This window comes from Neoarius graeffei, chromosome 1, assembly GCF_027579695.1.
Source record: "Neoarius graeffei isolate fNeoGra1 chromosome 1, fNeoGra1.pri, whole genome shotgun sequence".
Classification (NCBI taxonomy): domain Eukaryota; kingdom Metazoa; phylum Chordata; class Actinopteri; order Siluriformes; family Ariidae; genus Neoarius; species Neoarius graeffei.
This window is the reverse complement of record NC_083569.1, coordinates 127,409,110-127,481,198: the sequence shown is the minus strand read 5'-3', so window position 1 is coordinate 127,481,198 and position 72,089 is coordinate 127,409,110. Positions and strand designations below refer to the sequence as shown.

Here is a 72,089-nt window from a genome sequence, read left to right as displayed (position 1 = left end):
AAGAAAATATGAAGATGAAAACAGGACGTTTTTAACAGAGTGGGAGGATTTATATTTTTTCATTGAACGTTATGGCAAGCCATTCTGCCTTCTATGTCAGTTGTCACTGTCGCATTTCAAGGCTTCAAATCTTCAGCGTCACTTCAGCTCACTACGTGCTAAAATTGACCAGGACTTTCTGAAAGGGAGTGAACTTCGTAAACACAAGTTAATCACGTTAAAAAGTCAATCACAAAAGCAGGTACAGCTCTTCAAAAAATGTACAAAACAATCAGAGACAGTAACACGTACTGTTTGAGGAAATTAAATTAGCACTTTGTAATTTCCATTTTCCGACTGACTGTATTTATTTGAATACTTATTTATTTGAATGCAGGTCTTGTGCAGGTCATGCAATTGAGAATTCAAGCTGAATCAAAATGGCTTTTGCATTTTCGATGTTAAACAGGTAACTCCAAAATGCACTAGAATACAGGAAATTGCATCTAAGAAATCCAAAATTTTTCGGGGGAGGCCCCCCGGAACCCCCCCAATGGGGGGAATGCCCACATGTAAACAATGTCTGCCTTTGTGCCCCACCTACAATTTTCTTCACCAGTCGCCACTGTTGAAAATGACTGGCCTGTGGTCTTGGTACTGCAGTAAATGTGTCATTATCATGTTGGTGTGGGGCATTGGTTAAGTTGGAGTGTGACATCAATGTGGCTGTGTGTGTGTGTGTGTGTCCGCGCACGCAGAAGGAAGGGTAATATTTGTGCGCCCATGTTCATGTGCCGATGTGGCTCTTTGCCGTAACACAGTAAGAATTGTGGCTCTTGGGCTCCGACTGGTTGGCCACCCCTGCCCTATTGTGTGAGCAGGCAGATTTGGTCATCAAATCAGCATCTATTAGGCATCTTCTTCTTTCAGGTTCTGCCTGATGACAGGTCTGCTCTGACATCAGCCATCAAAGTTTCAAGGGAAGAATTACAGTCATGGTTTCCCATTGCCAGAAACCAAAGCACCCAGAGGAAACCCATGCAGACATGGGGAGAGCACGCAAACTCCACACAGAAAGGCCCTCATTGGCCACTGGGCTCGAACCCAGAACCTTCTTGCTGTGAGGCGACAGTACTAACCACTACGCCACCGTGCTGCCCCTTTCTGCCTGTCCACCTGATATGAGCTCGCAGGAGACTGATGAGAGTGTCTGTGAAGATTCTCAGTCATCCAGGTCATAGTAAACTGTGGGTGGTAAAAAAGAGCAACTGGACTTGCTTAAAGATTCTTGAAAACATTTCACCTCTCATCTGAAAGGCTTCTTCAGTTCTGTCTGACAAGACAGGGCTCAGAACATTCCTACAATGGTAGGGGGAAAAGAGAAGGAGCAGAATCACATCAAGAAAGCATTTCAGAACTGTGGGTATCCCATCTGGGCTTTCTTCAAGAGCAGAAAAAGGAACATAATGGACAAGGAAGACAACAGGAACAAATGCAAGAACATTGTCGTTCCCTATATTTCTGGTCTATCTGAGAAACTCAGGAAGATCTTCTACAAACACAACATTCCGGTATCATGGATTCCTGAGGAAAATGGTAAAGGGCGGTTATAGGAGAATGAAAGATGAGAGAGAAGAGAGAGATGAGGATGAGGAAGATCTGGGTGATGGAGACCAGGATTGGCGGTTTAAATACTCTAATGAAGATCTACGCCATATTACTAAAACCAAGCCAATATCGGAATTTTGTCTGAACAGGCATTTGGGATATTTAGCCCATATCTGCAGAATGGGAAATGATGACATTAGGAAACAAACATTATTTGATGAACACAATTATAAATGGACTGCCATAGAAAGGACATTAGGGATAGATAAGCAACAACTCAGAAGAAAAATGATGATAAAGGAAGACTTCTTGTGTTTCCTGGAAACCAGGAGCACACCCTTAAGGGGTTAACCCCTACATACAGGGAAGCGGAAGAAGAAGAAGAAGAAGAAGAAGAAGAAGAAGTCCTTGATAGGTTTGAGTCTGTGTCAGATTTACAGGATACTGTTGGTCATTTAAAGCCCTCAGGCTCTCCTAATGATGTTGTCCCCTCTTGATTATTTAAAGAGGTTTTTCCTACTGTTGGTCCATCCGTGCTTGCAGTTATTAACATCAGTTTGTCCTCAGGTGTAGTCCCTAAAAATTTTAAACATGCAGTAGTGCAACCTTTAATTAAAAAAAAAAAACAGGTTTAGATTCTGCAGTTTTGGCTAATTATAGGCCTATTTCTAAACTGCCCTTCCTTTCAAAACTCCTCGAAAAGACAGTCTACAATCAGTTAATGTCCTTTCTGGAGGAGCACAATATTCTTGAAGTTTTCAAATCTGCTTTTAAATCATTGCACAGCACAGAATCAGCTCTTTTAAGACTTTTTAATGATATTCTTTTAACTTGTGATTCCGGTGAATGTGCTGTTCTTGTACTTTTAGACCTAACTGCTGCATTTGACACTGTAGATCATGACATTTTAATTTCACATTTGGAGCAGTATCAGTGGCATAGCAGTGGAGTGGTTCAGGTCGTACTTGGCAGATCGAACTTTCTGTGTGAGCCTTGGTGACTCTGTATCCTCCTTTGCTCCTCTGTCATGTGGTGTCCCGCAGGGCTCAGTCCTAGGCCCTCTTCTCTTTTCTTTGTACCTGCTCCCGCTTGGTTCCATACTTAGGAAGCATGGTATTTCATTTCATTGTTATGCGGATGACACTCAGGTCTATATGCCTCTTAAAAAGAATCAAGCATTCTCTGTAAGACCCTTACTTGAATGTCTTGATGACATAAAGGCCTGGATGGCTCTACATTTTTTAAATTTTAACGATAAGAAGACAGAAGTGATTGTTTTTGGTGGCAGCTCCAAGACCCTCTGTCTAGCTCTAGGTTCCTTGGCTCAATACCTAAAATCCAACATCACTAACTTGGGAGTTAAGGTAGACTCTGACCTCAGACTTGACAATCAGATCAAGACAGTTGTGAAGTCAAGTTTTTACCAACTGAGGCAGCTAGCCAAAATAAAGCCAATTCTTTCAAAGCAGCACTTTGAGACAATAATGGAGCAAAGGAGGATACAGAGTCACCAAGGCTCACACAGAAAGTCTGATCTGCCAATAATGCCTTTGTCACCACATGGCTGGATTACTGCAATGCACTTTATGTGGGGGTTAGTGGGTCCTCCATCAACCATCTCCAGATGGTACAAAATGCTGCTGCACGTCTTTTAACTGGCACATGCAAACATGACCACATTTCCCCCATTTTAGCCTCACTCCACTGGTTGCCCATACATTTTAGGATTCATTTTAAAATTCTTTTAAAGGTCAGCTCAGGTCAGCTGATCAGCTCCTCCTGAGGGTGCCAAAAACTAAGCGCAAGCTCAGAGGGGACCGTGCTTTCACTGTGGCATCTCCTAAAATGTGGAACGATCTGCCTCTGCACATTAGACAGGCATCTTCCTTGTCTGTTTTTAAATCCCTTCTTAAGACCCATCTCTTTTCCATGGCCTTTGACACTCTGTAAGATGTTGATTTTGTTTTATTTATCTTATTTTTTGTTATTTTATTGTTTTGTTTTATTATATATCTGTTTTTATTGATGTTTTATGTCTTTTAATTTATCTTGTATTTATCATTGTATCATGTACAGCGGCGGCACGGTGGTGTAGTGGTTCGTGCTGTCACCTCACAGCAAAGGTCCGGGTTCAAGCCCCATGGCCGGCGAGGGCCTTTCTGTGCGGAGTTTGCATGTTTGCTAGGACCAACATCCTCCAGGGGGCACAAGGATGGGAGATGTCAGTCGACCTGGGGAAGAAACTCATTTTTCCCCCCATCGTCCAGACCACCTTGAGGCCTGATATTGTCATCTGGGTAGAGCAGGCAAAGAAAATCATCCTGGTGGAACTGACTGTGCCTTGGGAAGAAGGCTGTGATGAGGCCCATGAGAGGAAGAGCCTAAAATACCAAGACCTCATCATGGAGTGCAGGGAGAAAGGCTGGCAAGCATGGCTGTTTCCAGTGGAGGTGGGGTATAGAGGGTTCCCGGCACAGTCTGTATGGTCGGTGCTCACTACACTCGGCATATCAGATAAGGAGAGGAAGACAGCTGTGCGCAGGATTGGGGAGGCAGCAGAGAGAGCCTCATGCTGGTTGTGGTTTAAGAGGGAGGAGGGGGGCTGGAGGCCTGGAGCTGATGGGCAGTGACCTGGCCACCACTGCTGACCCGCCAGCTGGAGGGTGTAGCGGTTAAGGGTTGAAACATCCCGTGAAGGTTGGGCACTGTCTGACGACATTGGCTCCAGGCCAAAAGCCACAGTCACTTTAGAGAGTGGCTGTATGTATGGCATCACGTGATGTATAAACAAGTAAGTTTTTATTGATGTTTTATGTCTTTTAATTAATCTTGTATTTATCATTGTATCATGTACAGTGGCGGCACGGTGGTGTAGTGGTTAGTGCTGTCACCTCATAGCAAAGGTCCGGGTTAGAGCCCCATGGCCGGCGAGGGCCTTTCTGTGCGGAGTTTGCATGTTCTCCCCGTGTCCGCGTGGGTTTCCTCCGGGTGCTCCGGTTTCCCCCACAGTCCAAAGACTGTTAGGTTAACTGATGACTCTACTGTAAATTGACCGCAGGTGTGAATGTGAGTGTGAATGGTTGTCTGTGTCTATGTGTCAGCCCTGTGATGACCTGGCGACTTGTCCAGGGTGTACCCCGCCTTTTGCCCATAGTCAGCTGGGATAGGCTCCAACTTGCCTGCGACCCTGTAGAACAGGATAAATCGGCTACAGATAATGAGATGAGATGAGATCATGTACAGCACTTTGGTACCTTCTGGTTGTTTTTAAAGTGCTTTATAAATAAAGCTGGATTGGATTGGATAAATAATCAGAAAATGTGTCTACATTATTTATGAGATGATTGAGTGTCAGTCCAGTTGCTACTCACATACCGTAACACTTGTATAGCACTCAGTGACTGCTGTGCGACTGCCAGAGAAGCTCTCAGGCATGCTGTTTGCATTTCTCTGATGGTCAGGAGCAGTTATATTGCGGTCAGCTGTGTAACCTGTGCGCAAAGGGATGGAGACGTCAAGTCCTTCATTGCTGCTCGCCCTGTTTGTGCCCAAAACAAGACCCCCACACCCTTCCCCATGGTCTCTTTCACCCCCTATTTATACCCAAATGGCCCTGGTCCCACATCTCCATGGATTTCCCCACCTGTCCCAAGGTAACACAGTCATTTTGGTTATTGTGGACCATTTTTTCCCAAGGCCTGCCATTTTGTCTTGTTACCCAAACTCCTTTCTGCTCATGAGACTTTTGAGATTATTTGTCACCAAGTGTTCAGTATTTTTGGCTTTCCCCTGGATATAGTCTCTGATTGCAGCCCCCAGTTCACTTCACAGTTCTAGAAGGCCTTCTGTAAGCTGACTGGGTTTCTTAGGCACAGGAACTATATATAATATATAATATATTTAAGCATTACACACAGTCTCAATGCTTTACAATGAATTAAAGGCTATAAACTATTTACATAATACAAATCCTATCAATACATTCAATAAGAAACAATAAAATAAATTTAATCTAAATATACACTCCAGAGCACGTTTCTATACATTATAAGTGCTAAGGGAAAAAATGTCTTTAATGACAATTTAAAAATTACAAATGAATCTAAGTTTCTGATAGAGAGCGGCAGAGAGTTCCAAAGTTTTGGTCCATATACTGAAAATGCTCTTTCTCCATATGTTTTAGTGCTAACTTTAGGTATTGATAACAGGTTGAGGCTAGCTGACCTCAACGAGCGAGAAGGTCTGTAATTATTTAGGAGCTCACATAACTAGTCAGGGGCTTGATTGTGAATTGTCTTGTACACTAAGCAAAGTACCTTAAAATCTATTCTAGATCTAATCAGGAGCCAGTGCAGCTGACGGAGAATAGGTGTTATACTATCACTCTTTTTCACTCCTTTAACTAGCCTAGCAGCAGTGTTCTAGACTCACTGGAGCTTAGATATCTCTATATCATGAAGTCCTACAAGTAGACTATTGCAAGAATCTAACTTTGATGTTATAAAAGCATGGACAAGCTTTTCACAAGTCTCTTGGTTGAGATATTTTCGTATTCGGCCAATGTTCCTGATGTAGAGGAAAGCAGACTTGCAGATGTTGTTGACATGTTTAGTCATCAAGAGGTTCAAGTCAAAAGTCACACCAAGATCTCGTGCATCCAATTTAGGTGAGATGTTAAACCCGTCGATCCTGATACCAGGAACATTAGCAGGGCTTGAGAAACGTGAAGAAAGATGGGTGACTTCAGTCTTATCCAGATTGCAGGCCAGGCCGTTTGACGTACACCAGATGAGAATATCCTTTATACATAGTTCAAGATTGGACAGTATAACAGGGCAATCTTCATGTGAATCAACTGTAACATAAAGCTGGGTATCGTCGGCGTACATCATGGCATTCAGGCCATGAGCTGAGATGACGTCCTCCAAGGGTGCAAAAAAGAGGGAAAAGAGTAATGGCCCAAGCATGGAGCCCTGAGGCACGCCATAATTTAGATCAACCTCAGAAGACAAGACATCGCCAATCATGACTTGCTGGGTTCTATTAGAGAGATAAGACTCGAACTATTTCAAAGCAATCTGGGTAATACCATAATGCTTTTCAAGTCATCTAAGAAGAGCAGTGTGATCGATGGTATCAAAAGCAGAAGATAGGTCTAGTAGAACAAGTACCACCTCCTGCCGACTATCAATGGTGATCAGAATGTCGTTGAAAACATGGAGTAGCGCAGTTTCGGTGCTATGAAAGCACCGATAAGCAGACTGGAACTTTGCAGGTAAACCGTTCATAATGAGGTAGTTTAGTGAGTGTGTAGCAACTACATGTTCAAGTGTTTTCGAAATAAATGCAACATTCGTGATGGGACGGTAACTTGATTTCACCTCACAATCTAATAGTTGTTTCTTAATAGAAGGACGGATGATACCTTTCTTGAGTGATGATGGAAAAACCCCACAGTTCAGTGAAGCATTAACAATGGCAGTAATAGATGGAGCTAGGTCATCGATGGATAGTTTCAGAAAATCAGTCTGAATAGGGTCTAATACGCAAGACGTGGACTTCAACTTCTGGATAACCTCACAGATATAACTCACAGACACCTGAGAGAACTCCGAGAATACACTTTTGCAAGAAGACTTGCTATGCCCAACTGTCATGTCCATGGACACTAGAGGCGAGGAGCACATCTGATCTTTGAGAAGTCGGATCTTGTTGTTAAAGAAGTTGTTGAAATCTTCAGCCAACACCGCAGGGCAATCGTGTGATGGAAGCACTGGGACTGTCTTAACCTTAAAGAGACCGTTGATAAGACGAAACAACTGATTTTGGTCAGACCCAGAGATCTTAGCTTTATAATAGTCACTCTTAGCAGAATTCAAAGCATCAGTGTATATGCAACAACATTCTCTGTACATTTCCAGATGAACTACAAGACCAGAAGCAATGTACCTGCGTTCAGCCTGGTGTCTCAGTCTCTTTAGGGACTTGATAATATCATTAAACCAGGGTGTGTGTGGACACAGGGTGACAGAACGGGAATGAACAGGGGCATGTTTATCCATAAGTTGGCGCAACACACTGTTGTACTGTTCTACTAAAACATCAGCGTCAGCAGATGTGCTATTGGTGGCATTAAGAACGGACTTCTTAACATCATCACTCCATTAATCCATGTTAATGCGACGTAAGTTTCGACGTTGTAAAATGTTCTGAGTAGGATATGGTCGAGGCATGTGAGCTGTGCATAAGATAACACAATGATCAGAAATCTTGTGGGAATTTCTGAAAACTTCTGGAGCCTGAGACAGCAGCAAGTCATCCTGTCGAACAATAACCAGATCCAGGGTATGTCCACATTTATGGGTGGAGCCAGTCACTCTTTGTTCAAGACCCGCTGACTCTAATAGATCTAAAAAATTAACAGCTTCCCTGTTACAGGCATCATTGACATGGAAGTTGAAGTCTCCTGTGATTACCAAAGGACAAGTCAGATTGTTTAAAGCAGGTGGGGACAATGCACTGAGAAAGGGAGAGGTTGAATATTACCGTGAAGACACTTGCTAGCTGGTTAGCACATGCCTTAAGGACACGACCTGTGATCCCATCCGGACCTGCTGCCCTCCTGGGATTCACTCTCCTGAGTGCCATCCTCATATCATGCTCTGTCATGGTGAGCACCATTTCCTCTCTGCTGGTGATTATGTTGGCTCATTTGCAGGTCGTCTCGAAGCGGGCATAAAAGCTGTTCAGTTCATCGGCGAGAGATTTGTCGGAGTTCGTCAGAGGAGCGCTAGCTGATTTATAGTCCGTGATGATCTGTAGTCCTTGCCATAGCCCCCTGGGATCCTGCTGGTACAAATGGTCCTCCAGCTTCCTCCCATACCGCCATTTAGCCTCCTTCACTGCTTTATGAACGTTGTAAGAAGCAGCCTTATATTCCTCCATGATCCTGGTTAACAGCCCAGTGTTATAGGCAGTGGTGCGTGATCTCAGAGCATCGCAAATGGTGTTATCCACCCATGGCTTCTGGTTGGGAAATGTCCTGACTATGCTTTTGGGAGTGCAGTCCTCCGCTAGCTTCCCAATGAATCCCACCACCGCTTCCGTAAATGTTGATATCACCAGAGCTGTGCCGGAACAAATCCCAATCGGTGATGTTGAGTGCGTCTTGTAAGATCACCACTGATTGGTCAGACCATCGCATCACCTCCCTGCATGCCGGGGCTTCCACTTTCAGTTTTTTAATGTACTTCGGCATGAGGAAAATAGCGGAGTGATCTGACTTACTGAAGGGGGGAAAAGATGTAGCTTTATAGCCCTCTTTGAACGGTGAGTAGCAGTGGTCTAGAGTCTTGCTTCCTCTGGTAGGACAAGTGATATGTTTTTATCGCACCGCTCCTGTGAAGGACGGCCCCATGAGGACAGTTGAGGGTTATACCTGTTAAAACTGTTAATATTATAGTCAGGCTGTCTGTTGTTGCCCAAATGAGGATGGGTTCCCTTTTGAGTCTGGTTCCTCTTGAGGTTTCTTCCTCATGTCGTCTGAGGGAGTTTTTCCTTGCCACCGTCACCACAGGCTTGCTGATTGGGGATAGATTAGGGAGAAAATTAGCTCATGTTTTAAGTCGTTCAAATTCTGTAAAGCTGCTTTGCGACAATGTTTATTGTTAAAAGTGATATACAAATAAACTTGATTTGATTTGATTTGATTTGATATGTTGCCGGAAGTCCGGTCTTATTGTCCTTAAGTTGGCTCGATTGAAATCACCAGCTATTATGAGAGCTGTGTCACTGTGATTAATCTCATAGCTGGAGAGGGCTTCGTGGAGTTCAGATAGGGCAGTGTCCATGTCCGCTTTAGGTGGAATATAAATGGTGCTAAAGATGACTGATGAGAACTCTCGAGGGAGATAGAATGGCCAGCATTTGAGAGTTAGGAGCTCCAAGTTGGGTGAGCAGGAATGGGTTAAAGGTGTTATGTTCCTGGGATTCCACCATCTGTTGTTGACCATTAAGCACACTCCCCCTCCTCTCAACTTGCCTGACTCCTCGGTGTGGTCCATGCGGTAGACTGATAGAAACTCTGTCAGTTGCACAGCATGGTCCGGGACTGAGGGGGACAGCCATGACTCAGTGAGACAAATAATGCTACAGTCTCGTATATCCCGCTGGTATTTGAGTCTAGCCCGGAGGTCGTCAAGCTTGTTTTCCAGGGACTGGACATTGCCTAGCAGAATGCTAGGCAGAGGTGGACTATGTGCCTTTCTCCTCAGCTGGTTCCTGGTTCCCTCTCGTTTGCCTCTGGATCTTTTCCTTGGCCTGAACTTGGCGTGCCCTTCATTGTTGTAGGACCCCCGCAGTATCTCGTCCAGCAGTGTGGAGTTGAATTCCCTTAAAAATAAAGAAACATTGCACTTCTCTCCAATGTCTACCAGAGTCTGTCTGGTGTACGTAGTTAGACAGAGTGCAGGCTGTATGAAAAAACTGAAAATAACAATAATTAATGCCAAATACACAAAAACGACCGGAGCAGGTATGACGGCTGCCTGCCTCACCAGCGCCACCAGCCCACTGACTCCTGCAACCAGACCCCCACCACCCCTTAGAATTCATTGATGGTGAGCCAGCTTACATAGTTGACTGTCCCCTGGATTCCCGTTGTGTTCGGAGAGGCTTGCAATATCTGGTGGACTGGGAGGGGTATGGCCCAGAGGAGTGGTCCTGGGTCCCAGCCTGAGACATTCTGGATCTTATCAAGGACTTCCACCAGAGACACCCTGATTGCCCCAGAAGGAATGTCAGATGTCGTCCTGTCATGACTTTGTGAATGCTATTCCTTTTTTGGCCATGTGGGATGTCTTTTGTTTGGTCTCATTATTGATGTATTGTTTTCACTTGAGTCTTGTTTATGTGCCTATTTAAGCCCCCTGTTGTCCTGCGTTCTTTGCTCAGTACTGAATTAAAGTGCTGTGCAAACCCAGTGACTAAACCTGTTCCTGAGTTTATGCTCTGAGTGTTCTCCTGTTTGTTTTCCTGTCATTGATCCTTGCCTGCCTATTATGGACTTTGTTTTAGCCTGCCATTTTGAATTGTATTCTGATTTTGACTGACACTGGATATTGACCCTTTGCCTGGACTGTACTTCTAGTTTATTGTCTACTTGCTGTTTAGATATTCCTGCCCTGCTTAGCAAGTAAAAACCCTTTATCTAAATAACCTCGTCTCTGTCTCTGCATCTTAGTCTTATAGCACCACCTTGTGGTACAGCGTAGAGCTCCTGCCTGTTACACGAGAGACCCAGGTTCAATCACAGGGGTACCTGATACTCTCATGGTGCAACAGTGATTAATGATAGGAAACAAACACACTCTGGTAGTGCAGAAGTTACGGAGGACAAGCATTGTGAACAGGACTATGCAGCAGAGAGGTCAGACAGAGGTGAGTTATTGGACAGTATGATGGCTTGGTGTAGGAAATATTTCCTGTACTGGTCCCTATGACAGCAAAGCTGTGACCAGATGTTTTCAGACCGGCAGTATATGGGGGTACCTGTACATGTCTGACCTTATTAGTGTATGATGCTCAGAGATTTTGAGGCACCTGATTCAAAATAGGAGGAATGATGACTTCATCACATTTGTTGTCCTTCAGGTCATTCCCAGAGAAAACAGCAGAAACAAACGATAAATTATCTGGTGTGCACTGAACAGTGTGGCCTTGTTCAAAAGAGATGGAACAATTGCACTTCATCAAAATATCATGACCTAATAGATTAAAGGGAAGCTTGGAATAATAAGAGAGTGATGAGCAGTTACCATAAGCTTACTGAAGTGATGTCTGACTTATAATGAATATGCTTTTGTGGAGTTCATTGTTTTACTCTTTTTAAAAAATATTTCTTCTATTTCTGAATATCAAGTACAATAACTGTTAATGCAGTGTTCTAAAGAGAAATCTAGTCATTACTTGAATTTTTAATTTTCACATTAGAAACTCTTCAATAACAAGATTTGCATTTTAAGTTTAGGAGAAAAATGGCTCAATTTGATGATTTAAACTCATGACATCCAGTGATGTAAAAAAAAAGACTACAACTTCAAATTCCATACCAAGTCTTGAGTCTTGCAGCTCATGTCATTGATGGCACCTGCAATGGAAATTCTCAAAACACAAAGAAAATTGTTAGCTGTCTGCAACAACTAGAAAAGGACCAAGCCATCAACCAATCTCTGTACTACAGATTGTACCCTGGGGAAGCCGTTCCTCTCATATATGGACTCCCCAAGATTCACAAGGAAGGAGCTCCACTCAGACCTATCATCAGCAGTATACACTCTTTCACCTATAACATTGCCAAACACCTAGCCACCATCCTGGCTCCTGTTGTTGGAAACACGCCACATCACATCAAAAACTCCCAAGATTTTGCTACTAAAGTTGCAGACCTCAAACTAGACTCAGATGAAACCATGGTTTCCTACGATGTCACTTCTCTTTTCACCTGCATTCCCACCACAGAAGCAGTCAAATCTGTTAGAAAATGACTCCTTCAAGACAGCACCTTACTGGATAGAACGAACCTCACCACAGACCAGATTTGCACCCTGCTTGACCTCTGCCTGACCACCACCTATTTCCAGTTTAATGAAAGTTTTAACAGACAGAAGCATGGATGCACCATGGGCTCACCGGTGTCCCCTATTGTGGCCAATCTTTACATGGAGGAAGTGGAACATAAAGCTTTGACCACTTTTTCAGGAGTTGCTCCCAGCCACTGGTTCAGATATGTGGATGACACCTGGGTTAAAATCAAAACCCATGAGGTGGAAGCCTTCTCTAAGCACATCAATGCAGTGGATACCAACATCAATTTCACTTGGGAGGACATCAGTGGGAATAATCTAGCCTTCTTGGATTGTGATGTACACATTAGACAAGACAGAAGCCTTAGCATCGAGGTCTACTGGAAACCCACACACACAGACCAGTACCTACTCTTTGACGCACACCACCCACTGGAACACAAATTGGGGGTCATTAGGACCTTGCAACACAGGGCTCAGAACATTCCTACAATGGTAGAGGGAAAAGAGAAGGAGCAGAATCACATCAAGAAAGCACTTCAGAACTGCAGGTATCCCAACTGGGCTTTCTTCAAGAGCAGAAAAATGAACATAATGGACAAGGAGGATAACAGGAACAAATGCAAGAACAGTGTCATTCCCTACATTTCTGGTTTATCTGAGAAACTCAGGAGGATCTTCTACAAACACAACATTCCGGTACATTTCAGACCCAGTAACACCCTGAAGCAGAAACTGGTCCACCCTAAGGGCAGAATAGCCAGACACAAACAGGACAACGTAGTGTATGCAATTCAGTGCAGTGAGGAATGCATGGACTCATATATTGGGGAAACAAAACAACCACTTCACAGGTGCATGGCTCAACACAGGAGAGCCAGTTCCTCAGGCCAGGACTCTGCTGTCTATCTTCATCTTAACAACAAAGGACACTCATTTCAGGATTGCAACGTACGCATTTTAGCCAGAGAGGATTGTTGGTATGAGCGAGGAGTTAAAGAAGCCATTTTTGTTAACCTGGAATGGCCATCACTGAACAGAGGTGGTGGTCTAAAACATCATTTATCAGCCACCTACAACGCAGTCCTTGGCACACTTCCCAGAAAACTGAATGCACACCAAAACCCAGCTGTTTTCAGTGACTCACAGGGGGACAGAGAGAACCAACAATACATTGATCACCCCAACGACTCTCTAGGCCGTTCACACCCAGCCTCCGGTGACCCACACCAAAAGGATGACTCAACGACACCTTAGGATTGCTTTTCATCCATGAGAAGATAAATGCCTGATACTCCCTATTAGTCAGACAGAACTGAAGAAGCCTTTCAGATGAGAGGTGAAACGTCTTCAAGAATCTTCAAGCAAGTCCAGTTGCTCTCTTTTACCACCCACAGTTTACTATGACCTGGATGACTGAGAATCTTCTCAGTCAAAACACAAGCATTTTCAGGAAGCAAGTTATTCAAAAAGATTGTGATGAAAAGCACAGTGGAATGCCTACCATTCCTGAGAGTCCTCAGGAAGTACAACTTAAGCTCCAACCTGCTGCTGACCTTCTACTGCTCATCCATCAAGAGCATACTGATGTACTGTATTACATTATGGTACGGCAGCTGCACTGCTGTAGACAGGGAGAGGCTCCAGAGGGTAGTAAAGGCAGCACAGAGGATCATTGGCTGCCCTCTCCCCTCCCTGATGGACATTTACACCTCCCACTGCCTTAGCAGAGCTAAGAATATTATCAAGGACCGCTCCCACCCTGGCTTTGATCTGTTCGACCTGTTGCCCTCAGGGAGGTGCTACAGGTGCATCAGGGCAAAGACAAATAGATTAAAAAACAGCTTCTTTCCAAAAGCCATAACCACCCTGAACTCAGATACGCTCTGACTTTATAGTCTATTTTATTTTACTATTTACTATTTTACTAATTTATAAATGTGCAGTACTTTATAAGGTGACTCTCTATACAATACTTTTTATAATGTGCAATACCACACTCCAAATGTGAAATGCAACACATGCACCTCAGGACTATGCACCTTACACACAACACATGCACCTCAGGACTGTGCACCTTACTCACAACACATATACCTCAAGTCTGTGCACCTTACCTTACCTTGCAATAATTCAAATGTGTAATATTTTATCTTATAATGTGACTCTCTTGTGCAATAATTTACAATGTGACTGTCTCTGTGCAATACTTTATATGTGCAATACCTCACTCCATAATGTGTAACACAACACATACACCTCAGACTGTGCACCTTACACCCCCCTTTTTTTTCCTTCCCCTTCCCCCCATTCCTCCCTCTCTACACGCTGTTTGCACTGTTATTGGAGATGCTTTAATCTCATTGTACATGTGTTCAGTGACAATAAAAGCATTTTATTCTATTCTATTTCTACCAGCTGAAGCATGCTCATTCCATGCAGTTTTGAGGTTCTTTAACACCTGTTACTTGAGAGGGATCAGAAGCAGATTGAAATTTACTCTTTACTGTTTAAACCTTACAGCTCATGCTGAATAAAACTCAGATATTTTAACACTGTGGGGCTGAAGTCTGGAGTGGTGACCTGGAGTGGTACACAATTTGGGGCCTGCAACAGAAACTGCATGATCACCTTTGCTTTTTAGACGGGTGTGTGGGATTGACAGGAACAACTGATTTGGCGATGTGTGGCTTTAAAAACAAATCAGTACTGTGAGGCCAACATAGGGGTGATGCGGTCCCTCTTTTGCTACGATTATGGCATGAGCAAGAGATATAAGTCACTTATGATTTGTTATTTTTTTCTCTTGGAAAAAGTTGCTTTTGTTATTTGGCATACTCGGTTTCGTACCATCTTTGTTCTGAGATTATAAGCAAGCCATGTACTCTCACCATTGCTGATCTCTGCTACTTCCTTGTGTTACTGTTTTACATAATGTCTCTAAGTACATTTAATGAAAGTTCATTTAAGACTGAAGAATATGAAACCACATTTATAAGCTTTTCTTCCATTTTTGTGAGCCAAACAGTAATTAAGTGCAGGTAGGAACAAAAGTAGTGATGGGGTACTGAAGAAACATCAGACCACATGAGCCATAGGATTGGTCTGAAGAATTGTTTGTCATAATTTGTCATACTTAATTTGCATAAAATTGACAACCTCATTTTAAATGTTGAGTGCTGCTTGCTTTTTAAAGGTAGGGTTCTGGATGCACTGTTTTCACCACCAGGGGGTGCACAATAATATTCTGACATGTGGAAGTGTGAGCTGTGGTCCTCAGGTGATCATCTCTGTATTCTATTTTCTGAAGGGTCCCTTTGCAGGGGCTAAAAGTAACAGCCATTTGAAGTGGACTTCAGCAGTAATATTCAAAAACAATATTCTACAGTAAAATAACCACTGATCGAGAGTCACGTGACGTTCATGGCGGTGCAGTCATAAATTTGTCGAGCTCCACTTACCACTCGTTAATTTTAAGTTTTCTGGAAGCAAATTATGCTGAACTACATTAAAACCTCTAAAACTTCGGCACCACACACTACTGATGCTACCAAAGAAGCCGAACAGTCTCCACTGAAGAAGAGATTCAGAGAATCATCAACTAGCATCTCGAGAGCAGATCTTGAAAGCGCCATCTTAGCTGGAGTGAAGCAAGCCCTAGCCGAAGAGAGAGCAGAGCTAAACACCATTGTTACTGCTGCAGTCAAAGCTGCTTTAGATGATGTTCTCCTTCCACAAATATCCGACTTAAGACTTGAATTGAAGGCCACCACGGATACTATAACAACAGCAACAGGCCAAATTGAACAACTAGGAAAAACGGTTGAACGTCTTCAGTCAAGGTGTGATTCCACACAGTCAGCGGCTAGACATGATAGAGACCAGGTCACTGCTATGAGGCTGAAAATCAACAAATTGCACACCAAAATGGCTGACATGGAAGACTGAAGCAGAAGATCCAATTTACTTTTAGTTGGCCTGAGCGAAGGAGTGGAAGGTGAGAACTGCATTGCATTCTTAAAGCCAAACCTGCCTACATGGATCCCTGCTGTTGTGGGACGAGACATCAGGATGGAACGAGGCCATCGCTTGTAATCTGACAAGTCCAGTAATGCTAGCCGCCCATGCACAATCATATTTAAACTGCTAGATTACACTGGCAGACAAGCCATCCTAAGCGGTGCAAGAGCAGTGCATCCGATTAAACATGGTATGGACACTCTACGCTTCTTTCCGGACTTCATCGCAGACACCACCAAGAAACAAAAGGCCTTTGCTGAAGCCAGAAAGCGGATAGAGGCATACGGGATTCAGACGTTTCTCCTGTTCCCTGCTACACTGAAGATCACTCACCGTGGCAGGCAAATTCTGCGTCGATCACCGGCTGAAGCAGAGCAGTTCCTCATGGCTAACAACCTTACTCCCAGGGAGGCCGTTGGCTCTACACCGGGGGGAGAAAGAGAGGCTTCGGGGGTCGACTGAATACCCGAAGTGGACAGCGAGGTTTCTGCAGAACTCCAGATGGATACGCTAGAACAACCTACGCTCACTGCAAGTACTGATTTGAAGAAGCCGTCTTGTGTAGCTAACTCTAATGAATCCATAGTCCTTTTGCATTGGTGACATGACTTTGATAGCAGAGCCCTCTGGCTTCCTGTAACATTAGCATATGTGACCCCTCACCGAATCCAGGGACACATGTCGGCCGAAACGAATCTGAGATAATCGCAAAAGAAACATTTTTTTTTTCGAAATTTGTGATTTTTGTTTTTTTCCATCATGTGCAAGTTGAGATCTTGAAGAATGCAATCAGTATTTCAGATAATAGATTGTTTTGTTGGAAAAGCATACATTTTTTGTTGCAAATTGTCTCATTTTTGTCAGGACTGTAGCCTGCTGGGGGGTGTGGGTAAATTACCATATGGGCCATTCACATGATGATTTAAGCCTTTTGTTTTTTTTTTCGCAAATCAGCTGTATGATATGGGCTGAGCTTGTGGCTACTTAGCTGCATACAGGTGTGTGATTTCACTATGGAATGAGTTACTAAACAGCGCAGAGGAGCTGAAACACCGCGAAGCAAACAGACACACGGTATTTACATCGGAGATCACCATTTCTAGCAAAAAAACCCCGCAACCTCGTTTTCCAGATTGAATGGAATACTTGAATGATCGGATGATACACGGACTGTTCTAGGATTACATTCCATCGGAGGCATTGGTGTGTGCAAGGCGCCGTTTCTCTTTCTGATGGGGTAAGTTTATTAATCTAAGGCTGTGTGGTTATTTTTGCATGTAACGGAGAGTGTTGTGGTTTGGTTAAGCCTAGGTCACAACCGGACGTATGATTTTTTGGCCGTGTGATTTTTGGCGTTTCCCAAATCGCTGCGTTTTTTTTTTGTTCATGGAGAAAGACGCGCGTTAGCCGTAAGTTTGTCTTCAACCTGAAAAAAACGTAAGCGCCTGTAGAGTTTGTTTGACATGACAAAGAACCTCTGCGGCCGGTCTGCGGCTCGAAAATCAGCACATCACACACGCACTCTCGTGCGTTTCATGCGCGCCCTCCGTGCGTTTCTTGCGTTTTTTGCGTGTAAACCGGCCGTAGGAGCGCGTACTGTACGGCCAGTTGTGAGTGAGGCTTTACATGAAACTAGTGTTGTGTTAGTTGTGTCATCATCATGCTATCTTTCTTTCTTACAGTGTGAGTAATTTTTCAACTACAAAACGTTAAAGTATACTTTAGGACTTATTTTTGTACTTCATAATTGTTTTGGGCATACTTTGCATGGAAGGAAAATTGACGTGGTGATCTTTGTTTACATGAAAGTAGCATCGTGCTAGCTAGTAGTGGGTAGGGCTTTCCTTAATGTCATGCAAATGAGCACCATTATGTGCCCGCCCTACACCCAGAGTAGCTGAGATGGAAAACTTTGAGGGCGATTTTCTCCCTTTTCTGTTTTAAGAAGTATACACTTTCAAAAGGCCACACATTCTTCAAATATTGTCAGATCTCCACATGGAAAACTGTAGAAACTGTAGAAACTGTACTTTCTGAATCTGTCAATAACTCAAAATGCCCCCGGGCTGACATGTGTCCCTGGATTCTGTGATCTGCCACATATGTTTTTGTGTGGGGCGGCACGGTGGTGTAGTTGTTAGCGCTGTCGCCTCACAGCAAGAAGGTCCTGGGTTTGAGCCCCGGGGCCGGCGAGGGCCTTTCTGTGTGGAGTTTGCATGTTCTCCCCGTGTCTGCGTGGGTTTCCTCCGGGTGCTCTGGTTTCCCCCACAGTCCAAAGACATGCAGGTTAGGTTAACTGGTGACTCTAAATTGAGCGTAGGTGTGAATGTGAGTGTGAATGGTTGTCTGTGTCTATGTGTCAGCCCTGTGATGACCTGGCGACTTGTCCAGGGTGTACCCCGCCTTTCGCCCGTAGTCAGCTGGGATAGGCTCCAGCTTGCCTGCGACCCTGTAGAAGGATAAAGCAGCTAGAGATAATGAGATGAGATGTTTTTGTGTTGCGTGCATTAACATTCTCGTAATTTGAAAGGTATTGATGGACTTCTAGGTTGGTTAACACAGTAGTTTGCTGCATGGATTTCTTTAAACCATTAATCTGATCAAAGAGCTAGCAATATTTTGCTCTACTTTTCATTTATTCATGTCACTGTAACGAGTGGGGTGGGTATGGGGTTGCATCGCTGGGAAGAGCCACGATTCTGAAATTGTCTTTTTTTTTGTTAGCCAAAGGGGCTTTTCTGACGAACTCCTTGTGGCTTGTAAAGTATTTGTATATAGTTAAGATTGCAGTTATTTGTATAGTTTCGCTGGCAGCTGTTAACTTTTCTCTTGTCTGGGTATGGAATTTGACTCATAGGGCGATTGTTAAGAAATATTGTTTCTCAATCCTGCGTCTCTTCTACCTAAGTAACCATGTCTAGTCTAAACTTTATATCCTGGAATGTGTGTGGCCTTAATACACCTGTAAAGTGAACCCATTGCTTAGAGTCTCTGAACCGCAAAGCGATATCCATAGCATTTGTGCAAGAAACTCACTTGAAAGAGGAGGATGTAAATCACTTCCAAAACAAGAACTATAAGTTATTAGCACACTCCTGTGCTTCTAATAAATCCAAAGGCATACTGATATTGGCTAAGAGGTCTGTACATTTAACCGTTAACTTAGTGGGAGGAGATGACCTTGGCCGTTTTGTCTATGCAGCGGTCACAGTAAACCATACCAAACTCCTGTTGACATCCATTTATGCCCCAAACGAACCTGATCAACAATTTTTTCACAATATCACAGACAAATTATTAGAATTCAGTGACCACAATACCATTATAGGGGGAGACTTTAATGCATCCATTAATTTAGGGTTGGATCGTTCATCTATTATACCTAACTCTTCTACCTCTGTCTTCATCTTTGCTTAATAGCTTTATTACAGAATTCAATCTAATTGACCCATGGCATGTGCATAATCCCCATGTGAAAGGATACACATTTTATTCTCCAAGACACAAATCATTCTCTAGAATTGATTATATTTTTGTTAGCGCACCCTTATTTCAGTGCATGTCCTCTATTGATATATTGCCTATCTTGATTTCAGACCACTCTCCCATTATCTGTAATATCACCCGTGTCCATACTTGTCAAATCCTGTAGATGGCACTTTAATGATTCATTGCTATATGATGTGTCATTTTTAGATCAACTCAGAACAGGGCTTATGGAATTTCTGGAACATAACATGGACCATTGCTCAAACCCACAGGTGCTTTGGGAAGTTACAAAATGCTATATATGAGGGAACTGTATTGCTTTTTCCTCAAATGCTAAGAGTCTTAAAAACAAACGCTTCACTGATCTGGAACAGGAAATAAAGTGTTTGGAACACCAGCAGACCCAGTCTTTCTCAGAAGAAGCTTGTCAGAGACTTTTGGCATTGGAATTAGAATACAACCGTCTATCAATGTCCAAAGCTGAGTTTATTATTCACAAAACTAAACAGAAATATTATTTTCATTCAGACAGAACTAGTCATCTGCTTGTATTGAGGTTGAAAGAAACAGAGTCCAAAGCTAATATAGATTTAATACAAAACAGAGATGGCAAAATTCTCACTGATCCTAGTGCTATTAATAACACCTTTAAAGAATTTTATTCCACATTGTATTCTTCAGAGGTGGTCCTTGACATAGACTCATGCAAAACATTTTTAGAGAACCTTAACCTACCAGTCCTTTCAGCACAGGATAGAGAACTTCTAGAAGAGCCATTAACCCTGGAGGAATTTTATAAGGCAGCCAAGTCACTCAAAAAAGGTAAATCCCCAGGTCCTGATGGCATTCCCCCAGAATTATACTTGGCTGTCTGGGATGTGGTCGGGCCCCTAATACAGGACTCAATGATCTATGCAATCAAACATGGTACTCTTCATCGAGATCAAAACACAGCACTTATTATTCTGTTACAGAAGAAACATAAAGACCCATTAGATTGCTCTAGTTATCATCTTATCTCTTTAATTAATAGTGATATAAAAATTCTAGCTAAGGTCTTGGTTTCCCGTGTCGAGCCCGTAATGGACAATCTGATTCACTATGATCAAACTGGGTTTCTTAGAGGGCGGCTAGCCTCAGATAACATGCGGCGCCTGCTACACATTATTGAACGTGCTCATACATATCCTGACACCTGCGCAGCCTTCTCTCTTGATGCACTCAAGGCTTTTGATAGACTTGAATGGGACTACCTATGGGTTGTATTGACTCACTTTGGTTTTGGTCCTAAATTTATAAATATCATTCAGACCCTTTACAAACATCCTACAGCTTCTATCTCAACAGGTACTTCCAAGTCTCTACCCTTTCCATTACAGAGAGGCTGTCGCCAAGGCTGTCCTTTATCACCCCTCCTCTTTGCTCTCTCATTGGAACCCTTAGCCCAGGCCATTAGGCAAAGCCCAGTTACTGTATCTCCCCAGTTACATTATTTGGTTCTCAACATCACATATCATTGTATGCGAATGACATAATTTTGTACTTGTCAGACTTAAGCATATCTATACTAAAGGTGTTACAGTTGTTCAACCAATTTAGCAATATGTCAGGATACATGATAAATTGGGATAAGTCATCTTTGATGGCCCTTAATACCATTTCTCAACACATCCTCCTCCCTAGGAACATTGCATTCACTAAATCATTCACATATCTTGGAATTAAAATAACAGATTCTCTGTCAAGGATCATTCATATTAATTTTTAGCGAAATTGGTCAGAAATTAAAACTTGATCTACAAAGATGGATTAATCTTAAAATCTCAATGCAAGCCAGAATCAGTACAGTAAAGATGAATGTCTTACCTAGACTTAACTTTTTATCTTTTATGATCCCATGCATACCGCCTCCAAAATATTTTGAAGATTTGAATTCAGCAGTATCCAATTTTATCTGGAATGGGAGGCAACCAAGGATACATTTTTTCAGTTTTGCAACGCACAAAATCAGAAGGGGGGGGGCTTGTCCTCCCTAATTTTAAGCTCTATTACTGGGCATTTCAGATCAGGGCTATGCGCACCTGGACAGACACTGAAAGTGTAGTGCCATGGAGAAGTATAGAATCAGCTATAGTGCACCCCCACAGACTCCAAGATTTGCCTTTCACAGGGGTAGGGAAGCATAAATCCAACCCTAAATTTGGTAGTATTGTTTCATCAACCTTAGCTGCATGGTATAGTGCTGAAAAAGCAACAGGCCTTTCAAAGAAATTCTTTCAACAATCTCCTCTATGGTATAATTCCCACTTCCTATCAGATCATAAACCTTTTGCTTATCCTCTGTGGTCATCCAGGTTTTTTTTTCACCTTTTCTAATATATTTGATGCAAATGGTTTGCACATATTCCAGGATATCCAAAATGAATACAGTCTATCTGGCTTCTCATTCTTCTTATACCTCAGGTTACGATCTGCAATGAAGGCCTATGGCGTCCCATGGAATTCTGCTTTATGTAACCACCCAATGTTTAGCTGGATTGATCCTGTTAAGTCTTCTAGGGGTGTAGTCACAATAATTTACAATAATTTACTCATTAGTATTCAAAAGCCTCTACAGATTCTATCAAAATGGGATGTAGAACTTTCCTGGTTAGGATTCCACCCGGATTGGGAAACAGTGTGGTCAAACCTTTGCCTTACTTCTAAAAACCTTAGCCATGAACTTATTCATTTTAAGACTATCCATCATTTCTATTATACACCCTACAAACGATATCTCATGAAACTTGTTCCCCATCCATACTGCAGTATCTGTAACACAGAAACTACTGGTACTGTACATTTCTACACATGTTCTGGGACTGTCCAATGATACAAACTTTCTGGATGTTTGTCATTCATACATTATATGATCTCACAGGTCTACACTTTGACTTGAACCCTTGCTTACTTTTACTTGAACCCTTGCTTACTTTTACTTAATGATGACTCAATGTACCAGTTCTTGCTGTGTGATAAAAGGGTGTTAATGGCAGGGTTCACCGCTGCTAAAAAAAAACTATATTATGTCAATGGATACACCCAGATACCAATCTTAGACAATTCTGGATAGTCTCTTTCCATTATACTGTTTGTTTAGAGGGTACAACTACAAAAATTAACAAGGCAAAGGAAACCACTGTGAACACATGGATGAACATAGCTGCTGCCCTTAGAGCTTCTATGAATAGTTTTGTCTGGGTTTGCTGCCAGCATGAGTTGTGTGTTGTGTTCTGTTTTTATATTATTTTATAATTTTTTAAAAATTTTTTATTTTTTGTATTTCTTGTTACCTTCATTTATGCGCCATCCTTATAGTATCTGTAGATCTGTCTTTGATGTGCCCTTTTTGAAAACTATAATAAAAAAATAATCAGAAAAAAAATTACCACTGATCCAGTTATAGCCTACACTAAATCCCTATCAGAAGGAGTTCAAGTATCTTTGGGTCTTGTTCACGAGTGATGGCAAAATGGAGCATGAGATGGACAGGCAGATTGGGGTGGTGTCAGCAGTAAAGCAGGCATTGTACTGGACCATCATGGTGAAGAGGAAGCTGAGCCAGAAGGCAAAGCTTTCGATTTACCAGTCAATCTACCTTCTGATCTTCACCCATGGTCATGAGCTTTGGGTAGTGACCGAAAGGGTGAGATTGCAGATACAGGTGGATGAAATGAGCTTTCTCTGTAGGGTGGCTGGGCTTACCCTTAGGGTGAGGAACTCAGACATCCAGAGGGATCTTGGAGTTGAGCTGCTGCTCCTTCATGCTGAAAGGAATTAGATGAGGTGGTTAGGGCATCTGATTAGGATGCCTCCTGGATGCCTTCCTTTAGAGGTTTTCCAGGCACCTCCAACTGGCAGGAGACCTTGGGGTCAACCCAAAACATGCTGGAGAGATTATATATCTCATGTGGCCTGGGAGTGCCTTGGGATCCCCCAGGAGGAACTGGAAAGCATTGCTGGGGAGAGGGATGCCTGGAATACCCTGCTTAGCCTGCTGCCACCATGACCTGACTTCAGAAAAGTGGAAGAAAATGGATGGATAGATGGATGGATGGAAAAATGGATAAAACCCAATCACAAATACCTCTATACCACTATACTACACCATTTTAGCTTGGTAAATTAGCTATCTAGTTAGTAATGCAGCTCATATTAGTGGGATTTCAGTCTCAAATTGCCTTCAATAAAAAGAATATATTTTACTGTAACCATGACAACCATCATTGCTGAAGTTAGCCAAGTTACCTCATTAGTTATAGATTTGTTGTCTGAACAATTTGAGGTCAAACACAAAATCCTCCGATCTTTGTGTGATTTCATATAGTCTTACATTTTTTTCAAGTATAAATATAGCAAATATCAGCTGACAAGTTTGAGTAAAATACCCACATGTACTCAGACTCAAAGTCAGCAGGAATTTACATTTACACAACACACTATGAAGTTTAGAGATATTTGTCTGATTATTTTTTATGTTATTTTTAAAATCTGGAATGTTTAATATGAATAACCTGGGAGTCGGAGCCGAGGGTGTTGATACAATGTGCGGTCACTATCAGGTGGAATTGGAGAAATCTGTGAAACATCTGAAGCTCCCTGAGGTATCAAACCTGTTCATTATCTCACAGAATACCAACATGGTTTTAGCGAAATGCAAATAAATTACTGTTACTAAAGGAATATTTAGCATGCAGTTATCTTACTGTTGTACAGTGATTGTACAGTACCTTTAAATATTCTTCAGCATCATTATTTAATGTGCTGACTCCAGTAAACAAGTAAAAATGATCATACCTGAGAATTTATTAGCCTTTAATTAAACAGCTTTAAAACACCTCATTAAATACACCCAATAAAAAGTCTTACAGGTCAGAAAGTCGGTACAGGAAAATAAATGAAGTTACATGAGGAGGTGAAATGCGGAAAGGAAACAAAAACCAAAGAAAAATTCATTTTGTAAAGCAGTATTTTGACTATAACTAGAGTTTCCTCTTTACCCTAAACACAGTGGAGATACGAGGTTAATGCAGTTAACAGGTAATGAAAGTGTGTGTATTCACCATCACGCATGTCTGTGTAAATTTACATGTACAGTGGAGTCCAAAAGTCTCATAAAAAATGCTTCTATTTTACAAGGTTTACAAATTTGCAAAAAAAAAAAAAGTTCAAATGCAAAACGTTTAAATGCAAATTTTAGGATTAACCTGAGTGAAAGTAAAATTTGTTTTGGGAAATTTATTCAGTTTGGTACTTCTCCCTTTCGCTTTAATGACAGTTTGCACATGAGCTGGCATGGAGTCCAAAAGTTTGTGTAAAACCTGATGATTTATGTTCGATCAGAATCATGGGAGTGTCATCTGAACATGTTCTTCAGTGGAAGGGATAAATCTCAAGGCATATCTAACCTTCAGTATCACCATATTGCAAATTTGCTGAAATTTATCCCTTCCACTTCTTCATGAAACAAACACCAATGTAATTTCAGTGTGGTCTCAGAGTTTAGGACCCCACTGTATATGAACCCAGTTCATGCAGCTTCAGTTTGACATGATGATAAAACACAAAACCAAAATAAGATAATGCTATGATAAGTTTAAAATTCCTGATTAAACTGTCCCAAAATTCCACCAACACACACAGACACACAAACAAACAAAATCAAATAAAAAGTGTAATCAGTGCCAGATTCTTCATATTTCCATCTTTCATAAAACTTGAGATATTTTAATGATTATTAAATACTTAGCTACCTACTTTAAGAGTGATTAGTTATTCAAACCCTGGTTAGATACACCTCCCAAACCTTCACCAAACTCTGGTTTATAATCTGGATAAACTAACACATAAAAACGCTTTTTAATGCTCATCTACTAAACTCAGAAAAAGGACAAAACAAAAGATGCTTCCACATGATTTCTGTTCTTAAAGGAACAGTTTGGGATTTGACCCCTGAATCACTGCTGTGATACGATATGATTTCATATCCTCTGACTGATGTGACCAAAGTTTTTCAGAATCTGGGATACACACCAGTTGTTTGTCTTTGGAAAAAAAAAAAAAATCACTTTGTAAGCAGGTTAAATGCCTAACAGGAATATTGTTTGATACGTAAATAACAAAGATCCATTTGCTCTGCCAGCAGGGGGCGATGATGCTTCAGTGCTGTTTTTCCCAGATGTCTGGTTTCTCCAGCTCCTCCACTCCCCTTGGCTTGAGAATCAGTCATGAGTTACATCAGTTATTTGTGGCTCCAGAACCCTACACACACACATACACACACACACACACACACACACACACACACACACACAGAGTCATTTTCCAAGACTGGAACAGTGTGCATGCCTTTAAGCCACTACATGAAGACACTTCCTGTTCCTAACAGGGGCTCAGGAGTCATTTTAAGAATAACTGACCAGAATAAATGACTTTCACGTTCCAAAAAGTTTAGTTCAACGTTCACCAAAAATATGAGCACAAATACAAGTTCACGCACGACACTGCTTAACACAATACTAACTTTAACATTCACATAAACAAGAGTAGGGCACACACACACACACACACTGCAGGAGGCGAGTGTTACCTGTGGTGTCAAGTTATTATTCTCACACCACTGCTCAAAGTATTCCTTTGCAGCTTCCAGTTTATCTGGTTGCTTACAATAAACTCTGATGCGTTTCTCAGAAAAGGTTTCAGGCAGCAGGATGGACACCTGCAAAAAGCACATAAGACGTCAAACATGAACCCGATCTTAAATTAACTTGTCCAAAAACTTGAGTTCAGGAACTTTAGTCCAGTAGCTTCAGCCTGACTAATTGAACCAAGGAACCTGAACCCATTAATTACAGTCTAAGATCTTGTGTTCAAGAACCTCAACCCAGGAAACTGAGCCCATGAAGTGTAGTCCAGGAACTTAAGCCTCGGAACTTAAGCCAAGGTGCTCAAGACCAGTAACTTAGATCCAGCCATGGGTGACTGCTTTAATACTGCATGATGAGAAGCCTGGGTTCAGAATCTGAATCCACCAACACATACCACTGATAGGAATCCAGTGATACATGGCTTTTATGGCAGATTCAAGTAGAATGTCCTTTGATGGTACGAAGATTCACACTCACTGGACATGAATATGATTGATAATCACATGTAAATGAAATATTTTAAACATAAAGAAAATGAATGCTGTGTTAGTAAAGTACAACCCTGATTCCAAAAAAGTTGGGACAAAGTACAAATTCTAAATAAAAACGGAATGCAATAATTTACAAATCTCAAAAACTGATATTGTATTCACAATAGAACATAGACAACATATCAAATGTCGAAAGTGAGACATTTTGAAATTTCATGCCAAATATTGGCTCATTTGAAATTTCATGACAGCAACACATCCCAAAAAGTTGGGACAGGGGCAATAAGAGACTGGAAAAGTTAAAGGTACAAAAAAGGAACAGCTGGAGGACCAAATTACAACTCATTCAGTCAATTGGCAATAGGTCATTAACATGACTGGGTATAAAAAGAGCATCTTGGAGTGGCAGCGGCTCTCAGAAGTAAAGATGGGAAGAGGATCACCAATCCCCCTAATTCTGCACCGACAAATAGTGGAGCAATATCAGAAAGGAGTTCGACAGTGTAAAATTGCAAAGAATTTGAACATATCATCTACAGTGCATAATATCATCAAAAGATTCAGAGAATCTGGAAGAATCTCTGTGCGTAAGGGTCAAGGCCGGAAAACCATACTGGGTGCCCGTGATCTTCGGGCCCTTAGACGGCACTGCATCACATACAGGCATGCTTCTGTATTGGAAATCACAAAATGGGCTCAGGAATATTTCCAGAGAACATTATCTGTGATCACAATTCACCGTGCCATCCGCCGTTGCCAGCTAAAACTCTATAGTTCAAAGAAGAAGCCGTATCTAAACATGATCCAGAAGCGCAGACGTCTTCTCTGGGCCAAGGCTCATTTAAAATGGACTGTGGCAAAGTGGAAAACTGTTCTGTGGTCAGACGAATCAAAATTTGAAGTTCTTTATGGAAATCAGGGACGCCGTGTCATTCGGACTAAAGAGAAGGACGACCCAAGAATCCTGCATTAGACAAGAATGGGTTAACATTCCTATCCCTAAACTTGAGCAACTTGTCTCCTCAGTCCCCAGACGTTTACAGACTGTTGTAAAGAGAAAAGGGGATGTCTCACAGTGGGAAACATGGCCTTGTCCCAACTTTGAGATGTGTTGTTGTCATGAAATTTAAAATCACCTAATTTTTCCCTTTAAATGATACATTTTCTCAGTTTAAACATTTGATATGTCATCTATGTCCTATTCTGAATAAAACATGGAATTTTGAAACTTCCACATCATTGCATTCCATTTTTATTTACAATTTGTACTTTGTCCCAACTTTTTTGGAATCGGGGTTGTAGATCAGCCTTTGCTAATAGCTGTTAAGTGTAATGTAATGGAAGTGTAATGGAGCCTTTTTTTTCAGAAATGACACTTGACATGTACCTCTTCTTTGGAGATTTCAATGGCTTCGGTGGGGTCAGTCTTTCTGTAGAAATAGACGTTGTCCATGGGGTTTTTGTCCTTCATGCCATAATCTATAGCAAATACCTGCCAGATCATTATTAAAAATTAATCCCAGATTCTAAAATTGTTATTATCAAAGTGTAAAATTATTTATTAGGTGTTTATTTCCATACATTGACAATGAAATCTTCAGGCTTCAGTTCAACATCAGTGCTATCAGGTCTGGACTCAGCCAATTCTTGGCGTATCTTTTCCAAGTCTTCCTAAAAAAATAATTAAAAAAATAATAATCATCTGCAAACTTATACCAAACACATGTAACTTCAGGTTGTTAATTTTTCTATTGTGGACAAAACACTGTGCTTGACCATAGTGCCAGAGTTCCTGGTTCCATTTTGCTCAAACAGGGTTTAACCAGAAACATATACTCCACACTGAACCCCCTCCTAACCCCTTATGTTTCGAGGCCCTGAAGAGTGGATATGACAGTTACATACCAGTACTATGTTTATGATTTACTGATCAATTTAGCATTCCATTCACCAACTGTCATTACAGCTAAAATGTACACTCCCTCACACACTGAGAATAACATTGTATGAACACTCCAACATCAAATAACCACCATTAAGAAAGTCCAATTTGAATGTGTTCTGTTTGTTCGGGGAAGGGCCTGAAAATGTCCAATGTTCTATTAATAAGTCCATCATTGGATGGAGCCTTAAAATAATTTTGCTTGACTGTATAAGGAAAACAGTAAAATGCATGTAAAATTGGGGACATTGGCCATTATTCCAGTTAGATTTTTTTTGTTATTTTTTGGGATATTACTCAATTGTTCTTCCAATTTAGCCACTGCTTATCATCAGTTAAGGCCAAAGGTGAACATACTGATTTATGTAGTGTGCTATTTTTCTAAGCTAACTGCTGATTGAGCCATTAACCCATAAAAATGAAGGTTTTATGATGTACAACTCTGACTGAACCAATAATGGTAAATACATAACTGAAGGTTGTGACCTCTGACCTTTGACCCTGGAAGATTTTGTTGAGGTCTTGTTTGTCCCACAAACTTATACAAGCGTCTGTGGATGATCTTCTCCAGGATGGACTTCGCTTTCCTCAGTTTTGGATCAGAGGAGTACAGAATCTGCTCAAAAATGTGGTCTGTGGAAGGGTAAGGAGGACACATCGATAAGTCATTGTAAATTTACACACCATAGCAAATTAAAGTTGTGTGTGTGCAGGAGTTATGCTTGTACGGATAATCAGTTATATAATATTTGAGAAACTTCAACCAAAACTGTGTGAGTTTGTGAACACTTAACATCATTAGAGGTGTACGTCACAAGAACAGTTAGCATTTTGTTCATTAACCAGATTGAGGTGTAAGTGTTGTACTTAACTGCAAAACTATTATATGCAATTCAAACAAAAATATTTTGGGAATAAAATAAGATCTGCTATAGTTTGCAATACCACTATGATGTTAACAGAATGTTTATTTGGAACTGTTCACATATGTTGGTATTTTAGCTGTTAACGAACCTTGGCCACTTCCCAGCTGTAATTCATGATATACTTTATATCAATATATTACTTATATCATCATGCAATGGGTTGTTGGCTTCTCAATTTAGATCCAATTATGGCTTGGATTTTCAAACACTTAGGTCTTGATTGACTAACACTAATAACTGTATATAATCGTGCAACTGATAATCAGAACATGTCAATTAAAGGCTAATTAACTGACCTGTGAGCTTGGTGTAGGCCTTCATGTCACCGATGGTCTCTGATATTTTGAACATCCTTTTTTTGGATCCCTCGATCTCAATGTGAGGATTGGCCTCCACCAAGGCTTCTGTTATCCTACAATGTGATTATTTTGTAGTTTATATTCCAGCTATATGGAAATTGAAGCTGCATGTGTGACAGTAAAATCTGACCATCCCTCTACAGTTCTATGACATCATAAAAAAAATCAGAGAGCCATCACTGGAATAAGATGATATATTGGTACAAAGGTACATGCACAAACTGGTTTAAGCAGCAAAGGTGAAGTTCAAGTTAAATTGGATCAGCTAATTTTAAGCACCTGACAACCTTTTTGTAAAATAACCTACATACCAGTATCAACCATTATTTGGACATATTGGAACAGACATGATGAGGCCATGGCTACATTTGCCCTGAAGGACATGAATTTGAAGATCTGTTTCAGAATGTTTTTATCACTGTTTGTGGCCAAATCCACCTCTTCATCAAAATACCGTGAGTAGTCTTCTTTGACGCAGCCCTACTGGGTATCTGAGGTCCAGTTGAAGACTATAGAAAAGATGTAGAGAACATACCAGTTGGCAGTCATAGTGGAGTCCACCAGTCTCTGGTCTGATGAGTCTCTGGACAATGAGGCTGTCATTGTCATTATGCCCAAATTGGATGAGACACTCAGATTTTGCAATAATTCCTGACAGCTGAACAAGATGTACAACACTCCCCTTTTTAAGTATACATTATTGAGACTATTTCAGGATTTGTTACTATTGTCAGCAGTACATTTTATATGCCACAAGTTCAGTAGGTCATTTAAGAAACTGTAGATCCCAATGGTACATCTAACAAATGCGACTGGCAAGCTCTCCTGGTGTCCTGAAAATCTACGGTCTCTGGCAACACCAGAACCTTCAGTAGCTCACAGAGATCATGAGTTACTCCATTGCTTTCCGAAATGTATCTGGACAATGTTGTGGTTCAAAGGAGTTGACAAAACACAGCCTATTACTAAGACCAAGGTACAAGTTTTTCTTGGGTTGGCAAGGTATTAGAGGTGTTTTATCCTTAACTTTTCCACTTCTCTGAAGACACAGCCTGAGGAAAAGGTAGAAGTGGAGCAACAATGCTGATGCAGTTTTTCAGCAGCTGCCTTTTATTCTTCACATCAAGGTATCAAAGGTTGGGCTGAGAGGAGTGCTCTACCAACAGGCAAGGGTTTTAACTGTTGTAAACTATTCCCCACAACAAAAATATCTGCAGCAGCAGGCATTAGCTGTTAAGTGAGGTATAGAAGACATGCTCTAACAGTCATCCTCTTTGAAAACAGGAAGCTTTAAGCCACTACTGTGACACACTGAAAACCATCATACCAGACCTGGCAGATATCATACTAGGAATTAATTATATCCTTCCACCTCTCTTTGCAAGTTGACAAAGACAATACAGCTATATTCTAAAGTCCTTCCTGCACCATGCCCTGGTCTTCCCAGGCAGTCTCCCATCCCAGTACTAATCAGGCCCTTAAAGCATATTGGGTGGCACCAATCTCCATTTCCATAGCCCTCGGCCTTTCACCTATACAGCTAGGGTTGGGGGGGGGCTGGTCCTCTGGTAACTGTGAGTTTGACTCCCCACTCACTTCTGTATTGCAGCATGCCTTGCCAGATGGCAGTAGGCACCATTTTTATGATGGCCTTTGGTTTGACCTGACTGTGAGTAGAACTCGTGACTTCCCAATTGAGAGGTGAACATGCTAACCACTAAGCCAGCTATACTAGTACTGGTTTAGTTTAAATATTGATGGTAACAATACTCACATTTCCTCGATTATTTTGGTCACAGTGTGCTGATAGGCTTTGCGGTGTAGACAGTGTCTTGTGTGAAACATCTCATATAAATCATGGACTTCCTGGAGAAAAGAGAATGTGCATTAAATGTACCATTTGATAAATATTAAATCATCATCTTTGGCTTGAAAAACAAATCTCTTCCTGCATATTGATGTAAATGTACTCTCTTCAAGCTATTCAAATACTGATGGTAATGATACTCACGTTTCCTCAATGATCCATGTCAGTGGCTAACCACCTATTCTGGAAATGTTTGGATGGCTCTCTGAGTTTACAAAGCACTGCATTACCTTCTTCTTTTGGCTGCTCACATTAGAAGTCACCACAGCAGATCATCTGGATCCGCATATTTGATTTGGCTTTTTTTTTTTAACACCAGATGCCCTTCCTGATGCAACCCTTCCCAGTCTATCTGGGCTTGAGGCCAGCACTAAGTATGCACTGGCTTGTACAACCCCAAGGGCTGGGTATTTTACCTAACCTGCATGTCTTTGAACTGTGGGGGAAACCAGAGCAACCAGAGGAAACCCATGCAGACACAGGGAGAACATGCAAACTCCACACAGAAAGGCCCCTGTCAGCCAAGAGGTTTGAACCTGGAACCTTCTTGCTGTGAGATGACAGTGCTAAACACTGCAACACTGTGCTGCCCCAAAGGACTGCATGAACAACATTCATAAATTTAGACCATGGGCAGTGACTCCCTGGACCACTATCAGTTTAGCTTTGTGTCAGCTGTATGTCTCATCTCATCTCATTATCTCTAGCCGATTTATCCTGTATTACAGGGTCGCAGGCAAGCTGGAGCCTATCCCAGCTGACTACGGGCGAAAGGCGGGGTACACCCTGGACAAGTCGCCAGGTCATCACAGGGCTGACACATAGACACAGACAACCATTCACACTCACATTCACACCTACGGTCAATTTAGAGTCACCAGTTAACCTAACCTGCATGTCTTTGGACTGTGGGGGAAACCGGAGCACCCAGACAGTGCGACAGTGCTAACCACTACACCACCGTGCCGCCCAGCTGCATGTTATAATCTTATTAAATATTCAGACATCAGAATGCATTTTGAAATTCTTCAAAATCTGAATGTATTTTTAAGACAAATGCATGGCCATATCCTAAAGGTTAGAGAACCGGGTTTGGGACCGAAAGGTTTGATTCCTGGAACAGCAGGAAAATGTGTGGGTGGGGAGAGTGAATGAGCAGCACTTTCCCCTCCATTGGCATAGCATCATTGAGCAAAGTACCAAACCCCCAACTGCTCCCTGGGCATGTGTGTGTTCACTGCTTTGGATGGGTTAGCTGCAGAGCATAATTTCCCCTCGGGTATAAAAAATACAAAATACGGAGCATCACAGGTGAGGATACCCATAAGCATACCTTGTCTCTGGCACAGATGAGCTTCTTCCCCTCGACCTCACACACTCGGGCAAATTTGATGAAACGGTTGTGGTCTGAGCTGGTCGGGATGCCCAGGTGATACGAGTCTCTGTTCAGATGGAAAATATATTACAGTGCTTTGTAAATATAAAATTTGTCCTGAATAGAGGTTATTTCTTTGCAAAGAAAATGTCATGCATGTTGATACAGAAGTCAACGCTGTAACTCAAAACTCCTTGTGTAAGTCAAGTTTATTTTTATAGCGCTTTTAACAATAGACATTGTCACAAAGCAGCTTTACAGAATTTGAATGACTTTAAACATGAGCTAATTTTGTCCCTAATCTATCCCCAATGAGCAAGCCTGTGGCGACAGTGGCAAGCAAAAACTCCCTCAGACGAGTAAATATCAAAGAAACCACCATGCTCACTACTCAGATGACTCTTGTGTATAACTCAGGTCATATTTAATACTTTGTTTTCAGGAACCTTCAGATGGCTGTGTCATGATCCACCCCGGACTTCCACTCTGGAGATTTACTCTCTCCCAGTTCAGCACAATCCGGATCCGGGACGGAACTTCCATCTTGCCGGCATTCACTTCCTGGTCTGCTCTGCTGTGTATAAATAGGCCGTTCTCAGGAGGGGACTTTGCCGAGCAGTTCAAGTTCGCGGTGAAAGAACGGGGAGAGGTTCTTGCTTCAACAGTGATTGAATGGAACTTCTTCCAATTTAAATCTTTGAGATTTCGGCTGAGTGGATTTTTGGGAGACTGGAGGTGTGATCCAGGATTTGCAGGAAGTGAGTGAGATGGAGGGGATTGAGGAGGCAGATGAAGGTGGTGATCTAGCATCAAGCGACTACAATGAGAGAAATATATACTCAGGAGAATGGCAGAGGGTCAATCGAGGAAGTAAGAAAAGGAAAGAACTAGAACCCGATGAAGAGAGGAGAGAGGAAGGTAAAAGAAATGAAATTAAAGTTATCCTTAGATTCCAATCCCTGTGTACTTTAAATCCTTTAAAAGTTAGTGAGGCAGTATACAAGTTAGTAGGTGAAGTACAAACAGTCAAAACTTTAAGAGATGGCAATTTGATGATTGTGTGTAGAGATAGAGACCAGCAGCAGGGGTTAATGAAGTGTAAAACTCTATTGGGGAAAGCGATAAAACCACAAGTGTGGGAGGAAAAGGGGAAGTGTATGGGTGTGATATCTGGAGTATCTACTGAGTTGACAGAGGAACAGATCCGAGTTAACTTGAAAGGGGTTAAAGTAACCAAGGTGAAACGTTTGCCTATTACAAGAGATGGAGTTACAAGTCCTAGTTTGTCAGTTTTGATAGCTCTGGACAAAGAGTGATTACCGGAAAGAGTTAAGATTGGGTATGTCAGTTATGCAGCACGAGCATACATTCCTCCACCAACAAGGTGCTTTAAATGCCAAAGGTTTAGGCATATTGCTGCAGCCTGTAGGGCTAAAGCCAGGTGTGCCAAGTGTGGGGGGGACATGAATATGGCAAGTGTGCTGTAGGAACTAAAATAAAGTGTTGTAACTGTGGAGGGGAGCACAGCGCTGCTTATAAAGGATGTGAGGCCCATAAAAGAGCAGTACGGATTCAAAACATAAGGGTGAAGGGGAAACTTACCTACTGTATGCTGATGCAATCAAAAAGATAGATGGCAAAGTACGATCTGATGCTAAAGCAGTGTCTGTGTCTCAACCTCCTACTCAAAGAGTTGCACAATCTTTGAATTATAAAGTTTCTGAAGACACCTTGATTGTGGAGAAGAAAAAGTTTGTTGCCTTCATAGTGGAAGTTATCAATTGCTCAGCTCAGACAGATAGCAGAACAGAGAGAATAAAGATTATCACAAGAGCAGCAGAAAAGTACCTGGATATAGGGGAATTATCCGTTGAGTCTGTAAATGCAGTATTAGCGACCAGAGTGTCTGAAAGTCAGCAGTCATGTGGTGGTGTTTTATAATGGTACTGTCCATATTACAGTGGAATGCCAGGAGTCTAATTGCGAATGGGCAAGAATTTAAACAGTTTATTGAAGAACAGCAGGTTAAACCTAATATCATTTGTATTCAAGAAACATGGTTAAAGCCATCACTTGACTTTATAATCTATGGATATGTAGCAGTACGCAAAGATAGAAGCCTAGGAACAGGTGGGGGAGAAGCCACATTTATTCAACAGGGACTTAATTACAAAGCACAAAATATAAATGAAGAAATTGAAGTAATATCAGTGGAAGTATGGGTGGGTAGAACCAAGTTTAAAATAATTAACTTCTATAACCCTTGCCAAAAGATTAGAAGAGATTTTTAGATAGTTTTTGTGTGGAGGGAAATTGTAGAAATATTTTATGTGGAGACTTCAATGCTTATAACACATTATGGGGAAGCAAAAGAACAGATGATAATAGGAGTACTATTGAGGAGTTTATGGATGACCACAATCTAGTCTGTTTAAATGATGAAACAGGCACTAGGTTTGATCTAGTACATGGAACAGAATCAGCACTTGACCTTACCTTACTTTCAGAATGATTAGCAGGAGTCAGTCAGTGGGAAGTTCTTAATAATAACCCATTAGGAAGTGATCATTACCCAATTTGGACCAAGATACAAGAGCAGAATGTTAATTTGGAAGAAAACTGGTACCCAAGATGGAAAATGAGAGAGGCTAACTGGGGGCTATATAGCATGAAGGCAAGTGGCAAACTTATGGAGAATATGTCAAACTTAAGTGATGTTGAATTAGTAAATTCCATAATCACAAATATATTATATGAGTCAGCAGAGGAGGTTCTGGGTGAGTCTTTTGGGATGAGGGAAAAGAAAATGGTGCCATGGTGGTCAGATGAATGTAAAAAAGCGGTCAAAGCCAGAAATAAAGCATTTAGAATGGTGAAATCTAATCATTCCTTCAATAATTTAATTCTATATAAAAAGGCACAGTCTCAAGCTAAAAGAGTAATAAGGGAAACTAAGAGGAATTACTGGAAGAGTTTCTGTAATAATATTGGATCAGAAGTCAAGGTCTCCGAGATATGGGGAATGATCAGAAAGATGGGAGGAATAAGAAGGGATTTCTCTTTACCAGTAATTAAAGATAGTGATGGTGAAGCAGTAAATAATGATGAAAAAGCAGAGATGCTTGCTAGGGCCTTTGTTAAAGTGCATAGCTCTAAAAACTTAACAAATGAAGAGTTATTATGGAGAACAAAAATGATTGAAGATAATGGAAACGTATTAGGAAAGAAAGATATAAGTGAGGGCGCACTTGATGATAATTTTACATTATTTGAACTGAAAAGAGCATTAGTGGGTGTTAAAAATACATCTCCAGGTAAAGAGAGAATTTGTTACAAAATGATTGAACAATTATCTGATGTGGCTAAAAGTGTGATTTTAAAGTTATATAATAAGATTTGGGAGCAAGGTAAGCTGCCCTCTAGCTGGAAACGTTCAGTAGTGGTACCTATAGCTAAACCAGGTAAGGATAAAGCAGAGGTCAAAAGCTATAGGCCTATAGCACTAACATCTAATCTTTGTAAGTTAATGGAAAGGATGATAACTAAGAGGTTAGTATACGAGATTGAAAAAAAGAAGTCTTTTCTCTCCACATCAAAGTGGGTTTAGAAATGCCCGTACTACTATGGATCCAATAATCTGCCTAGAAAATGAAATTAGGAAAGCTCAAGCAAATAAGGAGTCAGTCGTGGCAACATTCTTTGATATTGAAAAAGCATATGATATGCTCTGGAAAGAGGGTCTTTTACTTAAATTGAATAAAATGGGAATAGAAGGCAAAATGTTCAATTGGATTAGAGATTTTTTAAGGAATAGAACCATAGAGGTAAGAGTTGGAGCGAGCCATTCAAAAATCTACGCTATAGAAAATGGTACCCCACAGGGTAGCGTCTGCAGCCCAATTCTATTTAATATAATGATTAATGATGTTTTTAACAATATTGATTCCAGAATCAGTAGAGCACTTTATGCAGATGATGGAGCACTGTGGGTGAGAGGCCGAAATTCTGATAGTCTAAGGAACAGATATAGCAATAGCAAATAGCTATAAACGAGGCTGAAAGATGGTCACATGAGTGGGGGTTTAATTTATCTGTTGAAAAAACAAGTTATATGTTTCTCAAAAAAAAGGGTTAACCCTACAGTAGACCTCAGGTTGTATGGGCAGCCACTCAAGCAAACGGATAATTTAAGATACCTTGGTGTATGGTTCGATAAACTTTCTTTTAAAAATCATATTCAAAAGGTTATAGACAAATGTAAAAAGGGAATTAATATTCTGAAATGCTTAGCAGGGAATGACTGGGGGGCATCAAGCACATCCTTGAAAAGAATTTATAGTGCCCTAATCCGACCAGTATTGGATTATGGATGTATAGCATATAATTCAGCAGCCAAGACTTCCTTGTTAGAGCTAAACAAGATACAAGCCAAAGCCCTCCGTATATGTTGTGGTGCCTTCAGGACCTCTCCAGTCCCAGCACTTTAGGTGGAAGTAGGGGAGATGCCACTGGACCTCAGGCGACTGAAATTATCAGTATCATATTGGCTAAACCTACAGGGTCATGAAGACAATCACCCAACCAAACAGGTACTAAGGGAATGCTGGGAGTATGGTCGACCCGTACGCAGTTTTGGGTGGGATGGTAATCAGCAGGCAGATCAATTGGGGATCAGTGACATTCCTCTTTGCAAAACAATTACAAGGTCAATCATTCCCCCTTGGTTATTTTATTTCTCTATTGTAAATTTGAAAACTAAGGAGATGGCAAACCAGAATGTACAGCAGTATTTAGAAGTAATGTATGATGACACGACACAGATGCTTCTAAAGACAAAACTGGTAAGACAGGAGCAGCAGTATTCATCCCCAGCTACAATACAAGTATTGGGAAAAGGACATCAGATCACTTGTCAATTTTTTCAGCAGAAATGATGGCTATTATACTGGCCCTGCAGTGGGTGGAGGAGGTGAAGCCTAGTAAAGCAGTTATTTGCTCAGATTCTATGTCTTCCTTAAATAGTATCCAGAGTGGAAAATCTACATGCCGACAAGATCTCTTAGATGAAATTAACCATCTCGTATTCACATGGGTTCCAGCTCATAAGGGGGTTGAGGGTAATGAGAAAGTGGATAAAATGGCCAAAGAGGCCATCAAGGCAAATGAGGTTGAGTTAGAAGTCCCATTAAGCAAGGCAGAAATTAAAGTAATAATTAAAGACAACATCAACAAAATGTGGCAGGAGAGATGGAATACAGAGGAGAAAGGAAGGCATCTATATAATTTACAAAAGGAGGTGGTGTTTCGAAGGGGTGGTGAACTGAAACGACAGGAGGAGGTTTGGTTGACGAGGCTGAGGATAGGACACATAAGTCTAAATAGTGGGTTGTATACAATAGGGAAACATCATTCTGGGGCCTGTGCACACTGTGGAGAAGTAGAAAAGGTTGAGCATGTTCTTATACACTGTACACAGTATTCCAGTGAAAGAGGAGATGAGGATGAGGATGAGGAGAACGTTAAGAAAATCTGTAACTATAGACAACTTAAGTCAGCCATTCACACAATCAGCAGTAACAGCTCTAACACAGTATTTAAAGGACACTCAACTAGCAAACAGAATTTAGTTTTTTTTTTATAATCAGTATCCTCGTAATTGGTTTACAGGAAGATTTTGTTTGGTTATCCTCATAATTGGTTTACGGGAAGATTTTGTTTGGTTATCCTCATAATTGGTTTATGGGAAGATTTTTGTTTGGTTATCCTCGTAATTGGTTTACGGGAAGATTTTTGTTTGGGTATCCTCGTAATTGGTTTACGGGAAGATTTTTGTTTGGTTATCCTCGTAATTGGTTTACGGGAAGATTTTTCTTTGGTTATCCTCGTAATTGGTTTACGGGAAGATTTTGTTTGGTTCATGGGACAATTTGGCTGGAGTTTCTCTAAGCTCCGGTGAGGTGGGACGAGGGCTGATAGGGCATGCCCGCCCTCTGAGCACCAATAATCGTCAAGAAGAGCAAAGATTAACTCGAGCATACATCTCTTAATATTGTTAATATTCTACTCCATTCTATTTTACTATTTCAGTGAGAAGGCTAGAATTCTTCTGTGACCTTGTGTCTCACTGTGTATTGTACTGTTATGATAACACATTGCTCGAGACATAATATTGATATCTTTTTGAACACAATATCAGGACATGACCTGCTCAAGGTCTGACTACAGGCTCAGTTTTGATTTATTCTCATGTAAGCATTTGCAACGATTAATATCCCTTGAGATCACACCTCAGCCTGGTAGATGGCGGTAATACACATCGATTGTTAACTGCCAATAAAGCGACAGAAGAAGAAGAAGGGGACTTTGCCAGAACGTCTTGTCTGTTTTTCATGTTGTCTCTGTGCCATTTTTGCTTCCTGATTTTTGCTCTCTGTTTTGCCTAGTCTTAGCCACAGTTTTTTTGTACTCATGTTTTGTCATTTTTTTCTTGTTTTTTGCACTATGGTTGTTGTCTGAACTATTTTTCATGTTTTTTCATATTAGCACTTTGTCTACCTCGTTGTTTGTCGGGATTATTTTTGCTATTTTTGTTTGTTGACTTTTTTTTTTTTGGACTTTAATTAAATCATTTTTTATTTATTGGATTTTCGGGTTTGTGTTCTGCTATTGGATCCTAACTTGCCACCCTTAACAGGCTAGCTAATTTATGTCTATTGATTTTGTATTTTAGTGACTGTTGCCTGTTGTTGCCCAGAGCTAGTTCACTTTAGTGAACAGTTACTTTTGTTCCTTCTTTAAATTCTGTATTCATGTCAATATGGTACAAGTATGCTTATGTAATACTGCTGTAAGTTCATGTTAGTACCTTAGTACATTAATATTAGTACCTTAACTTTAATACACCTTCTAAGTGTCTTAAAGACAGACTCACCTGGCAAAATAATCCCATTTATCCACATCAATACCGGTTCTCTTGTTTGCCACAATCTCATACAAGAAATCCTTTCTACGTTCATGTTTGTACTTCTGTTAATGGAAGAAGAGATTATAAAATCAGTTTCAACATAGACGGTAAATGAAAATAAAAAACAAAAACAACTCTACTGTATCTTGTGAGCAGAGGTGGGTAGTAACGCACTACATTTACTCTGTTACATTCAAGGGAGTAACTTTGATTTTGACATTGGTGGGGACACAAAAGTGATCCAAGGCAATTGAAGTGAAGCATTGTTATTCAGATCAACATCACACTAAAACATTTGCCACAGTGGGGCTGAATCTCATGACTGGCATATCCATCATTAACCTCACTTGTGAATTTCCAACCTCTCTTTCCGCTTCTCCATCTCCTACTCTATCTCCTCCATCCTCTCCTTCAGCCTCTGCTCCTCTTTCTCTTCCTGCCTCTCTTCCTCTACCTTCTCTGCACTGTCTTTCATCTCCTCCAGCCTCTCTGCTGTCTGTCACCTTACAAAAATATGTTGATGCATGACATATGAACAGATTAGGGATAGAATGACTGTAGAGTTTCATGGTAAGGTTGTAGCCTCAGCAAAAAGGGCTAGCCAAAAAGGACAAAATTATTACATAGACTATAATTTATTCCCCACAAAAACATGGATGCATAATATCACATGATCTTCTAGAATCTGATGATTTATTACTTTTACACCACACAATTCCTAATTTGTGTTTAAGCAGTCGTTCTGTCTCTTCCACAGAAATACATGAAAATAAGAATGAAACACTTTAAGCATTTTTAGCATTAAATATTGTTTTTTTTTAATTCAATATCTGTATTGTTTGACATGGGGGGGGGGGGGTCTCAAAATTCACTGACTGCCTTATTGAGACACTCAAATAGCTGCTACTGGTGGCATTTTCTATTCTGTGATTAAGCTCAAATTTAGTTAAAATGATATTTGGATATATAATTTAGTGATTGCCTATTATAGCATGATTATGATTACATTAGTATTGCATTTGTAGTATACCCCCCATTTTTTTGTCTTTTTGTTGCCCCTCCATTTTCCATATAATGTCTTTTTGTTGCTCAGACTCAATGGTCATGAGCTTTGGGTAATGACCGAAAGAACAAGATCGCGGATACAAGCGGCCGAAATGAGTTTCCTTCGCAGGGTGGCTGGGCGCTCCCTTAGAGATAGGGTGAGAAGCACAGTCACTCGGGAGGAGCTCGGAGTAGAGCCGCTGCTCCTCCACATCGAGAGGAATCAGCTGAGGTGGCTTGGGCATCTTTTTCGGATGCCTCCTGGACGCCTCCCTGGGGAGGTGTTCCAGGCATGTCCCCCTGGGAAGAGGCCCCGGGGAAGACCCAGGACATGCTGGAGGGACTATGTCTCTCGGCTGGCCTGGGAACGCCTCGGTGTTCTTCCCGAGGAGCTGGTCGAGGTGTCTGGGGAAAGGGAAGTTTGGGCTTCCATGCTTAGACTGCTGCCTCCGTGACCCGGTCCCGGATAAGCGGAAGAAGACGAGACGAGTGTTTTTGTTGCCTGTTTGTGTTCATAACGTGTGTTATGATTTTCACTGCAGATGTGCTTGTGACTTCTTTTATGTTCATGCTGCAGTTACCAATATTCGTCTGTAGGTGGCAGTAAAGGACCATGGATTTGTTGTATCTAGCCTAGTAGTAGTAGAAAGAGGTCTCTGTAAAACGGTGAATGCAGCAGACTCCGCAGCAGCTGTCACGCTGTTGATTCTGAAATGCAAGTCGCACATCTGCATGGCCATGCAGTAGCCTACATCTGACTACTTACATTCTGTTAAACCATTAGGTCTATAAATTTAACATTCATTCATTGAGGATATTATCTAACAGCAAGTTACATTGCTCCAGCATTCCTTTTCTCTGCAGTAGCCTAGCTCTGATGCATCCTGTCACGTTGCTAAACCTGCCTAAGGAGCCGCAGCAATAATTTTATGAAGGGTTTCCATACATCAAAAGGATTTTGTTGAGTTTTTAAAGCTCGACAGAAACCCTGCACTTACATTCTTGACTTTGAAGAAGAATGAACGAATGTCTCGTTTCTTGGGAGGGGGGCCGTCATCCATGATACTCAAGTCAGCATGCGAGTCGTAGGGCAAGCATGCATGGACATTAAAGTCCAGCTCAATTTGTAGGCTGACAGAGAGTGGGGGGTGCGTGGGGTAGGTCAGGTGTGTACGTGTGAGATATGGGGGGGTTGATGGGCGGGTAGTCACGGCTGCTGTGGGAAGTGTGCTGCTTTTACAGCAGATGGAGTGACAGCTGGGATAGCCAACCATGTAAGTTAGCAAGAAACAGGTAGCTAATCAGAGAATGATATCTACAGTGGTGCTTGAAAGTTTGTGAACCCTTTAGAATTTTCTATATTTCTGCATAAATATGACCTAAAACAACATCAGATTTTCACTCAAGTCCTAAAAGTAGATAAAGAGAACCCAGTTAAACAAAAGAGACAGAAATATTCTACTTGGTCATTTATTTATTGAGGAAAATGATCCAATATTACATATCTGTGAGTGGCAAAAGTATGTGAACCTTTGCTTTCAGTATCTGGTGTGACCCCCTTGTGCAGCAACAACTGCAACTAAACGCTTCCAGTAACTGTTGATCAGTCCTGCACACCGGCTTGGAGGAATTTTAGCCCATTCCTCCATACAGAACAGCTTCAACTCTGAGATGCTGGTGGGTTTCCTCACATGAACTGCTTGCTTCAGGTCCTTCCACAACATTTCAATTGGATTAAGGTCAGGATTTTGACTTGGCCATTCCAAAACATTAACTTTATTCTTCTTTAACCATTCTTTGGTAGAACAACCTGTGTGCTTAGGTTTGTTGTCTTGCTGCATGACCCACCTTCTCTTGAGATTAAGTTCATGGACAGAGGTCCTGACATTTTCCTTTAGAATTTGCTGGTATAATTCAGAATTCATTGTTCCATCAATGATGGCAAGCTGTCCTGGCCCAGAAGCAGCAAAACAGGCCCAAACCATGATACTACCACCACCATGTTTCACAGATGGGATAAGGTTCTTATGCTGGAATGCAGTGTTGTCCTTTCTCCAAACATAACGCTTCGCATTTCAACCAAAAAGTTTTATTTTGGTCTCATCCGTCCACAAAACATTTTTCCAATAGCCTTTTGGCTTGTCCACGTGATCTTTAGCAAACTGCAGATGAGCAGCAATGTTCTTTTTGGAGAGCAGTGGCTTTCTCCTTGCAACCCTGCCATGCACACCATTGTTGTTCAGTGTTCTCCTGATGGTGGACTCATGAACATTAACATTAGCCAATGTGAGAGAGGCCTTCAGTTGCTTAGAAGTTACCCTGGGGTCCTTTGTGACCTCACCGACTATTACACGCCTTGCTCTTGGAGTGATCTTTGTTGGTCGACCACTCCTGGGGAGGGTAACAATGGTCTTGAATTTCCTCCATTTGTACACAATCTGTCTGACTGTGGATTGGTGGAGTCCAAACTCTTTAGAGATGGTTTTGTAACCTTTTCCAGCCTGAAGAGCATCAATAACACTTTTGCTGAGGTCCTCAGAAATCTCCTTTGTTCGTGCCATGATACACTTCCACAAACATGTGTTGTGAGGATCAGACATTGATAGATCTCTGTTCTTTAAACAAAACAGGGTGCCCACTCATGCCTGATTGTCATCCCATTGATTGAAAATACCTGACTAATTTCACCTTCAAATTAACTGCTAATCCTCAAGGTTCACATACTTTTGCCACTCACAGATATGTAATATCGGATCATTTTCCTCAATAAATAAATGACCAAGTATAATATTTTTGTCTCATTTGTTTAACTGGGTTCTCTTTATCTACTTTTAGGACTTGTGTGAAAATCTGATGATGTTTTCGGTCATATTTATGCAGAAATATAGAAAATTCTAAAGGGTTCACAAACTTTCAAGCACCACTGTATGTTAGAGGGGGGATTATTAGCAGTGCCATACATTTAACCCTTTGTGTGCCATATAATCATTGCTCAGGTTAGGACAGGGGTGTCCAAACTGATCCATAAAGGGCCGTGTGGCTGCAGGTTTGCATTCCAGCCATGCAGCAGCACACCTGACTTGGCTCATTCAATCAACTGAACTGTCTTCACACAGTCAAATACTTGCAGACACACCCACCCTTGATTAAAGGGTGGGTGTGTCAGTTGATTGAATAAGCCAAATCAGGTGTGCTGCTGCATGGCTGGAATGAAAACCTGCAGCCACATGGCCCTTTATGGATCAGTTTGGACACCCCTGGGTTAGGACATCGGTTTTACTGATCATGATTACACAGTAGTGGCTGAATATTGGTAGGGACACGTCCCTACCCAAAATTATGCCCTAGGTCACATGTGTCTCCCCAAACCAGTGGACGTTCCAGCTTATAAAAACTCAACGTCGAATTTAAGGAAACACATTGCGGTCAGTAGGCTGTGTGCTTTGGGCTGTCTTCGTAGGCAGACATTAGTCCTGTTGTAACATCATAAATAACTGTAAAATACATTGTTTTGTGGAAATGTATTGACGCACTGCGGCCTCAGACGGCAAGATAACACACACACACACACACACGAGAACCAAGAAATAAAACTAAAAAAAAAAAAAAATCTTCTTAACAATCACTTTTTATTGATGTGAAACCAAAAAATGCTCATGAAAATAAGGTTGCTCGCCTAATGTCAGCTCCTCAATAGCGTTACAGTTGTACACGGCTCTGGTCAAAAACTGGGAATGGAAGACTGGTGAAAACTTACTAAATAACAAAACGCGTAACATATCGTTTGTGAAATCTCCATTTTTCAAGCTGCTGTATTTGTTGTGGATTAGAGGGATTTGTGAAGACTTTAGGTGTTTTTTTCTGAGAGATTTGTTTTATTATTTGTCTACAAGTGCTTGTTCACAAAAGGAAGGGCATTAGCTTGTTAGCTTGACCGCTTGCTAGCAATCCCCACCACCACCCAGCCAAGCTGGGCACTGGCAGCTAGTTAGCAACCTTTCTGCTTGTTACTTCCACTTGCTAACTCCTCTGCGAGACGGAGCCAGTAAACAACTTTTTTGGGAGATGAAAGGATTAACATCATTGATCGCATCTTACAGGATTATTTCCAGTCTTTTTCGTACGAGGAGATATTACGTGTGATGTTCAGCTGCTGTTAAAGCTGAACAGTCACTTCATGGAGTGAACCAGTGGCGGCTCCTGAATTTTTTTTCGGGGGGGGCAATTTTCCCCCGTTATGTCTACACGGACCGTAAATGTCCACAGGACTGAAGTAAATTGACCGAACTTGTTTTTGCCTGGTAAATTCAGATATCAATATAGACAATATCTCTTCTCTCCACTAGGTGGCAACACTGAACAAGTTAAAGGTGGCAAACTAATGGCCCTTTTCCACTACCCTTTTTCAGCTCACTTCAGCCCGACACGGCTCGCGTTTCGACTATCTAAGAACAGCACGACTCAGCTCGCTTCAGCCCTGCTCAGCCCCCAAAACTCGCACGGTTTTGGAGTAGGGCTGAAGTGAGCCAAACCGAGCCGAGTGAGGCTAGGGGCGTGAGGAGACACTCCCCTGTGCACTGATTGGTGAGGAGGAATGTCCTCACCCGCCCACACGCCCCGCGAGCACGCTGGGATCTGTAAACACCGTAAACCCGGAAGAAGGAGAATTACGAGAATTATGAAGCCTTATGCGCCTCGCCTATACGCTCTTGCCAGTATCTGTTGGCGTTGTCGGTGACAACAAGCCACAGCACCAAGACCAGCAACACTAACGACTCCATGTCCTCCATGTTTATTGTTTACTCTCCGGGTCATGAGACTACTGCTTAAAAGCTCACTGATGTCACTGTTTGCGCCGCCTAACGACATCACCTGACGTCCACCCACTTTCGCTAACTCCACCCAATGTGTCCACCCACTTCCAGCCAGCACGGTTCAGCGCGGTTGTAGTCGAAATGCAACTCCAACAGCCCCGCTCAGCTCGACTCAGCCCAACTCAGCCGCGTTTGTAGTGGAAAAGCGGCATAAGGTAGCCTAGTAAACTAGACCCACCCGCCTAGCGGCCAAAAATATTTTTGCCTACGAGTGGCAAATATTCACATTTAGTCTGGCTTAAGCTAAAACTAAGGAAGATTCATTGTGAAGCCTTCAAAGCAAAACATCTGGCATCACAATCAATTAATATTACATTACTCATTTATTTTCTCATATTATTCCAGTATTCTATAAGAAGTAGACACAAATTCTTAATTATAAACATATTCTAATTTCTTCAATTCTAAAGAATGCAATTAAAGTGGCAGGATATAAATCCAAAACAAGTGTTTAAGTTTTGAAAAAGATGAAGAAAAGCAGAACCATCAAACAAACATGTGCAGCTTAATTATGTGGGGTTTTTTTTATATGGAATTGCACCATTTTAACAACAAATAATTCTAAATAAATTCTGCAGTTTTTTTCCCAAGAATTCCTCCAGAAAGCCATGCCTTAAAAGGAAATTTAAAGTATTACAAGCATGTCAATGAACACAAAAGGCTTTAGTTATTTAGCTATATACACACAAGGTTACACAAGGTTTTGTAGTCAGTGCAACTTGGCTTAACAAGTTGGAAAAAAGGTAAGGTGCTGCTGGCTCCAATGAACAGATATACTGTACAATATATAAAAACTGAAAATATGCTTAATTTACACCAAGTCAGAGAGAACTTGAGGCTACTGAAATATTCCAAGCATGGCAATGTTAAACTGCCATTGGTAAAACAAAAACATGGCAATGTTAAACTGCCATTGGTAAAACAAAAACATGGCAATGTTAAACTGCCATTGGTAAAACAAAAACATGGCAATGTTAAACTGCCATTGGTAAAACAAAAACATGGCAATGTTAAACTGCCATTGGTAACACACACACACACACACACACACACAACCTTTTGCCTAGTAAATTCAAATATCAGATATCACTGTACCGTCTGCTGTGCTACTTCCAGGGTGGAAGAGAACGCAAGGGTAGCAAACACGAGCATTGACTACATCACAGCCAGCTAGCCAAGATTTCCGGTGGTACCAGTTCTTGTTAAAACCTCTTGAGCAGGTCTTCTCCCCCTTCGTAGGCACTTGCTTGATGTTTAAATTCGGTCTAGGAGGTCCTAGCTGTTTGATTGCCGTTTTCTCCTCATTGGTACGGCAACTAAAGGGAACTTCTTTCAGAGACGCTATCATATTGTTGCACTCAACACTCGCCGCCATCTTCATAGAATGTTCACACATTTCCCGCGCAAGTTGCGTTTTCCAGCCCAAAATTATGTTCAAAACCCGCCAAAATGCACAATCTGGCAACACTTGCGCGGCGCAACAGGCGTATGACGTAAGCACGCTGCTTGTGCGAGCACATAAACCCTAATAGAAAATGCATTGGGAGCAGGATTTTCGAAAAACAACGTACGTACCATTAGTGTCAATGGGAGATTTTGGGGCAAATCTGAACCTGACAGAAATCGCCCCAAAAGGGCGTGGCTACACCAGGCGCGACCTTAGCCTGATTGGACAATGACATTACTGTTGCCGTGGTAGTAGGAGTAGATAAAAAAAAAAAAAATCTCCCTCCCTGTTTGGGAGTGCGTCGCCCAAATCGCCCCATTAGGCCGTAAGGTGAACCCCGAAAAGTCTTTCAGAAACAAGATTCCGCTCCGACGTCTCCGAACTACATAATATCCAATTCTTAAAAATGGACGCATTATGAAATGATGTCATCAAAAAGTTCTCACCTTGTAATGCTGTCAATTTTTCGCATGAAGGCTTGAAAAAGCGAACTAATGTCATCGGCGCGGAATGATATTTTGGCACCGCGGAATAAGATTTCGCTACAGAACAGGTTCCAAGGCATTTGTAATGTGTATACATTACTGTTTTGTTGTTTACATTTTCTATTAAAGTTTGCAATTTGCCACATAGTTCTGTTGTGTGATGTATGATGACTCAGTCTTGCATCTTCTTTGTTGCCGCTGCTGCAGGTGCATAGTGCTGCTTAGTGCGTTTACCTACCTCTACTGTGCCGCTGCATAGGTAGTGAATACTTGAATCCCTGCCATTGTGCCTCTGAACTGAGCAATAGAACTGCAATATTATATATAGGTTGTATTATTATTATTATTATTATTATTATGTATTATTATTCCTATGGACTCTTCTTCCTGCACAATTTCTTAAATCTTGATCTGAAATCACACGCATTGCCTATATATTATATATGCCATTTTATGGCTAATCCATGGTGTGTATAGCCCACAAAGAGTCAATACTCTATTCCATTACTGCCTGTGTAACATTGTAGGTCGCCCATATGAAAAAGAACAGTAAAGAACTTATAAGAGTTTACCACTGTCTTAGTAGTAAATCCTTATAAAGATTTATAAATAAATATATATGCCATGTATGATTTACTCCTGAAAGTGGCCCATTTTGCATTTTCCTCATACAAATTTATGAAAATCTAGTATGTATGAAGTGAACATTGTGCATGGTTTTTACAGATAATGTGTATGATGAATTACACCGTCTTTGTATGCTTCATGTAATGTTTGTAGTTTTAAATTATATTTTACAGTTTAAAATGTATATGCCTTTTATATGTAAATCCACATATGTTTGTGTTGGATTTACATATAAAAGGCATATACATTTTAAACTGTAAAATATAATTTAAAACTACAAACATTACATGAAGCATACAAAGACGGTGTAATTCATCATACACATTATCTGTAAAAACCATGCACAATGTTCACTTCATACATACTAGATTTTCATAAAAAATTTGTATGAGGAAAATGCAAAATGGGCCACTTTCAGGAGTAAATCATACATGGCATATATATTTATTTATAAATCCTTATAAGGATTTATCCTTATATTTATAAGGATTTACTACTAAGACAGTGGTAAATTCTTATAAGTTCTTTACTGTTCTTTTTCGTATGGGGTTTTTCAAGCAAATTGTTTTATGGTTGATCAGTACTTTATAGTTAATAACCTAAGAGAATGAATACATGAATGGTCCTAGTCATAGACCATTACACCATATTTAGGATGCAGTGCTGCAGCACAGCAACCTATGGGTTCCCCTAGGGGAGCCCATAGGTTGCAGTGCAAAGCACTGCAACTATTGTTCTTCTACGTGTTTCTTCTTCTTCTTCTTATTCCTACGCAAAATTCGATTTTGAATAACTCAATAACCGTACGTCGCACACAGACAAACAATATATCAAAACGTGCGGCTCGATCGGACTCACTATGCTATTACTTTTCTCTACAGAATACGATTTTTTCACGACGTAGTCGCGAAAAAAAAAAAAAAAAAAAAAAAATCGCCCAAAAAAACCCCATTCATTTCTATGGAATTAATTGAAAAAAAAAAAAGCACTTTTTCAACGTTTTTCAAACGTCCGCTGCTCTGGCATGCTTTCACCTAGAGACGTGATTCAAACTCTAAAACGTAGGAAAACTTCTCCTCTGTGGATCTGGCATTCAACTTTTCTGCTAGGTTCTACACTTTCGGATCAGTCCCGGCTCAAACGCCATGTGGGTTCTGGGAGAAAATCCGGCTTTTGAATGGGTGTCTATTGCGTTACACACCAGTGAAGCTCGTTAACTTAGAGTGGAGAGAGGTTGAAAAAAAAGCTCAAACTTTCTCACTTAAACTGTGTTTTCAGCCACAAATTTCACTCTACAGACATGATTTTCTCAAAAAGTAGTAGTAAAACTTGTCCTGATTCACACAATGTGTCTACCTAAATGATAGGATTTACAGTTTTTGAATGACAAGCCTCCAACTGAGAAGAGGGCAGCCGAGAGGCCTCATTGACACCCATTATAAACGTGACAGAAAAGTCACTCATTTTTAACTCGCTCTAGGGTCCTCATTTTTAAAACTACAGACAAAAAATTACATCAGTTTATTCAGGAGACCCTTCTAGCGCTCACTGTGAAAGAATTTTGTGAATAGCTGCTTTCGTTGTCGAATTGTCATTGTTTGAGGACTGGTCCTTAGTAAAAAACAGCAGAAAACTCAAGACTATAAACGTGACAGAAAAGTCACTCATTTTTAACTCGCTCTAGTGTCCTCCTTTTTAACACTACAGACAAAAAAATACATCATTTTATTCACGAGACCCTTCTAGCGCTCACTGTGAAAGAATTTTGTGAATAGCTGCTTTCGTTGTTGAGTTATTTGTCATTGTTCGAGGCCTGATCCTGAGCAAAACACAGCAGACACCTGACAAAATCTTGTGTGTGTGTCTTAACTCTCCTGTTCAGGCCCGTCGCCATGCCGACTGGGGCTAGTAAGAGAGCAGAAGGGGGGGGGGGGGGCTGCTGTCTCAAGCACACACACAAATCATGCTCAAAATTTCAAACTTAAACTGTGTTTTCAGCCACAAATTTCACACTACAGACATAATTTTCTCAAAAGTAGTAGTCACACTTTTGTCCCAAAAAAACTCCATTCATTTCTATGGAATTAATTGAAAAAAAAAAAGCACTTTTTCAAACATCCGCTGCTCTGGCATGCTTTCACCTAGAGACGTGATTCAAACTCTAAAACGTAGGAAAACTTCTCCTCTGTGGATCTGGCATTCAACTTTTCTGCTAGGTTCTACACTTTTGGATCAGTCCTGGCTCAAACGCCATGTGGGTTCTGGGAGAAAATCCAGCTTTTGAATGGGTGTCTATTGCGTTACACAAGTGTTGAATGGGTGTCTATAGCGCTCCTGCTCAGGCCCGTCACCATGCCGACTGGGGCCAGTGAGGTAGCAGAGAGGGGGGAGGGGCTGCTGTCTCAAGCACACACATAAATCATGGCATTGTAGCTTCATAGCAGGTCACACATTCACGGCCAGCAAACATGCGTGACCGGATTGCTTCGCACACTGCATTCCCCCCCGGGGAATTGTCTGGTCTAGTTTGTACTATAATAATGGTGATAATAAAAATTATTTTTATTCTAATAATAATAATAAACACTTCAATATACCACATATATGCAATATTGTCTTAGTGATGTATTTAAAGCACTATTTAGGACTTAGAAGACATTTCACCCACTTTGGAGGGTATTTTGGAGACTTTTTCTACTAATGTGACTGTAATTATGCAAGCTGTCAGCTGATCTGTGGTCAAAAATCGGCAACGCGATTGGTCCAGACCGGTCACGTGATGTCCCGACACGTCATTTTTAGAGGAAAATACTTCGCCACGCGATCGCTTGGTGCGAGGAATTGACAGGATTATAAGGTGAGAACTTTTTTCGCCACACTTTTTAGTACTCATTCTTAGTTTTAAAATAAATATTTCGTAGTTCGGAGACGTCGGAGCGAGATGAAACGAAAACGGGGTTCACCTTACGGCCTATATTAACGAGCCGCCAGTGGAGTGAACACACACACACACACACACACAGTGTTATGGTTTATGTGCAGACTGCCTTGAGTTTCTTGTTGTTATTGTTAATACACAGAACTACACACACACAGTTTATGTGTGAAATATAGATGAAATCTCTGCCTGTTATGACGTCCTGATCAATAAACAAAGTTACTCAGCAGTTACTCAGTACTTGAGCAGTTTTTTCACTTAGTACTTTTTACTCTTACTCAAGTAATTAATTCGACAACTACTTTTTACTTAAGTAATATTATTCTAAAGTAACAATACTCTTACTTGAGTACAATTTTTGGCTACTCTACCCACCTTTGCTTGTGAGTCGTTGGAGTCAATTAGTGCTTTGATAAAGTTGAGTTCATCAGGAGTGAAATTATCTTCCAGTCCATTCGTCTTCACCAGGTGGTCAAACATCTGCACTGACGCAGTCTCATGCTGCAGGGAAACACAGGGGTAACACTGAACATAATAAACAAGCATTGTGTGGTACACATGCAGGTGGTTTCCATGCTTTATAGGTTTTCTGACACAGGCTTCATCCAAATGATGTTTCACTGATGAAAAGAGAATAAAAACAATAGCTGCCTAGAAGGGCACTCAATAAAATGCACACCTCCACCAAACCACGTACTCGGATTTTCATCAAAATCTCATCAATTGTTCCTTGGCCCACCTTTCCTCAGAATTTCCTCAAAATCTGTTCACTACTTTTAGAGTTATGTTGGGAAGAAACAAACAAACAAACAGAGGAGAAAACATAACCTCCAATGAAGTTGGTGGAGGTCATAATGCTGCAAAGCCCTATTTGTCTGACTCATCTGCCACATATATCAGCAAAAGGGCAGAGATTGTTACAAGTTTTTATCAAGATGGATATGAATAGTTTAGTTCATAAGTCATTCATATGAGCATTTACACAAGAAGAGAAATCTTTGGAAATGATAACGCAGACACCCACATTTGGCTCCTGACTGGGTCTTACTGGGATTTATTTTTTTGTGTGTGTCCTTCCCTGATTCTTTTCAGTCCTATCATGTGACCCTTTTCCAGAAGAAAGCAAACTAGCTGTCAGAATCAAATCACATCACATCACATTATCTCTAGCCGCTTTATCCTTCTACAGGGTCGCAGGCAAGCTGGAGCCTATCCCAGCTGACTACGGGCGAAAGGCGGGGTACACCCTGGACAAGTCGCCAGGTCATCACAGGGCTGACACAGACACAGACAACCATTCACACTCACATTCACACCTACGGTCAATTTAGAGTCACCAGTTAACCTAACCTGCATGTCTTTGGACTGTGGGGGAAACCGGAGCACCCGGAGGAAACCCACGCGGACACGGGGAGAACATGCAAACTCCACACAGAAAGGCCCTCGCCGGCCCCGGGGCTCGAACCCAGGACCTTCTTGCTGTGAGGCGACAGCGCTAACCACTACACCACCGTGCCGCCCCCAGAATCAAATCGGAGTGCAAAATTGAATCAAGCGGAATCAAATCAGTAAGCAGGTCGGGGTCAATCAATCGGCAAACAGAGTGGTAGAGATCAGACTAAACAGTTAAACGGATAAACATAGCAAAGGTTCAGGAAACTAGAGGCAGGCAGGTGGGTGTGCAGGGCTCTGTATGACTGAATAAACAGAGAATGATACTTCACACTGAAGGTGTGTGAGAGGGGCTTAAAGCATATATACCAGGGGTGGGCAATTATTTTTTCCATGGGGCCACATGAGAAACAGAAAATTTTGTGGAGGGCCGGACCAAAAGGCTGAACTAAATTCTGCATAATATTAATTGTATTTCTTCATATAAAGCAGTAAATAACATTGTTTTTACAAGCTGCTAAGACTGGTAAGAGTATGGAAAAAACGAGGTTGCCTTATAAAAAATGTCATTTATTCAATCAAATTTCCCAAAACAATGGTTAACAAAATGTGAACGTTTGTACCATTTTTTCAGTCACATTCACCCCAAAACACAATAAAGACATCACAATATTGTCTTTCTACTCCAAATATCAAGCAAGATGCATCATATTATAATAATGATGCCCACATTTGTAGTCCAATCACCTCATTTGGTGTTTTTCAGTTTTTTATTTGTTCAGTGAGAGAAATCTCGTCTCTGTTGGTCTTTAACGAGTGCATCAAAGTCAGGTTGAATGTCTGAGGTGGAGATGCGAAGCACAGCTGACAGATGATCAGTCGATTCGGTGTAGGAATCAGATCTACAGATCGGCTCGGGCTCCGGCGCCTGCTGGTGACGTCACACTATGTGATTGGCTGGACCGTTTGAAGGATGACGTACAAGTTTGTGGTTGGTCTGGACAAATTACGGAAGTAGTTATCGTGGGATTAGGTTTCGTGGGATTTCATGTCATGTTCATGTCGCGCGCATTGCGTTTTTGTTGAACTCTTCAAAATAAACTTTTGTTATAAACTTCAAAATAAAAGCAATGCACATTCAGTCCATGCACGAGGTAAAATTAGAAAATACGTTTATTTTGTAATTTCTAATTAACCTTACGCGGGCCGGTCAGAATGAACCAAAGGGCCGGATGCGGCCCGCGGGCCGTAAAATGCCCAGGTCTGATATACACAGAACCATGGCCTCACTTTCGTTTATAAATGCCTTGTGACCTCAAGAATGGCATAGGAATAGTTTTAAGCATTAACAATAAATCTCATTTCATTGTCTCTAGCTGCTTTATCCTTCTACAGGGTCGCAGGTGAGCTGGATCCTATCCCAGCTGACTACGGGCAAAAGGCAGGGTTCACCCTGGACAAGTTGCCAGGTCATCACAGGGCTGACACATAGACACAGACAACCATTCACACTCACATTCACACCTACGGTCAATTTAGAGTCACCAGTTAACCTAACCTGCATGTCTTTGGACTGTGGGGGAAACCGGAGCACCCGGAGGAAACCCACGCGGACACGGGGAGAACATGCAAACTCCGCACAGAAAGGCCCTCGCCGGCCATGGGGCTCGAACCCGGACCTTCTTGCTGTGAGGCGACAGTGCTAACCACTACACCACCGTGCCACCCATATTGTAATTTTTATGATTAAAATGATTCATATAGGTAGCGGTCTGAGTGAATGACCTTGACATCTGTGATGTCACAGCAGGAAGGCTGTCGGTCTCGTCGCCATTTCTGCTATACTAAAACACAGAGCTGACTGCAACTCTGATCCTCCATTTTCAGCTAATTTATCGCCATGCCACGAAGATGTGTTTTTGGCCGTTGCAGCAACATGACAGAAGCTGGATTTGCATTGCATTCATGGCACAAGAATGTTCAAACTGCAAAGATTTGGACGCGTTTTGCGAGAAGTTCATGGGCACATTGGGCGCCTACGAAGTGGTCTCTCCTCTGCTCTGCACATTTTACTGAAGACTCGTACAAGACCTCTGATTTGTTGAGGAGCATTGGCTATAAGCCCGTCTTGAAAGAAGGTGCAGTACCAACAATTAAAGGAAAAGAAAACTACAAGAAAAGGGAAAGTAAGTTCAGTTGCACCAGTTCTCCCAGAGTATGAGCTGAGCAGTAATGGTGGAGTACTCAGTATGGAGAAAATAGAGAATGAGTGGACCAGTCATCAGATTTCTCCGCTGGATATGCTTTTCCCCCTGCTACATATGCTTGCCTCAGCAGCAATATCTCACTCTTGTGTGGATGACGTGAATGAACGAAGAACTGAAAGTCAGATTGTTTCAAAACAATTGGCCACAAGCTCGGCCTTCAAAAGCAAGAACATAGATGGGTAAGCCCCGACTCTCATTTGGTTACATAACAACAACAACAACAACAAAAACAACGCATTGTTTACCTGCATTTAGATTAATCCATGTAACTTGTATTGTGTGTTTAAGTTAGCGGTATAAGATTATTTAATTTGCTTCAGAATGTGATTGTCTCAGTTCACCTGATTATTTAATGAGCCTTTTACGTTTTATCAGTGAAAATGCATGCATGTACATGTATGTTGCATAAGTTATAACACCCATTCTGTTTTAACGAGAGTCACATGAGACTGTCAGTTCAGTTCCATCCAATTCCCTAGACGGCTTTGTTCTCTGGCTTTATTTCGTAAGGTGGGGGCCTCTGTGGCCGACGTGTTACTATCAGATTCACTTTCCAATGGTTCGAACTGATACGGTTCTATGTGTATAGCAGTAGCATGTACACACACTCCAATTTCAGGACTATCGCAGTCAGATGTATTACTATCTGAGGAATCTGAAGAATCTCCAATAAATCAGAACGAAGAGGCCATTCCAACCGCTCTCACCTGCCAAGTCTGGCTTTGGTCTATAGCACCGGTTCCCGCTGTGACGTCACGCACTCAGCGGGGCAGCTCGAATGTCAACTGCGGTTGATTTTAACTCTCAAAAATATATATTTTTATTCCCATTTATGCAGCATACAAGAGTCAAGGATGGAGATACTATCCACTCAGAAATGCATTTAAAAATAAAGGGTTTGCGTATCTCCTTTAAGTAGCACTGCTGATTCACAGTTAACAACAGTCAGCTGAACTTAAGAGGGAGACAGGGCGCTGTGAACTTTGGGCATTGTAGTCTTGGGAAGCCATGTTTGTAGTTCGGTTTGAGTTTTGACTCACAATGCCATTACTGAATCTAGCACGCATTTAATGACATGCACATGCCTGGTAATATGTGAATGGACATGTGTTCTGCGTTTTCAGGCATGTTAGTGTGGACGGAGGTTGTTTATGATATGGAGCTAAACCACTTATCTAGAAGGAGATGGTGTTTGTTTTAAAATGCTGTTTTAAAACTAAAACGTATGAATGTGGACATACCCTGATATAGGTAAATGTTAATTCCTTTTCTCAGATTGCACAAAAAGTAGTGCTGGGGACTGTGATAAATCCTAATGCAGATCCCACTGCTCTGATTGCATTAAAAAAGTAAACTTCTTTTGCTCAGATTTTATGCATATAGTGGTGTGTTCTTTATATGATGACAGTGTTCTTCAAAATTAGATTTTAAAAGTTGCAGTATATCACCTTGCTTACAGTATCGCAGTAAACTGAATCGTAACCCCTGTATGATGATACATTTAAAGGTGGTGGTCTAAATGCTCTTGAAAACTCCATCTCAGACACTTCTCCTGAAGTAAAATCTGGCAACCTCAGAGACATGAACTACATTCAACCACTCTAAATCCGAGGAACTTTCCACACATACGTATTGCTGTAAATTGATGTAACAAAATAGTGTGCATGTGTGAGTATGTTGGCTAGATAACCTTTCTGAGCAGAGATAAAGTCTGTTCCATTGGGAAGACGGAACTGTATTTACGGGCTCCTGTTTTGGACCAAGGAGAATCGCCTGTTACTCCGTTCTGTAGCAAACATTTTCATGACTGTTCTTATTAACAGTCAGATCCATCGTCTGAGAGAAGCTGTTGCCATGGTTGCACAAACTGACAGGCAGCATGTGTGGCTCACATTTTCTTGCTCCAAGAGCAAAATCTATCTTTAAAAACAGAGTTGTTTTTCTCTCTGTCCTGAGAGGCAGGAATGATGCTGTGGTCAGCGTTTATGCACAGCTTCAGTTCTTACCTTCCATTCCAGGTCAGGATAGACCTCTGGTATAAACAAGTTGTCAAACAGATGAGAAAATGGGCCGTGACCTGTGGAAAATTATGAACAATTTAAAAAAGGTATTTCTTATTCTTGTTTTTCTGTGAAATTAATGATGTGTTCTTTAACATGAAGTACCGAAACTACAGCTCGTCCCTACACTATGAACTATATTCCTGAATTCTTATATTCTTACACTCGACTCTGAGATGTGCTTGAAATGAACAGTAATGTTTTACACTAAACAGACTCACTTTTTTCATGCTTTACTTACAGTATATTACAGACAGAAACAGAAGAGGAACACAAATGAGTTTGTCAATGTGAAAACACAACTGCACTAAAAGTGGCGCATTATGAAACATAAATATACTCTGTAGAAAAGAACAGAAAGAGAGTGAGTGTGTGTGTGTGTGTTTTCACCCAAGTCATGGCACAAGCCAGCGATTTGAACACACAGGATGTCTCTTTCGGTGATCTTTAGCTCTGGTTGTTTGTCCCTCAGAGATTTAAGGAGACAGCCTGCTAAATGCGCAACACTGAAAAACACACAAGAGTCAACATTTTAATTTCATCAAATATATACAACTGTCTGACTTCTTTATCACATTTACTACTTTGTCTCATTTAGTCCCCACATCACGTGGGACATCACTCTCTCACTTCTTGTCTTAAATTCACTAACGAGCTAAATAACAAATGAACTAACAGTAGTAAACACCACAGGGGCGTGTCCCTGTTTCAGTGATACAACACCTGATTCAGAGGGATTGATGTTATCTTGTGCATGTGTCCAGCATACAGTGAATTGATGAGTGAAGGAAAAATTACAGGTCACAGTAATATCATAGATACACACCCTATGGAGTGTTCAAAGCGGTTGTGTGAAGCTCCAGGAAACACAAAGTATGTTCCTCCCAGCTGTTTAATGTATCGTAGTCTCTGGAACTGAGGAGTGTCGATGATCTTCACCAGCAGGGGGTGGAGCTCAATGTGACCATGGATCGGGTCATTAAACACCTGAGCAAGAGAACAGACACGATTATTATTATTATTATTATCTCGCCCAGGATGGAGTCCCCCAGGGGTCGAGGTATTGTTTTCAGTCGGGTTTCTTTGTTTGTTTGTTAACGATTTTACAGGAAAACGGCTGGACCAATCTTCATGAAACTTTCAGGATAGATGGGCATTGGTCTCAAATAGAACCTCCAACATTTTGGGGTGAAGATTTTTGTGGCTACTACTCCAAATGTATGGTAAGAATGTAGGAGTGTAACAATTGCGCACTGTGCATGCGCATCACCAGAACGGTGAATTGTGATATCGCGATATGAACAGTTGATCTTGTGTTATCATTGTATTGTAATAATTTTTTTTTAATTGAAACAAAAGAATACAAAAGAATACAATACAACGACAAACTCACTACAATACATTTAACAATGCTATCAAAAACCAAAATCTCACCCCCTCTAATGAGTGGATTAAAGGTATGTAAGACAAAGAAAAATAAATAAAAGAAAACAAATATAACAAGAGCACATAACAGCACAACTGATATGACAATATAAGTGAACATAAGTTCTTAGCCTGGGCATTGTAATGAGACTATTCACGAGAAACTCAATGTTCTTATTTTTCAGAATCACACCCATCTGAATATTTTGGAAGGAAAAGAAATCTATACTTATGGATTTGGAAGATCTCTAATTGTGAAGGGATTTCCATAAGTTCTGAACTGCATCACAAGCATAAAACAGGTGTTCTGTCATTTCTATGTTTGTGGTACAAATATAACAATTTTTTACTTCTAATTGAAATTTTTTTATATAACTTCATTGGAGGGATATATATCGCTAATTGTTATAAAATGTGTTTCTTTATATTTGGGGGGGATTTGAAATTTTAAGAAATTTGTTCTGATTGTTGAAATTTTAGATTTGTCATAATTTTGAAGACTAAGTGTGCTCCTTGTTATACCTGGAAATAGTGTGTTAACTAAATATTTCACATCATCAATTTTAATATTGCGTAATCTCGGTGTCCGTATGTTTAATATATTATTTTTATTGATTGAATAAGGGCTATTGGAATGTTCTGTGTCACTTTCTTATAAGTCTTGATGGAGCAATCCATATCATATTTAGTATTAAATTCATTTAATTCAAGTATATTGCCATTTCCATCCATAATATATACAATAGACCATATCTGTTTTTCCATCCAGTCTTCCATAAATATAGATTTCCTCCTACTTAATATAGCTCTATTATTCCACAATGGGACATTATTAGGGCTGAAGTTATGTTTAAAGATCAACTTCCACTGTAACAATACCTGCTGATGAAAGGTGGAGAGTTTAATAGGCAATTTGGGTATTTCGAAATCACATGTTAATAGAAACTTAATACCTCTGACTTTACTAAATACAAGTGTAGGTACTGTAATGAGAACCATATCTTTTCACCATTTTTTAAAAAGGATTGGTGCCATTTAATTTTTAAGGTTCCATTCATGATTTCAAAATCAATTGCCTTTATGCCCCTCCTCATAATTTTTTAGCAAGTCCCCCTTTCTGATGTGGTGATGTTCGTTTCGCCAAATGAAATTAAAGTTCATTCTAATAATTTCTTTAATGATCTTGGGAGGAATCTCTAGAGAGTATGCTGGATAAATTAGCCGAGATATACATTCCATTTTAGTTAATATTGTCCTTCCAAACAATGTTAAATCTCTTTGCAACCAGTTACTGAGTATTTTTTTTACATTTATCGATGTTATTTTGGATATTCTTTTTCCCACTTGTATCTGAGCATTTGGTGATCCAAATACCTCGGTATCTAATTTCTTTTTTGACTGGTAAATTATACCGTGAAGTCTCAGAGCAGTCATGTATAACTCATAAGTTCGCATTTGTCCAGATTCAAATGCAGACCTGAGGCTTGAGAGAAAAGCTCTATTGTTTCTAAGGCCAGTGGTATTTGTTCTTTATTTTTTAGGAAGACTGTTATATCATCAGTGAACTGACTTATGATTAATTTGTGGTTGTTTATGTCTAATCCTTCAATATTCGAATTTCTAACAATTATAGCTAATAATTCTGTGACCGCAATGAATAGAAGAGGTGAGATGCTGCATTCCTGTCTTATACCTCTTTCTACTTTGAATCTCCACCCACATTCTTTTTCACAGGTGCCAACATGGCAGCCATGAGGAGTTTTTGGTCTCCATTTTTAATCATTTTTATTGTATCAAGTTTGTATTTTATTTGCTTTTTATCACACAAGGAGTCTTCTCATGCTATTCTACTACCACTGTGGGATTACCAGAATACTCCATCACTTTATGAAGCCACTGTAGGTCATAAAGTGATTATTGAGTTTGGTCGGCTGTTTAAAGTCTCTTTGGTGAAGCATGGATTTCAAAGCCTTTCAAAATGGAATAAGCATGGGCAGACTGCGCTGTTGGTGGCGGGACATGATCCCCCTTTGGATGTAACTATTTATTTGGATGTATCTACAAATCCTGGCCCGGACTTTTTGTCAGACCATGAGAACACTGCTCCTGAGGTAAAGATAAGTAATCAGTTGTCCTTGAAGAGTTAATCAGCGGTTTAAGATTGAAGCTATCATCACAAACAGAAATGAATTTAAGAAGACTAATGATCCTTCGCGCCATTATTCAGATTTGCTATATGTTCCATTGACTGCACCTGACATTGTTCATGATAACAAAGCACGGTCAATGAGGTGTTGCATTTTAAATGCCCAGTCGCTCAGGAACAAAGGCCCTTACTTTGTTGACTATATTTCTGATACTCAAGTCGATATTGCAGTAATTACTGAAACCTGGCTGAAATCGGTTGATGCTAAAATTGATGCTACTCCATCTGGATACTGTCTTTTTGATTCTCCTCGCCCTGACAGGATCGGCGGAGGTACGGGAATTCTAGTGTGGGACTCATGAACTAGATCCTGAGATACTTAAACTCCTCCACTTGAGGCAGGACTTCATCAACCTGGAGAGGGCAAGCCACCCTTTTCTGGTCGAGAACCATGGCCTCGGACTTGGAGGTGCTGATTCTCATCCCAGCCACTTCACACTCGACTGCAAACCACCCCAGTGCATGCTGAAGGTCCTGGTTTGAAGAAGCCAACAGGACAACATCATCCTCAAAAAGCAGAGATGAAATCCTGTGGTTCCCAAACAGGACTCCCTCTGGCCCCTAGAAATTCTGTCCATAAAAATTATGAACAGAACCGGTGACAAAGGGCAGCCCTGCCGGAGTCCAACATGTACTGGGAACAGGTCTGACTTACTGCCGGTAATGCGAACCAGACTCCTGAACCGTTCGTACAGGGACTGAACAGCCCTTAGCAAAGAGCCCCAAAACCCATACTCCCGAAGCATCCCCCACAGAATACCACATATTATATTAAGAGGTCAGCATCTCAATCCCAGGACCGACATGTAACTCAGAGGGACAGATTTGGGGGGGAGGGGGAGAGAAAAGAGAGAAAACACAGGTTGTTAGGTTTGCCCAATGTTACCTCAATAAGGAGGAACAGTGTATATTTTATATATATATATATATATATATATATATATATATATATATATATATATATATATATATATATTTTGCACTGAGTACAAGCAAGGACTCTTGACTGTAGGTGTGAATGGTTGTTTGTCTCTGTGTGTCAGCCCTGCGATGATCTGGTGACTTGTCCAGGGTGTACCCCGCCTCTCACCCATAGTCAGCTTGGATAGGCTCCAGCCCACAATCTTCATCTCATCTTATTATCTCTAGCCACTTTATCCTGTTCTACAGGGTCGCAGACAAGCTGGAGCCTATCCCAGCTGACTACGGGCGAAAGGCGGGGTACACCCTGGACAAGTCGCCAGGTCATCACAGGGCTGACACATAGACACAGACAACCATTCACACTCACATTCACACCTACGGTCAATTAAGAGCCACCAGTTAACCTAACCTGCATGTCTTTGGACTGTGGGGGAAACCGGAGCACCCGGAGGAAACCCACGCGGACACGGGGAGAACATGCAAACTCCGCACAGAAAGGCCCTCGCTGGCCCCGGGGCTCGAACCCGGACCTTCTTGCTGTGAGGCAACAGCGCTAACCACTACACCACCATGCAGCCCCGCCCACAATCCTGCACAGGATAAGCGATTACGGATAATGAATGGCTGGATGAAGCAATTTCATGACATAGAGAAGTACCAAATGGTCAACTCTATGTCAGCATCGACCTTGCAAGGTTCAGAATGATTCTCCTGAACCGTTCGTCCAGGGACTGAACAGCCCTTAGCAAAGAGCCCCAAAACCCATACTCCCAAAGCATCCCCCACAGAATACCACATATTATATTAAGAGGTCAGCATCTCAATCCCAGGACCGACATGTAACTCAGAGGGACAGATTTGGGGGGGAGGGGGAGAGAAAAGAGAGAAAACACAGGTTGTTAGGTTTGCCCAATGTCACCTCAATAAGGAGGAACAGTATATATGAGCTAAGACGACTCGTCATCTTTTCCATCGTTAAAGCAAAAAAATAAATGTTTCAGGACATTACTATTTTATGCTATTTTTTGTGCAATAAAGAACACAGTATATATATATATAGGACTCTTGACTGTAGGTGTGAATGGTTGTTTGTCTCTGTGTCAGCCCTGCGATGATCTGGCGACTTGTCCCTCGCCGGCCCCGGGGCTCGAACCCGGACCTTCTTGCTGTGAGGCGACAGCGCTAACCACTACACCACCATGCAGCCCCGCCCACAATCCTGCACAGGATAAGCGATTACGGATAATGAATGGCTGGATGAAGCAATTTCATGACATAGAGAAGTACCAAATGGTCAACTCTATGTCAGCATCGACCTTGCAAGGTTCAGAATGATTTTAACCAGTAGATGGTGCTTTGAGCCATTTTCAACCCATAAAATGCTGATTTTTATAAAATTGGTAATTTAGTCAAGATTAACAGCAGTATTGTAATATCCTTGTCATGAAGGGATACATGGACAATAGTGGAAAGTTTGAACTATTTACTGAACATATGCTGGCATCATTACATGAATCATAACACCAACAGGAACATACACACTACTTCCTCATTACATCCTTTTCAACCATACCATCACAAGCCTACATTGCCACCTACAGGGCATTTTTGAGATCACACTCCCATTTATGACAAACACTGTGTTTCATCACAATACAGTCATATCATTTAGTTTACAGTTCAAAAAACACATTTCGATGTGCAGCACCTCTTTAATATATTGCACTGATTTATTTATTTTCATTATTAACAGTGTGTGACTGTTAAATTAAGTGAAGTTTACTGTGTTCTTTATTGCACAAAAAATAGCATAAAATAGTAATGTCCTGAAACATTTATTTTTTTGCTTTAACGATGGAAAAGATGACGAGTCGTCTTAGTTCATTAGAAATTAAAATAAGACAGTAACAAGTCTGTGATCCACATTTTATCTCATACCAAACATGGATATGGGGTGGAGCTATAAATAGGGCTGATCAGAGATTGGTCAAATACAGTGAGTGGAGAAATGTATTCATAATAACACTAGGGTTACATCGCACACTACATACAAAGTCGTCCACATACAGCATTAGTGTTCGCTATTAACACCAGCATCCTGTGTAAAACAGTGTCACCCCGCAACACCTATTTTAAAGAAACTCTGCCCACATTCACAGGTGCTGTTGTGTGATGGGAAACAGACACAGAATTTCAGACTGTATACAGATGGTTTTGGATCTGGATTAGTGTCTGTACCATAGCACAGTGACGAATGGAAAAGAAACGTACGTTACTTACAGTATATCAATCAGTCAGAACACAGTGAAGAGTGATGGTTCAAGATTTATGATTTAATAAAGACTTGTGTAGTTCTTGGTAGTTTAGAGCTGACTGTAGGATACACACCTTATATTCAGTTGGAAGCTGAGAAGAGGTGCCTGAAAAAAAAATAAATTTGTGTTCAAATATTTTGGCTCCCTCTGGGCAGACATGGCATTTCCCTTCCCTCAATCACCAAAGACATGAATGCATTATTGATATTTGTTGGTCTGATGATTTTGAGCAACTTGGCACGTAAATCTTGAATATCAATATAATTAGCCATTAATGTTTTAATTTGAACCATGGCTGGAAGGAAAGGGACATAAAAGATAAAGTCAGCTAGCGAGCATTTCGTAAGCAGTGATTTCAGCCTTTTTTTTCTTTGGCTGTATTTTCTTTATCGGTTTCTTTTCCTATAGACTTTGATCTTCATCAGGATCCACCCATGGAACATTCTTAACCAGGATATTTTTTAGATCCCCTTCCTCCACCTCCATCAGGACTGCACTTCCCCATTCCTTTTGTCGCTGCTGCCCCACTCAGTAAAGATTCTAGACATGAATATATTCTAAAATTACTTCAGATATCCTGTCTGCTGAACTCAGAGGATGGACATTTACAAACAAGACCTGAACATTCTGTATTAGGAGATATGGTTATAAAAAGAATTATTAAAAATACATTGTTTCTTGACAGGATTTAGGTGTTTAATTGTTATGAATCAGTGCTGAGATCTAAACTCGGTGCTTTACCTTCCTGCTGATTGTTTAAGGCCTGGTCGTTTCCTTGCTCCATGCTCTGTTGGATTATCGTGGTGCTGAAATTCTGATTCTGGAGATCAGTATCAGGAGGTTACCCCTTACAGACTTTTAATTTTGCCAATAAAAAAGTGAAAGCTAAAAACTGGAGATGAAAGAGTAAAGTGTGGAAACAGTGATGCTTCGTAAGTGACTATCACTGGCTGTAACTCAGCTTTAATACCTCAACAGGGTGGAGCCAGTAGTAGTGTGTTGCTATAAGCAACATCAACAGTTTTACAGGGTGGCACACTTGAACTGGTATGGCGTGTCTGTGCACATACTGTATGATCACATAGACGTGATTGGTATCTCAGTGGTTATGACATCAGACTACTGATCACTGGTTGTGAGTTCAAATCCCAGAATAACCAAGCTGCCACTGGTGGGCCCTTGAGCAATGCCTTTACCCTTCAACTGCTCAGTTGTATAAATGTAAGTCACCCTGGATAAAGATGTTTGCTGGTAATGGAAGTGATGCCACTGAGGCCTCTGATCCTCTGCCCTAACTCCAGTCCAGAGAATGGTGTGACAGGTGGAGCTGCTGACATAGCAACTCCATTTGGAAGCTTCCTCTCAGCTGGGCTATACTGAAGTCACTTCAGAAAATCCACTTGAGTGGGAGCAAATGCAGATCTACACACAATCAGTGAGGAAGTGTTAAGTGTGCATTTATGTTTTAGACTTTTAGAACATTTCTGCATACCACATGGGTGAGGAAATGTGGAGTTTGCATGTTCTCCCCGTGTCTGTGTGGGTTTCCTCTGGGTGCTCTGGTTTCCCCCACAGTTCAAAGACATGCGGTTAGGTTAATATGGGTGGCGTTAGGCTGAGGTGCCCTTGAGCGAGGCACCAAACTCCCAACTGCTCCCCGGGCGCTGTTCGCATGGCTGCCCACTGCTCTGGGTGTGTGTATGTGCTCACTGCTCATGTGCATGTGCATGTGTGTGTTCACTGCTTCAATAAAATGCAGGTTAAATGCAGAGAGGAATTTCACAAGTGTGTAATGAATAAAGTTCTTTCTTTCTTTCAGTGACATACAGATTCAGTAAAATACCCAGCCAATGGGGTTGCACAAGCCAGTGCATACTTGGTGCCGGACCCAAGCCCGGCTAGATTGGGGAGGGGTTGCCTGAGAAAGGCATCTGGTGAAAAACATGTGCCAAATCAAATATGCAGATCATAAATTGGGAAGGATGATCCACTGTGGTGAACCCTAATGGGAGCAACAGGAAGAAGACATGGGTGAAGAAATGTACATTTTTTCACAGGCAATACATATTTGGGTATATTTGTTTGCTTGCTCTTACCGATATAAAGGGTAGAATGTCACAGAGACAGTGTTAAAATATTCATGTCTTGAAGCTTTAGTGAGCTTAAGGCTTTGTATTAATCATAGATTAGCTTCACACTGTTTTTGCTGATCATATGAGGCTTGCAGCTGTTATTTGATAGCTTTTGATACACTATTGTGCTTTTATCTGATAATTGTATCAGATCAGCAATTAGAATGTTTAATCCCCTTAGAAAAATCAAACTACTTTCATTAATCTCTGCATCAAAAGCCTCAACTTGTGTACTAGATCCCTTACCTACACGTCTATTCAAACAGATAATACCTGAAGTAATTGAACCGCTTCTAAAAATAATAAATTCTTCTCTTAGGATTGGCTATGTACCCAAATCTTTTAAACTAGCAGTTATCAAACCCCTGATTAAAAAAACTGATCTCAACCCCTGTCAGCTGTCCAATTATCAGCCAATATCAAACCTCCCCTTTATCTCCAACATCCTAGAAAAAGCTGTGGCACAGCAGTTATGCTCATATTTACATAGGAATAACATCCATGAAATGTATCAGTCAGGATTTAGACCTCATCATAGCACAGAGACAGCTCTGGTTAAAGTAGTAAACGACCTACTGTTGGCGTCTGATCAGGGCTGTGTCTCGCTGCTTGTGTTGCTTGACCTTAGTGCAGCATTTGATACCATTGATCATTCCATTCTTCTGGATAGACTAGAAAATGTTGTGGGAGTCAAGGGAACGGCCCTCTCCTGGCTCAGCTCTTATTTAACTGATTGCTATCAGTATGTTGATGTAAATGGTGATTTTTTTTTCCGAGACAATATGAGGTAAAGTTTGGTATTCCACAAGGTTCTGTCTTAGGCCCACTGCTTTTTTCCTTATACATATGTTAACTCTGGGTGATAGTATTTGTAAGCATGGTATTAGTTTCCATTGTTATGCTGATGACAGACAGTTGTACGTTTCTGTAAAACCAGATGAGAGACACCAGCTGAATAGAATTGAGGAATGTGTTAAGGACATTAGACAATGGATGATTATTCACTTCCTTCTGTTTAACTCTGACAAGACTGAAGTACTTGTACGAGGACCACAGGCAGCTAGAAGTAGGTTTTCTGATTACACAGTAACTCTGGATGGCCTTTCTGTTTCTTTACGTGCAATAATAAAAGACCTCGGAGTGATTATTGACCCCAGTCTTTCATTTGATATCAAATGCTGCACAAAAGCAACACAAGCAACGAGACACAGCCCTGATCAGATGCCAACAGTAGGTCGTTTACTACTTTAACCAGAGCTGTCTCTGTGCTATGATGAGGTCTAAATCCTGACTGATACATTTCATGGATGTTATTCCTATGTAAATATGAGCATAACTGCTGTGCCAAAGCTTTTTCAAGGATCTTGGAGATAAAGGGGAGGTTTGATATTGGCCGATAATTGGACAGCTGACAGGGATCAAGGTCAGGTTTTATAATCAGGGGTTTGATAACTGCTAGTTTAAAGGATTTGTGTACATAGCCAATCGTAAGAGAAGAATTTATTATCTTTAGAAATGGTTTAATTACTTCAGGTATTATCTGTTTGAATAGATGTGTAGGTAAGGGATCTAGTACACAAGTTGAGGCTTTTGATGCCGAGATTAATGAAAGTAATTCAGTTTCTTTTAGGGGAGTAAAACATTCTAATTGATGATCTGATACAGTTATATTGTTAACTACAGGGTCACCTACACTGTCTGACCTTAAATTAGTAGTTTGAATTTTTTGTCGGATATTCTCAATTTTGCCCTTTAAAAAAAATCATGAAATTGTTGCTACTACATCCTATAGGTGTGCATGTGTCTATAGTGGACTTATTCCTGGTTAATTTTGCAACAGTATTAAATAGGAATCTAGGATTATTTTTGTTATCTTCTATTAGGGAGGAGAGATATGTTGATCTCGCAGCACTAAGAGCTTTTCTATACTTCAGGAAGCTCTCCTTCCACGCTAATTTGAACACTACCAATTTTGTTTGACACCATTTACGTTCCAATTTTCGAGTGGTCTGTTTTAATGTGTGAGTGTCATCATTATACCAGGGTGCTATTTTTTTTTGTCTCTGACCATTTTCCTCTTAAGAGGAGCTACCCGTACATTATCTAAGGTATGGCGGAATGTTGACTCTAAGCATTCAGTTGCCTGATCAAGTTCTGCAGGGGCTGACAGTGACCCAATCAAAGTTGATAACTCTGGGAGATCATTTATAAAGCTCTGTGCAGTAGTTGACGTGAATGTACGTTTAATACAGTTGCGTGTTGAGGTGCATATATTATTACTCAGACATAGTTTGAATGAGTTGAGATAATGATCCGAGATAACTTCAGACTGTGGAAGTGTGACTATATTTTCTATGTTTAACCCGAATGTTAGTATTAGTTTGAGGGTGTGACCACCATTATTGGTCGATCCTATGACATTCTGATTAATCCCTACTGAATCTAAAATGGACACAAACGCTGTTTTTAAAGGGTCTTCTGGGTTATCGAAGTGAATATTAAAATCTCCGACAACTAAAGCTTTGTCTAAGGAAATAACCAGATCTGAGATAAAATCTGCAAATTCAGAAAGAAACTCAGAATATGGCCCCGGGGGCCTGTAAATAATAAGTAATGGAATTAAATGGGGAGACTTATTTTTCTAGGCTACATACATTATATGAGTATGAAGAACTTCAAATGTATCAAATTTATAACCAGGTGTTTGTGTTACACCTAGATATTCATTATGAATAACCACAACGCCGCCTCCTCTGCCAGTTAGACGAGGCTGGTGTATATAACTGTATCCAGGAGGACTAGCTTAATTTAATGCTGTATATTCATTTGGCTTAATCCATGTTTCAGTTAAACAAAGTACATTAAACTCCTGATCAGTAATGATTTCATTAACCATTAGCACTGTAGATGTAAGAGATCTAATAATTAATAGCCCCACCTTTAGATCAAAAGTGCTGGCAGTGGCTGTACAGTCAGTATGATCTAATTTTATATTGATTAGGTTACTGGAACAAACTCTCTGAATATTTCTACCTTTTTGTTTAGCTCGAGGAACAGACACAGTCTTGATGTAGTGGACCCTGAGTGACGACTCTGTGCAGCTAGCAGACAGTCGATTTAGCCTGTTCATCTGCTCCCTTGCCTTGGCTCTGGATTGTCAGAAATTAACTAGGCCTGTTCTGAGACTATGACCTATGCTGCAGGAAATGAGAGCAGCACCTTCCCGAGTGGGATGGATACCATCCTGCCCTAACAGGCCAGCAGTGCCCTCAAAATTAGCCCAATTATCTATAAAGCCCACACTGTTTTCAGAGCACCACCTGGACAGCCAGCAGTTCAGCGACCATAACCTGCTGTAAGCTACATCGCCACGCCGCATTGGGATGGGGCCAGAGCATACTACAGCATTGGACATTGCCTTCGCTAATTTAAACACCTCTACAAAGTTACTCTTAGTAACCTCAGACTGACGAAGGTGTATATCATTAGCTCCTGCATGGATAACTATCTTTGAGAACCTGTGCTTGCCTAGGACCCTAAGATTACCTGCTATGTCCAGCACCCTGGTTCCCAGTATACACCTGACTAAAGCTGCTGGTGCCCCTAAAGGCTGAGCTAATTTCACGTGCCATATGATAGAGTCCCCTATAACCAGAGCTCTTTCAGGTTCCTCAGTGGGTGCATCACTAAGGAGAGCAAACCTGTTCGACACGTGAAGCGGAGAGGAGTGGTACTCCCGTGGGCGAGCCTCAACGGTAGCTTTGGCTCTACGCTTATGCCGCCAAGTTGTCACCCATTTGCCCCGCTGTAAGGGCTCTAATGCCGGAGTTGGGGGATTGCTAACTCCACCTAGGGCATCCAAACTTTCCCCTACAGAAACTACACTGTTCTCACGCTCACTGGCCTTCTCTAAAGCCTGGACATGCGCTTCTAACACTATAATCTTCTCCATCAGAGAGCTAACTAATCTGCACTTATCATAAATAAAGCTATTGCTAGCGATGGAGGAAGAATGACTAAACATCCTGTACTCAGCACACTGAACAGGCTGAAGGTGTGCCATGATGAAAGGATTCACGTACCTTAATCGAAGATCTGTTGATATCATAGACGTCGCCAGACCCATTTTAGGGTAGCTCCAGCCACCCTATCTTATGGCAAAGCCACCCTATATTTTTTGCCCTTTTTTAAATTATTTATATTTTTATTTTTTTTCCCAAAAAAAAACAAAGGCAGTAAAGCACTGAACATGAGCCATCAAGAACGCAAGTTAATCCGAACAACAGTTTCTGCTTGCTTATTTATTGTTTAATGCAATATTATTAATATTGTTATGATTCCTCCTCATTGGCTCTGTGTCAAGCGTCACGTCGAGTGGTAGGCTAGTAGGACTTAAAAAACTACGCGGGCATTCTGCAGCAGGCGCGGTGCGGGCTTCCATTGAGTTGGGTTTGCAGAGAGTCAGAATTCTATGCTTTCATTTGCAGACACACACGGTGAGATTGTAATTTGATGTCAGTGGTTTGCATTTGCTTAACTTTACCTAGGCTATATTGAGTCTTCTGTAGAATGTTTACATGATGATTTGTGAAGCACTTGCCCTCTTCAGTTTGCGCAGGAATGCATGACACCTACCATTGTTTTTTTCACATTTTTGTAGTTTAGCTGGTGAAGTTGCTTCAGCAAGCAATTAAATGATGAAAGCAATTTTAAAATAGAATAGAAATGGTGGGAAGTGTGTCCCCAAGGTGTGATGCTCTTGAAATAATGAATTGATTGACAGCCTTAGTAGGTGCTCTGAAAAATGTTCGGCGCGCGCTGCGCGTGCACAATACCTTTTCTCCTCTGGGTGCTAAGCTACCCCGTCTCTCAAACCTAGTGACGTCCCTGGTTGATATTAAAGCAGATCCGATGAGGATGGCCTCCACTTGTGGTCTTTATGCAGGAGGAGGGAAAAAAAAGAAAGCTTCCGGTCTTGGCGTTCTTCCGAAAAGAGAGAGAAAAAAATTGGAAAAAGAAAAGCAAAAGTGGAAAGTACAAAAAGGAAAACAACAGTAGGGGATAGCGGGGTAAGATGAGCCACTTTTTACATTTTTCATCATAACTACATGTTAAAGCCATTTTTGCTTCCAGTCTACACACCATACCAAATTTCAAAGTGTACTGTTACTATCTGAGCCAAAAATAATTGATAAGCTCTTATGGTTAGAGTGATATTACCTCTTGAAAAAAAAAAAGTCAAGTGGCTCAACTTACCCCATGCACGGGGTAAGATGAGCCACTGTGTGGGGTAAATTGAGCCAACACAAAACATGTTAGGTTAACAAAGTAAACAACTTTTATTATTAGAAATGCAATCAATGAATCAAGTCAAGTCAATCAAGTGGGGGATAGGGCCGTTGCATAGAGAAGGGGAGATGAAGAAAGAGGTGATAGAACGAGATGGGATAGGGAGGGATAGATAGATGGATAGAGAGAGAGATGCGTAGATAGATAGAAAGAGGGATGTTAGCGAGGGAATGAGAGATATACTATATTATAGAAATTACTAAAACAGTAGAACAGTGCCAAAAAAATCTTATTTCTTTCAGTAGGTTAAAACATTGCTAAAACATGCAGCAATCATTCCATCAGTCATTCATTTCATCGTTATTCAATGTTCCA

The 72,089-nt window shown here is 41.1% G+C and overlaps 1 protein-coding gene across 2 annotated transcripts; it reads right to left on the bottom strand.

Annotated features, from left to right (window-relative positions):
* Positions 1-24,516: 24,516 nt before the first annotated feature.
* Positions 24,517-65,244, bottom strand: LOC132883406 (deoxynucleoside triphosphate triphosphohydrolase SAMHD1-like). Of its 2 annotated transcripts, none has more exons than XM_060917025.1 (15): positions 65,035-65,244; positions 64,367-64,398; positions 58,250-58,410; positions 57,814-57,929; positions 57,370-57,440; positions 52,080-52,205; positions 40,257-40,351; positions 33,284-33,392; positions 31,858-31,949; positions 30,021-30,136; positions 29,292-29,431; positions 28,438-28,527; positions 28,244-28,348; positions 26,308-26,436; positions 24,517-25,985 (listed from the first exon to the last, which is right to left on the bottom strand). In XM_060917025.1, exons 1-15 carry the CDS (start codon positions 65,075-65,077, stop codon positions 25,980-25,982), a joined length of 1,431 nt encoding a protein of 476 aa, XP_060773008.1. In that variant the 5' UTR covers positions 65,078-65,244; the 3' UTR covers positions 24,517-25,979. The 2 variants fall into 2 exon arrangements, with proteins under 2 accessions (XP_060773008.1, XP_060773001.1); XM_060917018.1 differs by having other exon boundaries at positions 24,517-25,979.
* Between the last annotated feature and the right edge of the window lie 6,845 nt (positions 65,245-72,089).

Excerpts from the sequence above, each read along its gene's own strand:
- LOC132883406 (XM_060917018.1), bottom strand. The coding sequence starts at position 65,077 with ATGGAGCAAGGAAACGACCAGGCCTTAAACAATCAGCAGGAAG. Across the intron at positions 31,950-33,283 it reads TCATCTGTGCCAGAGACAAG|GAAGTCCATGATTTATATGA; the intron begins GTATGCTTATGG and ends TCTTTTCTCCAG. Across the intron at positions 28,349-28,437 it reads CTGAAGATTTCATTGTCAAT|GTATTTGCTATAGATTATGG; the intron begins GTATGGAAATAA and ends ATGATCTGGCAG.